We start from the raw sequence: 72,089 nt of genomic DNA on the forward strand, positions 1-72,089 counted from the left end.
AATCCTGCACTGGGGAGACACTGCAGTGCATTGAGCATGGCATAATAAGCTGTTGCAAAGGTGATGCTGTCAGGAGTTGTTCCAGCATCCTGGACCAGATGAAGCTTCATCTAGATTGGGCTGATTGAGGAAGTTAAGTGGAAGATAAAGGCATGTGTTGTTGCAGCCAGGGCTTCATCTGGGATGGGGTTGTTTTCTGTTTCTGTTGTGCATACCTGAAGTATAAAACAAAAATCTGTTTCTTTACCAACTGTTTTCCCCTCAATTTAACATACACATGTGTAGTGGGGCAGTTACACCGCTCCTGGAAAACAAGGTTAAAGGCTGATTGGGGAGGCAGCCACAGCTGTGGCCACACCAATCAGGCCACACCTGGCCCTGTTAAAATAGGGTTACCATATTTAAGGTTTAAAAAAAGAGGACACTCCATGGGGCCCTGGCCCCACCCCTGGTCCCATACCAACCCCGCCCCTTCCCCCAAAGTCCCCGGCCCAACTCCGCCCCTTCCCCGCCCTGGCCCCGCCCCAACTCCGCTCCCTCCCCTGAGCGCCCCGCATTCCCCCTCCTCCCTCCCAGCCTCGTGAAACAGCTTCCCGAGTGCTACCAGCTTCACGGTTTGCCGGGCAGCCCCCAGACCTCCAGACCCTTCCCCAAGCCGGGCACTTCCCCAGTGCAGCCGGAGCCTGGCTGAGGTGTCTGGGGGGAACTGCAGGTGGATTCCCCCATGGCGGCGGCTGCTGCTCCCCCCAGACACCTCAGTTCTGTGCAGCTGAAGAGTCGAGCTGCCCGAGCGCTACCGGCTTCACAGTTTGCCGGGCAGCCCCCAGACCTCCAGACCCTGCGCCCCCGGCCGGGCGCTTCCCCTCCCGGGCTCCGGCTACGCTGGGGAAGCGCCCGGCCGGGGGCACAGCAGGTTTGGAGGTCTGGGGGCTGCCCGGCAAACCGTGAAGTTGGTAGTGCTCGGGCAGCTCAGCTCTTCAGCTGCACAGAGCTGAGGTGTCTGGGGGAAGCAGCAGCAGCCGCCGCTGCAGCGGGGAATCCGCCTGCAGCTCGCAGGCTGCCGGAGCTGCTCAGCTAAGCAGGGGCTTGGGGCAGGGATGCCGGCATTTTCCCGGACATGTTCGGCTTTTTGGCAATTCCCCCCAGACGGGGATTTGAGGACCAAAAAGCTGGACATGTCCGGGAAAATCCGGACATATGGTAACCCTAGTTAAAAGGGCTCAGGGAGGAGCTAGGTCAGTCTCACTCCAGCCTTGGAGTGGGAAGGGCCTAGCTGCTTGGGAACAGAGGGTACCTGATGCAGAGCAGGGCTGGGGCAAGGCAAGAGGAGCTGGGAAGCTCCAGCCTGGCAACTCCCCAGGCTGACACCTTGTTTAAAGCCTAAAGAGGTACTGGGGCTGGAGAGGTGTAGCCTAGGGATAGGCAGAAGTAGCTGGTAGTGACTATTACAGACTGCAGTCTGCTCCAGAGAATGGGGGCTAGATAATGACTGGCAGTAGCCACTGAGGCAAGGTGAGCATAGGGGGAGGGGGTTCCCCTGGGAGGGGAGACCCAGAGTGTGGGGACTGCTGGGGACAGAATCTAGAGGTAAGGGGCACCACTGGGGTCCAGGAGGGACGTGGGGGCCTGAGGCAAGCGAGACAGCGGCCAGCAGAGGGCGCGCCGAGCTAATTCCCGGAAGACCAGCAGGAGGCGCTGTGCCGGTGAGTCCGTGGTCTGCTACAACATGATAACTTCTTGTAGGGAGTTAGAACAACTCACCTTGATGGTGTCCCTTCTTGGCATACAAATATCTTATTTATAAAAGTGGATATTATGGTTACTGACCTTCTGGGAAGGACTAATGGACAGACAGTAGATACTGAAGAGGTGGAGCCAATATTTCAAAGCCAGTAAATAAATTACCTATCTGCTTTAGAAGTAGGTTTTAGATTCCTGTTTGAGTGCTAGCTAACAGATCTTTTAGGGCCAAACCTCGGCATTTGCACAAAGTCTTATGCAAACCCAGAAACTACATGTAACTGACCGATTTGCCATGCAAATAAATCTGCCTACAAATGTTGAGGAAGCCTTTAAGGAGGTCTGTTAAACATTTGGCCCTGAGAGTCATACAAGAAAGACAGAAATGTAAAAGTTGTTCCACTTATTTGTAGCAGATTGCTTCTCTAATGTCTATGTCCAGCATATGTACATGTGTCTTTATGATGACAGTTAAGGGACTAGGTGAATCTGCTTTAAATTGCAAAATCTGTTGGAAAGAGGGATGGTGTCCCTATCCTCTGTTTGCCCAAAGCTGGGAATGGGTGATGGGGTGGATCATGTGATGAATACCTGTTCTCTTCATTCCCTCTGAAGCACCTGGCATTGGCCACTGTCGGAAGACAGGGTACTGGGCTAGATGGACCTTTGGTCTAACCCAGTATGGCCATTCCTGTGTTGAATAAGTTTCAGAAAGATGTGTTCAGCTATTTAGGATCTAATCGTCCCAGAAGAAATGTAATCACATCAGCCACGTGATCAGGGGCTTGTTCACCTGCACATCTACCAATGTGATATATGCCATCATGTGCCAGCAATGCCCCTCTGTCATGTACACTGACCAAACTGGACAGTCTCTATGCAAAAGAATAAATGGACACAAATACATTCAAAAACCAGTAGGAGAACACTTCTACCTCTCTGGCCACTCAGTAACAGACCTAAAGGTGGCAATTTTGCAACAGAAAAGCTTCAAAAACAGACTCCAATGAGAAACTGCTGAACTTGAATTAATATGCAAATTAGACCCTATCAACTTAAGCTTGAATAGAGACTGGGAATGGCTGAGCCATTATACACATTGAATCTATTTCCCCATGTTAAGTATCCTCACACCTCTTGTCAAACTGTCTGTAATGGGCTATCTTGATTATCACTACAAAAGTTTTTTTCTCTTAATTAATTAGCCTCTTAGAGTTGGTAGGTAGGACAACTCCCACCTTTTCATGTTCTCTGTATGTGTGTATATATATATAACTCCTTACTATATGTTCCATTCTATGCATCCGATGAAGTGGGCTGTAGCCCACAAAAGCTTATGCTCAAATAAATTTGTTAGTCTCTAAGGTGACACAAGTACTCCTATTCTTTTTGCGAATACAGACTAACATGGCTGCTACTCTGAAACATTTTCATGGACTCTCATTGTGCCGGCACCCAACTCTGGCCGCAAGGGTTTCACTACATCGTTTACCTCATTTAGCTGCTTGGTTACCTTAAAGGGCCCATCCCAGGCAGCCTGTAGTTTGTTCTTTCTCACGGAAATGAGAACCATCACCTGGTCCCCGGTAGCATAGGAGCGGGCACGCGCTGAGCGGTTGTACCAGACCTTTTGCTTCCCTTGGGCCCTGGCTAAATTCTCCGCAGCCAAGTCCATGAGCTCAGCGAGCTTTTCCTGGAAAGTCAGTACATACTCCACCACTGATTTTCCATCGAGGGAGGCTTTCCCCTCCCATTCAGCTCTCATCAAGTCCAGGGGTCCCCTCACTCTCCTCCCATATAGCAACTCAAAAGGAGAGAACCTGGTTGATTTCTGGGGCACTTCCCGGTATGTGAACAGCAGGTGGGATAAATACTTGTCCCAGTCCTGTGGGTGCTGGTTCATAAATGTTTTCAGCATCATCTTTAGGGTCCCATTAAACCTCTTCACCAGCCCACTGGACTGAGGGTGATACGCTGAGGCCCAGGTGTGTCGACTCCATACTTCTCCCACAAGCACCGGAGCAGAGTTGACATGAAATTGGAGCCCTGGTCTGTAAAGACCTCCTTGGGGAACCCCATTCTGCTGAAAACTGTCAGCAGGCGTCTGTCACAATGTCTGCCTCGATAGAGGACAAGGCCACCGCCTCGGGATAGCGAGTAGCAAAATCTACCACCAGCAGAATGTATTTTTTTTCCTGTCTGAGTTGTCTGAGGGGTCCCACTATGTCCATGGCCACCTTCTGGGTAGGCTCCCCTATGATAGGCAGGGGCCTCAAAACTGCTTTCCCCTTGTCCCGGGCCTTTCCCACCCTCTGGCAGGGGTCTCAGGACCTGCAGTACTGCTGGACGGCATCAAAGATCTGGGCCAGTAAAAGTTCTGTAGCAGCCTCTACCTGGTGCGTTGGATTCCCTGGTGTCCCAAGAGAGGGACATCATGGGCCAGGCACGGTAGCCTGCGGCGGTACTTCTGGGGGACCACTAGCTATCTCCTGATCATCAACGGTTCCACTTCCCCTTGGGGAGCCCATTACCGGTACAGGAATCCCTTCTCCCACAGGAATCTTTCCCGGCAGCCTTCCCCCAGGGGTTTCACCGTGCTGTGACCAGCAAGTTCCCTTAGCTTCTCTAAGGAGAGATCCTTCTGCAGCTCAGCCTGGAATTCAGCAGCTGGGGAAGGGATGAGGACCTGCTCCCTCTCAGTGGCTGGGTCCGAGGCTGCAGCCCCACTAAGTCCTGTCCCCAGTGACTCCTTTCCTGCCGGGTTAGGGACCTGTACCCCCTGCAGGGTGCCATTCACTTGCTCTGGCTCTGGGTGATGACTAGGCCACGCTGGGGGCTGCCCAACCAATCCACCAATTCACCCTCCCCATCAGCACCTTGGTTGGGAACTGATGGTGCAGCCCCACATCATTGGGTCTCTCCTTGGCCCCCCATTTCAGATGTACTCTCACCATGGGTACCTTAAACGGGGGCCTGCACACGCCTGTCAGGGTTAGGTAGGTCTTGGGCATCACCTGGGTTGGGGCCACCACCTCGGGCCGGGCCAGCGTCACCTCAGCACCTGTGTCCCAGTACCTAGTGACCTGCTTCCCATCCACCTCCGGGGGAATGAGGCACTCGCTCCTCAAGGGCTGCCCCACACCCACCCTGTAGACTGAGAACTTTGAATCCAGAGCATCAAGCCTCCCCAAGGAGGTGGCCTGGGAGACTCCTCCCTCTTGGGTCATTGTTGAACTGCCAACCCCTCCCACCTGGGGAGCCAACCCTTCCTCTGGCTGGGCTCCCACCCCGTTAACCCTCTGAGGGCTTGGTTTGCTCATCCTGTCCCTGAGCTTTTGGCACCAGGCCCATCTATGGCCCCTCTGCCCACAGTAATTATATCTCAGGTCCTGTTGGTCCCCTGGGGCTGCTCTGGTATTGGCTGTGCCTCTTGGGAGGGATTTATCTGAGACTCCCTTCAGGGAAGCCCCTGGGTGACCCCCTTTCTGCAGTGATGTGGGCCTGTACCCCTGGGATTCCATTCCATATCCTGACCTGTTGTCTACAAACTCATCAGCCAGCAGCTCTGCATGGCACAGGTGCTTCAGCCTCTTGTCCATGAACCAGATCCTCAGGACAGGGGGACAGAGTTCATATAGTTGCTCCAGCCCAATTAGTTTAATCACATCCTCCTTGGTCGGGACACGGGACAAAGAAGCAAATATCGGGACAGTCCCGATAAAATCGGGACATCTGGTCACCCTAGCTAAGACATGACTCTTAGCCAGCATAAAACAGAAGGTTTATTCATCGACAGGAATACAGCGTAGAACAGAGCTTGCTATTACAGACATCAGTGACTTTCAGCCAAGTCCATCTTGGGAATCCTGGGCCAGATGCCCTGGATTCCCCTTTTCCAGTCCCCCCACACAGACTGCCAGCCTCCAGCCACCCAACCTCTGACACCCCCCTTGGTGCCCCTCCTCCTTCTCTTTGTCTCGCTTCCCGGGCCAAAGGTATCACCTGGTCACATCCCCTGCCTGGGTCTCAGGTTACAAGTAGCTGGGCAGAAGCAAAATCACACACCCAACTCCTACTAGCTAAGTATTGGTGTAGTACACTGGGAAACTAAGGTACATGCAGTATTAGTACTGTATAGGACAGTAAGACTCACATGCAACATAACAAGATAAATAAAACCCTACTTCATCACATCCACGGAACAAACTACAGGCTGCCTGGGATGAGCCCTTTAAGGTCATCAAGCAGCTGAATGAGGTAAACTATGTAGTGGAACTGTCTAACTGGGCTCACAGCCAATGGGTACCATTTCAACATGATGAAGCCATACTTTGACAGGAAGAATTGGTACTGGCTGTGTGTGGCCAGTGGGAGGAGCAGGGAGATGACCCCATTGTGGATCTATTCCCTGAGACAGGGGCGGCCCTTCGCCGGAATCAATTCCCCTCTCAGACCAGCCTGGTAAAAATTCATTAGAGAGATTTTTGGATACATCTCAAGTAGAAAAAATTGTGTGAAAACATACTACCTTTTGTTTGTTTAAAACCTGCTGCCTATTAATTTCATTTGGTGACCCCTAGTTCTTGTCTTATAAGGAATAAATAACACTTCCTTATTTATCGGGGGTAGCCGTGTTAGTTTGTATCCACAAAAACAACAAGGAGTATGGTGGCACTTTAAAGACTAACAGATTTATTTGGGCATAAACTTTCGTGGGTAAAAAACCTCACTTCTTCAAATGCATGGAGTGAAACTTCCTTATTTACTTTCTCCACACCAGTCATGATTTTATAGAGCTCTATCATATCCCCCCTTAGTTATCTCTTTTCCAAGCTGAAAAGTCCCAGACTTTTTAATCTCTCCTCATATGGCAGCTGTTCCATACCACTAATCATTCTTATTGCCCTTTCTGAACCTTTTCCAATTCCAATATATCTTTTTTGAGATGGGAGACCACATCTGCATGCAGTATTCAACATGTGGGCGCACCATGGATTTATATAGAGGCAATATGATATTTTCTGTCTTATTTATCCCATAATAATTCCCAACATGCTGTCTGCTTTTTTGACTGCCGCTGCACATTAAATACAGTTGATCAATATTTTCTGAATGAACGTATTTTTAATAAAAAGATGGGCTTTTACCTAAGCTGAAATTTTGTCACAAAAAATGTGGTGCTATGTTTTACTCAAAATGTTTATACACGTGGTTGTTAAAATGTCTTCTTTCCTGAAAACAAGAAATTGGACATTTGGATCAAGAACTGGCAGCCCATGGGTAAAGTTCAGCATGGGAGACATACAGGATAATTGTGAAATTGCATGTCGGAAGCATGAGTCTCATCCTGTAGCCCTGCATTTGGATGCATTCCCTCCACCTTACTGGAGAGGGGATGTGGCAGGGGAGCAAGGCTAGGGCTAGCACTGACTCGCCGAGCGTCGTCCTAGACACCCTCCTTGCCTCCTCCAGTTTGCAGCGGCAGAATGTCGCAATCTCGGCTTTACCTTGCATCTGGGGGATGGAACGATCACGCTGCGGGCTCGTGGCGACTGGGCCAATGACTGCGCGACTCTCAGCCCAGCGGCCAATCAGAGCGTGGGTATAAACAGACCCATGTGACAGGGGCCAATAGGAAACCAGGCCGCTGAGTGTGATTGTTGCCCCGTGCTCTAGCTGGGCCCGCAGGCGGCCGGAGCAGCATCTTTCAGCCATGGACGCTAAGAGGCAGGTGGTTAACTTCGGCGCGGGACCCGCTAAACTGCCGCGCTCGGTGAGTACCCGGGAGTCCGCGGCCGCGGGGGACCCGGCTTGCTCTGGGAACGGGAGTTTGCGCCGGGGCTTGGCAGGGGGAGGAAAGCAGCTCCACCCGCCCCGGGAATGGAACAAGACGCTGTTGCAGCGGGAGCGCTCGGGCTTGCACCGGAGATGGGGGGAGACGGACTCAGCGGCGTTTAGCACGGGGGTAAATCCGGCTCGTCTGGAATTGGGTTGGGGTGATTCAGGCTGGCAGACCCCCGCCCCGCCGCCGATCGCTCAGCGCGGGCCGGGGGAGGCGGTGTGCCCCGGGGAGAAAGAGAGGGGTAAGGATTGAAATGGGTAAAGCAGAGGCTGGGTGTTGCTGAAGTCAGCTAAATCTGCGGACGTGCTGGCACTGGTTGGCTGGCTGCTTCTCCTGTCAGAAGTATTCTCAGCTCGGCACCGCAGATGCAGGCTCGAAGACCTGCCCGGGGTCAGTGTTACCAGGGTCTGTGACAGGCCAAACTCCAGTTTGAAACCAGGAATCTTTCTCCTGAAGCTCAGACTGTGGTTAAGGGAGAGCGCCCCTCTCGGGATGCTCGCTCCAGTACCTACGGTTAAAGCAGGGCCTGCATTGCAGGTGACTTGTTTTACTGTTACCCTAAGTGGGTATCTACTAGTCCTCTCCCCTTAACTGCTAAACCTGAAGCATGTTGGTCATCTGTAATTCATTTTGTTCCAAGGCTAGAGACTTAGTGCATTGCTTGCAGGTATAACTCATTGGCATGTTAGGTAATTCTCACTGTCAGTTTTTTGTGGCATATTGCTGGTTTGAGAAAAGGCATTTGGCTGAAATGGCATTTTCCCATTTGGCTATTGTCATTGCAGATCTGCAGACTGTGGAAAATTAAGCTTAAAAAAATCCATACTATTAACACATCAGTGAGTTTTCTTTCTAGAAATAAAACTTGCCCTTACTGCTGGGGAAAATAAAAGGAAAAAGTAATCTAGTTCTCCTAACTGCAAAACCTGATAATTTTGTAAGTAATTGTTGGATACTTATCTCCCTTACTGAAAGTGGTGTATTTCCAGATTCGTTAGTGTAACTACAGCAAATTAAAGCTAGAGCTAAGTGAAGGAGCAATCTTTAATCACTTTTATATGGAAAAAATGATAATGTCTAAAGTATAGACTCAATCCTTTGGAAAGTTGCATCAGCAGCTATCAGTTATCCAATTACATCTGGGTGGAGGAGTGGCTCATGCTTTAATTTAAAGCTTCCAATTTTCCACACAATGGTTATGTACTGTCAGCATTTTTTGTTTTTAGGACTTCTGTGTCTGGGTTTGTTCTAATATATTCTTGTTACGTGGCTGCTGTTCTTTCTCAGTCAGGTGTCTATTGAGCGGCATCCAGCGAATTTTCTGGAAATATTTTGTAGGTTATATTGCAAATAAACTTGTGTTTTCTAACAAAGCATTTAGACAGGAAAGCACTCTTTCATTGGTGCTGCTCTAATGTCTAAGCCTGCAATCATTTAATTGCGAAGTATTAGTAGTCATGTGATCTATATGGGATTACTTGTGTGACTAAGGACTATTTTTGTAAGCGAGGGAGGACAGGATCAGGCTCTACAATTCGTTAGTTTGTTTTTGCCCCCCTTGTTTGGAAATTGCAATACTCTTGCAATGGAATGTTTCACTTCAGTTTTAGTAGGGTCTAATTCTGCTTTCCTTGCATTCCCCAAACTCCCATCGAAACAAAGGCTTGGTCTACACTAACCCCCCCAAATCGAACTAAGGTACGCAACTTCAGCTACGTGAATAACGTAGCTGAAGTTTGAAGTACCTTAGTTCGATCTTACCTCGGTCCACACGCGGCAGGCAGGCTTCCCCGTCGACTCCGCGGTACTCCTCTCGCCGAGCTGGAGTACCGCAGTCGACGGCGAGCACTTCCGGGTTCGACTTATCGCGTCCAGACAAGACGCGATAAGTCAAACCCAGAAGTTTGATTGCCAGCCGCCGAACTAGCGGCTGGGTATAGACGTACCCAAAGGAATGCCAGGAGCTGTTGACTTTTGCACATTTTGTTTTAAGACTTGGGAGAGGGGGATTGTTAGTGTGTGAGAGGAAGAAGCACATTACTTTTACAAAAGAATCTCCTCCTCCCTCCCTTTTTTAATTACAAATTCCCCTGAAACAATGTTACTAACACATAACACTGTTTTTAATTCAATTCTTAACAGATCTTTGTATCTTGCGTGTGTTTTGATAATTTTTTCCCTCCTGAGCAAATCTGCATGTGCTGTCCACTAGTCCAAAGTTCACAGTCTGCAGATGTCAAAAGTGACACTTTTTCCAGATTAGTCAGGTGGTGACCACCTGGTACCTTCAACAGGTCATGCAGATTTCTTATTGGGAAGGCAGTTTGCTTAGTGTGATGGGGAGCCAGCTGAGGTCACTCAGTTAGGGTGAACTGCAAAGAATGGAACAGACAATCCCCAAAGCAGGGGGATATTTCAATACTTAGATTTACCAAGCGAGCACAAACAGCTTCTTTATTACCTCACTGGTTGCCCAGAACCCAACCACACAGTTCCCTTAAAGTAACCCAGCCTCAGTCCTCCACCCAGATACCCAAGTCAAGAATGATGATTTCTGAAAATCTTATTTCATCATATAAAAAAGAAAAGGTTCTACCAACCCCAAAGGATCGAACACATTACCTCCCAGGTTAATGAATGTTCCAGATCGTACCCAAGTACACGCTTACAGCAAATTCTTATTAACTGAACTAAAATTTTTTTAAAAAGAAAAGAGAGAGCGAGAGCATGGTTAAAAGATCAGCATTCATAGACATGAGTTCAATTCTTGAGGTTCAGATTCGTAGCAGAGATGGTGAGCTTTGTAGTTGCAAAGAGTTCTTTTAGAATTTAGCCCATAGATTATAGTTCAATGTCCAATATCATATTCAGGGTGTACCAGCTTAACTGGGATCTCAATCTTGTGACTCAAACTTCCCCTAATGAAGATTAAGCAGATCTGAGATGACAGGATCAGGACCCAAGGGTCTTTTATACAATGTTCTAGCATCCACATGACTATAGAGTCCTGGGTAAACAATAGGCAATCAGGGTGACTTTGAAGTAGGTTTACTTCCTAAGCATCACCCGGTAATTATTCACACAGATTAACACAAGGCAGGGTGGCCAACCGTTGGCTCCGGAGCCACATGCGGCTCTTCAGAAGTTTATATGTGGCTCCTTGTATAGGTACCAATTCCGGGGCTGGAGCTACAGGTGCCAACTTTCCACTGTGCTGGGGTGTGTGTGTGCGCGCGTGCTCACTGCTCAACCCCTGGCTCTGCCACAGGCCCTGCCCCCACTCCACCCCTTCCCGCCCCCTCCCCTGAGCCTGCCATGCCCTTGCTCCTCCCTCCTTGTCCCCCCCCCCCCAGTCTCCTGCATGTCAGGAAACAGCTGATCAGGAGGTGTGGGGAGGGAGGAGGAGGTGCTGATTGGCAGGGCTGCTGGTGGGTGGGAGGTGCTGGGAGCGGGGGGTGGGTGGAGGAACAGATGGGGGGGGGCTGCTGACTTATTACTAAAAAGAAGATTACTGTGGCTCTTTGGCAATATACATTGGTAAATTCTGGCTCCTTCTCAGGCTCAGGTTGGCCATCCCTGACAAGGTAATTGCCTGTCTTTCCACCATTCGCAGATGATTTGCTATACATTTCAAAGAGAGATGAATACCGACATCCTATGTTTACAGTTCATTTAAATGTTAAGATGTTCTTTTGATCTCTGAATTAACAGAATACAGCATAGACAGGGACTGTTGATTACTGACCCCACCATATATATGTAAATACAAAAACACCAACATTATCTCCCCATAGGTTTCAGAGTAGCAGCTGTGTTAGTCTGTATCCGCAAAAAGAAGAACAGGAGTACTTGTGGCACCTTAGAGACTAACAAATTTATTAGAGCATAAGCTTTCGTGGACTATAGCTATATGCATCCGAAGAAGTGGGCTGTAGTCCACGAAAGCTTATGCTCTAATAAATTTGTTAGTCTCTAAGGTGCCACAAGTACTCCATTATCTCCCCATGCTTCTTTAAGGGTTGAATTTGAGTCATTCATCCTGCAGGATGCTTAAGCCTTTCTGGTCACGTGTCACACTTAGTTTGTGCAATTCTTCAGAGCATACGATTCCTTGGCAAATCCATAAATGGTGTGCTTATGTTTGCCAAGGAGAGCTCTTTGTTGAGTTCTTCACTCTCCTCTCTCCTTTGAGGGGAGACAGAGAATATTATTTTTGTTTTGTGAGCTAAGAATTATTCCAGTTGTGGGCAACATTGTTTAATGGTTAGACCCTGAGTGCAGCTCATTGGTGTCTGAATAGCAACAGGAGAGGACATGCTGGGGCATCTATTCACTTAGGCCTAGACTTTCAAAAGTGACCAGTGAATTTTTGGGGGGGCACATCATTTTATTTATTTATTTTTTGGGAGCCCAACTTGAGACACCTTAAAGAAATATGATTATCAGGAAGAGTTGAGCACTTGTGCTCTGAAAATCAAACCACTTTAAGTTGCCTCCAGGTAAGCCACCCAGAATTCACAAGTTTGCTTCTGGCCATAGCTCTCAGAACCTCAGTTTCCCCATCTGTATACTGTAGCAAATTGGGGATCTACAGATAGAAGGAGCTAATATATGCTTCAAGTTTTGTTGTTGTTAAATCAGCACAAAGGAGGTGGAAAGGTCCAGCAAAACCATGCAAACACTGTAATAGTCTGGACACTGAACCACAGGACTATGACTTGAGATGAAGAATACCCACAGTGGGCACATGATTTGATTATCCCATCATATGACAAGCTAGTAGATCAGGTGAAGTTGTAGTAGTATCTGAAATTTCAGTAATTTTTCAATGGACTGAGAAATGTCACATTGCCACAATATGCAGTAGCTGGGATGTTTATGCTTCAACACTGGCACACAATGATGACAAATTGACTTCTTCTTTTTTTTTTGGGGGGGGGGGGGTAGGTATTGCTAGAAGCACAGAAAGAATTGGTGGACTACAAAGGACTTGGTATAAGTGTACTTGGTAAGGCTTTTTAAAAATTATTCTGTGTTTTACGGAGTTTAGAAGTTTAGCTGGATTATGAAATAAGTATAAGAAATTTTGAGCTGTAGATTTCAATCAAGTGTCGCATTTCCTTTTAAAATTTCTTACCCCTTTAACCTCTGGAAGGCGTCTCTGAGTCCTGAGGATCTGCTTACACATTGTTTTCTTCTCTACACTAATCATCCACTAGAAGGTTATGAAGTGACATGTGGACAGAGATATTTTATATTGATCCTACACTGAGGCCCAGAGGCAAGGAACACAACAAATCATAGCTAGTGCTTCTGGATCTTTGCAAAAGATGTTTGTTCGTTAATTTTGTCAGTGAAGAATAAATGCCTTTTTAATGCCCCTATATTATATTTATCTATATTGTATAAATCTTCCAAATTTATATGAAGCCACGTTTACATTTAAGAAGGAAATATGGGGTCTTGTTTGCTGTCTTTTGTGCCACATGCATGTCTGTTTCACTCTTCAGAGCCCAAACTTGCAAAACAAAAAAAGAAAGGAAGAAAAGAAAACGTTTATGCAATGCACTTAGCAGTCCTGCTCTACAGGATCAGGGCCTTATTTTGTAATAAGTCATAAACTTCTACATATAGAGTGAGTAGAGGTCTGATAATGAGGATTAATATTAATGATTCTTAGCTCTTCAACAGGATTATTGAACAAAGAAGCCCCTTAAAAACTACACTTTGGTTACAGAGCAGCTCTATACTGAGATGTTAAAATGATAAAAGGGAAAATATACTTGGATTGTTACCAAAAACAGAATTAAAAGGGAGGGCGTTAGAGCATGGGCCTGGGAGTCTGGCTGGAGACCTGGGTTTTAATCCAAATTCTGCCTCTGTCTGCTTTGAAGTATTAAGCAAATCCCTGGCACCAGATTTCAAACTTAGATGGTTAGTGCCATGTTTAGATATCTTAAAAATTGCTCTGAATTTCAGAGGTATAGAGCACCCATGTGTGGGATGAAACTTAACTGGAGCTGCAGATGTATGTCACATCTGAAAGTCCAGCCCCTTATTCGGCTAAGCTTCCGTGTTTGAAAAATTGGGCCTTAATGTCTCTGTGTCTGTTTATTTTTATAAAATGGGAATAATACATACCATTCTTTTTAGTGTGGTTCATGTTCTTCAGCAGAAAGGCACCATGCCCTGATTCAGCAAAGCACTTAAACACATGCATTAGTGCCTTGGAGCCTGATCAAATGCTCATTGAATTCAGTGGGTTTTGGAGCGGCTGCTTGCTGAATTAGGGATGGACTTATGAATGTGATTAAGTGCTTTGCTGAGTTGGGAACTAATGTGAGCAAAGTATTATTAAAATATTAAGCATTGTGGTTTATATCAGGGACAACTGGCTTACAGAAGGCTTTGCCGCTTATCCAGCTGTTTTATAAACTCAAGTTTGTGCTATGGTTTTCTTTCACATTATCTCTTTTTTTCCCCCCCCTATAGAAATGAGCCATAGGACATCTGATTTCTCAAAAATTATAAACACAGCTGAAAACCTCTTACGTGAATTGCTGTAAGTTTTGGGTATTTTTAACTAACTCAATGATTAATGTGAAAGCCCTTCACATCAAAGCACCTGTTTTTCAGATACTATAGCGATAATAAAATATATAAATTTGGGACTGAAATTGATCTTCCGTTTGCTAGTTTTTGTTTTATCTGAGTATGCCTAAAGTGTTTTTATTAGGTTAAGAAACTTTTCATATGCTTTTATAAAATCTTATTAACTCAAAATAGCATGTTTTTAAAACTCCAATCTATCATGGATATAGACCTCATAAAGGACAGCGACCCTGTTAGATACAATTGTACATGCAAGTTTTTAAAATTTGGTCTCAAAGTTAAACTCCACTTTTAAGCTCATTAATTGTACACTTTTAGCATACATCTACCGTAACAATAGACCAATCTGTAAATCTTTTCCTTCAGGAGTCCATTCTTTTTTCTGAACAGATTGTTTCTGGCATTGAAATTATATATTAAAAGAAATGAAAGAATATGATTTTCTGTGAGCCATTCATGAACATTAATTCTGTTATACATATACACCATCTTATTTGCTGTTTATACATGCTACAATAGAATTAGAACTAGTGAATGGCTTTGTTTATTGTTAGTGTCAGAAACAAGCAAGGTTTTTTGTGACACCATCTTAAAATGTTTTGTATTGACCAATGAAATGGCTCCTCATACCTAGATCAAACCAATACCAAACTGTTAACTTTTTGCTTTAATGTCTTTGAAATGACCCTATCTAAAACTGATATAACTCTCTCAAGACTTTTGCAGCAAGTGTAGTAGCAAAGAGTGTACTAAGTCCTGTGCATAATTTTGTTTGAAATAGAAAACTAATTTCCTTCTTTTATACAGAAATATTCCAGAAAACTACAAAGTCATTTTCCTCCAAGGGGGTGGGTCTGGTCAGTTCAGTGCTGTTCCACTTAACCTTATTGGACTAAAAGAAGGAAGATGTGCAGATTATGTGGTTACTGGAGCTTGGTCAGCAAAGGCAGCTAAGGAGGCAGAGAAATATGCCAAAGTGAACATTGTTCATCCTAAACTTGGAAGTTACACAAGTAAGTTGACATTTAGCTTGCTGTGTCTGGAAATCTTGCATGTAACAAGATTTTCAAGCTGCTCTAGCAGAACAATTCTCCCACATTTGAATTATTCCAGAAATGATTGTGAGGTTACTGAATAGAACCAGTTAAACAGTTGGGCGCCCAACCTTTTTTGAACTGCCAACATCATCTATGCGTTCTACCTGACAGTGAGAGCCATTAAACTGTTCAATGCTCTCCTTTGAGGAAGGAAGGGAAGTCCCATCCCTCAGGACTTTTAAAACTAGACTGAGCAGACCCTAGAAACTGTATGGTGGGGAACAGACCTGTCTTGACAGGGAGATGGACTGGATGATCCGATAGGTCTTTTACAATTTTAATTTGTGTGATTTGATGAATAATCTAAAGCATTTAAAAAGGTGTAACGCATTCACAAGGGCACTGCTCTCTGCAAGTGCTGGGGATTCCCGCTTCAGGCAGTTGTCATAAGAAGGCTGCTTCTGGAACCCTAGCAGTTCCCTGTGTTCTGAAACCATTGGGGAAGGGAGCTGGTTTCCAGAAGCAAGTGGGCCTTAAGGGCCAGCCTGCTAAGTTGGGAAAGGAACTGGCCCCGAGGATGGAGGTGGGCTGGTAGGGAAAAGAAGCTTGAGCAAAGGGAACTGCACTGTGACAGTCCAAGAAGACTTCTTGGACAAAATGATGAACTGATTTATGTGCCCTAAACTTCTCCTTCCCCTTGCCATAGCAGCTATGGATATATCAATTGGCTGGATCTAGATGCAGTTCAGTCTTGCATAAATGCCTGTTATACTGTAAAAGGTATATCTTAGGCTTGGCTACACTTGCAAGTTACAGCGCAATAAAGGAGCTCCGGGCACCCTAACTCACTCCCCGTCCACACTGGCAAGGGACGTAGAGTGCTCTGACTCTGCAGCTACAGCGCTGGTGGTACTCCACCTCGGCGGGTGGAATAACGTTTGCTGCGCCCCCGCTGGAGCGCCGCGGCACCAGTGTGGACCAGGTGTTGCATTATTGCGCTCTGATCAGCCTCTGGAAACATCCCATAATCCCCTTAAGTCAAGTGGCCACTCTTCTCATTGTTTTGAACTCGCTATAGGAATGCGGATATGCCGTTTGAAAGCTCCATTTCTGACAGCTGGCTGCTTATCTGCTCCGAGACAGATTAGCGTGGAATGCTGTGGGGGGACGGGGGGAGGGAGGGTCTGCTGCTGGCTGAATTTACAAGACAGCATGCTGACATGCTCTCAGCCCCCCAAAACTCCAGTCTCTCTCCCCCCACATACACACAACACACTCCCTGTCACACTCCACCCCATCTCCCCCCCCGCCCCCATTTGAAAAGCACGTTGCAGTCACTTGCATGCTGGGATAGCTTCCCATAATGCACCGCTCCTAATACCACTGCAAGTGCTGCAAATGTGGCCATGCCAGTGCACAAGCAGCTGTCAGTGTGGACAGACTGCAGCGCTTTCCCTACTGCACTCTCTGAAGGCGGGTTTAACTCGCAGCGCTCTACATCTGCAAGTGTAGCCATGCCCTTAGTGGCTTTAATATCATCCTGCTATTTCCTAATTTTTGCCAATAAGTGGAGTCGCAGGATAGGTGCATTTAACTTAAGTGATTTTTAACTATACGCTCTCGGCAAAACAAAAAAAAGAGAGATAATTTAAATACTGTACCTGTAGAGCAGGTGATTCCGCCCACCATTCCACTCAATGAGCGTTTGACTATACGTGATTTTCACCTTACGCGCTGACTTCAGAACCTAACCCCCGCGTAAGATGCTACTCCCCTGTAGTGTTATGAGCTCTATTGGACCCATTAAAGTTAATTGGAGTTTTTCCTTCAATGGGTGCAGTCTAGAGTCTTTAGGGATGGGTACATTCTTTATTCTCAGTGCAGTAGGCTTTTTTTGGTACCTAGCCTACAGGTGAATTTGATTTTTTGCTGTTAAAAACTATTGTTGCCTAGTGTAATAAAACATTCTCAATAGCAATTTAAAGTTCAGTGCCAAAGTAAAGTTACACCAGTAAAATTAGAGTGCTGATTCTAGCTGTCTTCGGTAACCTTTGTTTCTCCTCTTATTATCTGTCTCAGAAATTCCTGACACAAGCAGCTGGAATCTTAAACCGGATGCCTCTTATGTCTACTACTGTGCTAATGAGACTGTTCATGGTGTGGAGTTTGACTTTGTACCTGATGTCAGAGGAACAGTCTTGGTGTGTGATATGTCATCAAATTTCTTGTCCAGACCAGTAGATGTTTCCAAGGTACAGTATCAAACCCACTCGCTTTACAAAGTGCAGTCCAACCTCTTCAAACTTGGATTAGACAAAAAAATGGCTGGACTGTGGTGAGCATTCTCCACTCCCACTGAAGCTGTTGGAGCACAGGCCTTCTTTTTTTAGGTACCTTTATAAGGAATTAGGCACTCAAGTCTGAATATTGTGTCTCTAATGTGCTATCTTGTTCACTAAGAATTGGACACATCAAATTATGTTTACTGCCGTGTGAGTGCTCAGCGCTGTACACCACATTAAAAGAGAGACAGTCATGGCCTTACACTAAGAATCCTCTAAGATAGATAGTTGTTTGTGTTGTCTTAAGTGATGCTGAAGTGGCTCTTGAGTATTAGCTTTTCCTTCAAGTGGTTACAGCAGTTGGGACTTCTGGATTCTATCCTGACTCTGCCATAGACAAGCTGTATGACCATAGTTAAGGCTACGTTTATCATGGAGGACATGGAAGTCACGGACTCCATGACTTTCAGAGACCTCTATGACATTCTCTGCGTCAGCCCCTGGGGCTGCGGGACTGGAGCTGGCAGCCAGCGGGGCCCTGGCAGGGTTCCAGCAACAGCAGTGACAGGGGCCCACTTGCAAGGTTCCAGAGACAGGTGACAGACTCCGGAGGGGGCCCGCCTCAGGCTTCCAGGGATGGGCGACAGCCTCGCACAGGGGAAAGGGGGACGCCTCAGGCGAATGGCTGGAGGTGTCCCATTTTCTTTTTGGGAAATATGGTCACCCTGCAGCTCCCAGCCCCACTGCGGATTCCAGCTGCTCTGGGCAGAGGGGGAACCCCACAGCTCCCAGCCACCATGGTGGCAGGGGAAATCATGGAGCTTCAGCAGCAAAAGTCACAGACAGATCATGGCTTCCATGAATTCTTGTTGATTGCCCTTGACCTGTCCATGACTTTTTTACTGAAAATAACCATGACAAAAATCTTAACCTTTACCATAGTCAAGTCATTTAATCTCTGTGCATCAGTTTGTCTGTCTGTGAAACAGGGATATGACACTTACCAGTATTTCTAAAGTGCTTTGATATTCTTGCATGAAAGGCACTATGGAAGTATGAAGTGTTATTGATTTGTGTACTTTTTCACTTGTAGTGAAACATAGGCATCTGACTTTCCATAGCAACTTGTGCCAGGGGAAAGTAGGGCCAAATAGGGTTTCATTGAGTCTCCTTTCCTTTACTTCCCTTTGAGTAGCTAGAGATTATAGGGTGCCAGTTCTGGACCAGTGGGGGTTTGTTGAAAATGCTACTATTTGTTTTCAAGCAAATTGTTTTGGGGTACTAACAGATGGAGACAGGCTTTTCTGAGAATAATTTGTGGCTGCGGGATGGACCCTTGGTAAACAAAGTGAGATGGTTCTTGAAGTGAACTGCCTCAGATGAAAGAAGGTATTTAATTTTGACAGTACAGATAAACAAAAGAAAATGTTGATTATCTGAAATTTGGAAGTGACCCCTGAAATCAAAATTGATCCTCCTCCACCCCTCAAAAATTGGGATATGTTTTCTTAGCCATTCAGATAACGCTGTGTAAGTCTTGATATTTATAGAGAGACAGATCTTATAACTATATAATATTTCTGAATAAGTAATTGCTTCTAAGAAAATCATTTTCTTTCTATTAAAGTTTGGTGTCATTTTTGCTGGTGCCCAGAAGAACGCTGGCTGTGCTGGAGTAACTGTGGTAATAGTGCGCGAGGATTTGCTGGGGTTTGCACTTAAAGAATGCCCTATAGTATTGGACTACAAAGTACAAGCAGGAAATGGCTCATTATATAACACTCCTCCATGCTACAGGTAACTTGTTCCTCCAGCAAACTACTAGGCTGGCATCTGCTGCTATTGTCAGAAAAGATTTCAGAAACTGAATGGACATTTTGCTATCAGGTCACAAATAGACTGGAGGATAAAATACAGTAAATCAAATCATTATGACTTTGAGTGAGGGAACTACTGTTGTAAACCCCAATCCTGTGACTTAAATCAGGGTTGAAGGAGGGAGTTGAAAGAAGTTATTATACAGTATGTACTTTTTAAATGATAATTCCATGCTATAGCAGTTTTAGGGCCAAATTCTGTGCTGACCATAAACTGAAGTAGGTCCAGTGAATTTCAGTGGTGATGCCTCAGTTGATGCAAGGAGAGAATTTGGTCCTTAGTTTTTGTCAGTCAGTCAGTCAGTCCAGATTGATTTAGCTCCCATCTTCAGCAGACAAACCTAAGGCCCAAATATCCACACGGGGAAAAAACCTACATAGGGAATTGGAAACTCCCCAAAGTTCCTTGCATGGAGTTTCCCACAAAACCTTCCCTCAAAGGCCAGGGCTTATTCCACTTTCCCTCCAATTGCCAAAGCAGCCAGCACTTCAGACCCTAAAGCATGCAGATCCCCAGCAACATACTGAAGGCCAGAGCCATGTACACATAGATCTTCTGTCTCCACAGCACATCCAGGGCCTCCTTTCCCTGCCCAGGGAATATCTCAAGCAGTGAACCCCCCGTAGGGTGGAGGGGACAATGTATATCCTGTCTCTACATTGCACCTCCTTCCTTCACGTGTAGCGTCTGGGAGTGGGGAATGGTACTGTGGAGGTGGCTGATCCCTTATCTGCATGATGGGTGGAGGAAGAAGGGTAGCTATGTGTGGAGGATCCCTTCAGCAAACACAACTTTGGGCCTTCCTTTCAAAGTGCATCCTGCACAGCTGAATCCCTCTGTATCTTCGTTGCTGGAAAACGTTGATGGCAGAGACTTATTCTTTTAAATGATTTTTCCTAAAACCTTTTCTATTGTTGCGACATCATTTACTGCAATAGCTGTTAAAGTGAGATTGTAGTCAAGAGTGTGAAAACTGGCATCTTGGTGATTTTGTATTTATCCTCCGTCAGAGCTTTTCATAGTAAAATTGCGCAGATTACCACTTCAGGATCAATCTGACATCCAAAAATAAAACTCTTCTTTCTGCTTCATAATCATCAACAGCAATCAAGATCATAGAATCCGTATGTATCTGGCAATTTTGTGTATAGATGAGGCACAACAGAATACAGCTTGCTCTTCCACAGCTACTGCATAGTGACACTGAGCTGCTGACAGTAGAGAAAACAGGCTTTGCTAGTGGAAGATTCAAAAGACATGTAAGCCCGATCCTGCCTCATCTATAGTAAAATTTATATTGACTTCAGTGGGATTGGAAGCATTTCCTGTACAGTTTGTGCAATATAAAGGTGATTTAATAAAATACAACCATTGTTCTAATCCAAAACTCATTTTAAAAAAAGTGTATGCCCGGTACCCCAGAATACTGTTTTCTGGTAAACTTTGGAAAGAGTACACTCTGCTTTTTAAGATCAAAATCCTTCGGTGCAAAACTTCCGTTAATACAATTTTATGGCTGTTTTTTTCCCCCCACGTAAGTCAGGAATTTCAGCATTGTTTCCAGCATAAACTAGGATTGGGCTGTATTGAACATTCAGTATATATCATAGGCATGATAATCCTTGTATTTGGAGTCTACCTTAATGCCTTAACTTAGTATATATGTGCAGTGGGTCAAGTTACCAGAGATGTGGGCTCTGTAACTTTGAATTTCCTGAATTTTGCATGCATTAAATGTGAATCACAGTACTGAAATGAAATGACTTTTTTTATATTTATATTTATTAATGGAGCACTAAATCTAGAGACTGTACATTCATTTCAGACTCTAGCTCTGGAGCGTTGAACTCCAAAGTGCACTGCCCCCTATAGAGCATGCACATTTGAAACTGGTGGTACCGGGGCCCAAAGACGGTACCTCCTGCTGAGTCCCTCCTGAAGTCCTCTTAAAAGTTGGACAGGCTGTTCAGCGGAGGAGGGGGGTTGATCTTGTCAATATAAAGGTCTTTTGTACATATATTTACGTAGGGTTACCATATTTAACAAATAAAAAAAGAGGACCCTCCACGGGGCCCTGGCCCCGCCCATTTCCCACCCCCAGCCCCGCTCTCTCCCACTCCCAGCCACGCGAAAAGGGCTGCCCGAGCGCTACCTGCTTCATGGTTTGCTGGGCAGCCCCCAGACCCTGTGCCCCCGGCCGGCACTTCCGCAGCGCAGCTGGAGCCCGGGAGGGGAAGCCCCCAGCCAGGGGCGCAGGGTCTGGAGGCTGCCTGGCAAATCGTGAAGCCGGTAGCGCTCAGGCTTCGGGCAGCCCCCATGCCTCCAGACCCTGCGCCCCCGGCTGGGCACTTCCCCTCCCGGGCTCCGGCGGCGCAGGATCCAGAGGTATGGGGGCTGCCCAAAGCCCGTAGCGCTCGGCTCTTAAACAGAGCCGAAGAGTCTGGGGAGGAGCAGAGCCGCCGTGGGAGGGGAAGTGCCTGGCCGGCATTTTCCCGGACATGTTCGGCTTTTTGGCAGTTCCCCCCCGGACGGGGGTTTGATTGCTGAAAAGCCGGACATGTCCGGGAAAAACCGGATGTATGGTAACCCTAATTTACATATTTGCTCTCCCTGTTTACTTAACCGTGTAACAAAGTGCTGTGCATGCTCAGTAGGCTGTTCTTACTGGCTGAAAAAAACCTTTATTTTGTAACCACTTATTTTCCTGCTTGCCAAAGTACACATTCTGTATTGAATACTATGTATTTGGACATGCCAAGTTTTAAATCCAAACCATTCATGGTTTTTCAAATGCAAAAGTGTTTCCATTTGGAAAAACAAAAAACTCACCATACCTTGGAACTCCAACAGCGTAGATTCCACATTTGAGGTGCAAACAAATTCATTTCTGTTCTGAAAAGTACACTGAGAAATTTCAGTCATTGGTGATAATTTGTTTCTAATGGAAGTGCTTTTTCAGCTATAACTGCATATCTATTAATATCAATTGGAGTGGGAAATGCAGTCACTTTAAAATAAAGTTATGATCCAAAGTCTCTTCCTTCTTCCCACCCAGTACTTGGCCAGCTTTTACTTCATGCCAGTGAACCACGTTGGAGGATGTTCCAGAATCCGTGTTTAATACTGACCTAAATTTTGGCAGGATACAGATCTGTTTGGCTTGGTTTTAGGATGCCTGTTCTATTCTGTAAGGAAATGGCAAAGCTTCTTTCCTTTCCTTCTGCCTCCCCCTATTCTGTTCCAGGGCTAGCTGGCAAATAGGCAGGAAATATTAACCGAATTTGCATGAGCCACTTAGCAGAACATTGAATTAAATTAATGTGATGCTGATAGTCTTAACCTATTGGCACTAAGAGTCTTGACTTTCTGACACTAAGCTCCTCTGCTAAAATTAATAGCAAATTTGCTGGAGAAATCTCATTTCTCAGTTCCAAGGATTTATTTTATATTTAAAGCTTCTCCAAATCCTTTTGACTGGCATGGCAGAAGGGTAGGGGATTTTCTCTTGCTGACTGGTTTAAGAGTGTCACTTAGGGCTCAGACCTCCAAACCTTACTTGCCTAAGTCGCCCCACAGACTTGGGTAAGTATGGGTTATTTGCAAAATTTACCCCTATGCAGAGGGCCAGTGGAAAGGCTATGCACCACTTAAATCTTCAAAATAGAGTTCAAGTGATGCATAGAGATAAATGACACTCTGCTGTCATGAAGATTGCAGGGGTGAGCCCTCAAAGCCATAAGCTGCTGTGTTAATTTATAACAGGGAGTCCATAACCTTTTTCCTTCCACAATGTGTTTCTGAAGTGTTTAAAGATTTAGCATCCAAGGAGAAATTAAAGGTAGTGATGTTAAAAAACCTCTTGCTAGATCTGTATGAGAGAGATTTGTAGGGTAATGTTGTCTAAGAACTTCCTTGGAAACTGTAACAGAAGGATTAATAAAAGCAAACCTTTTGGAAATATGCCATAAAAACTTGTGAACAGTTTGTTATGTAAAGTGGTGTAGTCGTGGGAAATGCCTGAACTTGAACAAGCAGAGTTTTGTAGCCAAAGCAGAAAGGCAAAAGGCTTTGGAGATTTTTACATAATACTGGGTAACTGGCTTTGAGATTGTTGATTTCACATAGCTACAAATCAACTGGCTTCCAGCTCTGTGCTTAGGAATTGAATTGGAATTAATAAATATACAAGGATAATTGTTTAATGTGAAAAATAACTTTTTAGATGACAATGGGGTCATGGACATAAGTTTAATGGTCATGAAAATAAGACTAGATTTCTGGCATAAAGCAGGCAGGTACAATGCAAGATCATCCACAGAGCTTTGTCATTGTAGTGGCACTGGGTCTATAAAACCATCTGCTGTTCCAGCCCTGGGTCTCCCTGAGTTTTCTCTACTAAAATTCCCAGTTACAGTCTCAGTTCTGCAGTCCTTACAGAGGCAAAATGCCCAAATGAAGTCTATGGGAGTCATGCCCTGATAAAGACTGCAGCATCTGTCAATAGGTGGTGCAATTATTTTATGGAGAAAACTCCACTAGGAACTAGGTTACATCCAGCAAACTTGTCACTTGTGAAGTAAACAGTTACTCCAGTTAGGCCCAGAAATGTTACCTGCTTTAAAGTTGTCATTATTGGGAATGTGGTCCAAATGCTAAATGTGTAAGTTATTAAAAACAATAATATATCTCCACTTAATTGTTGAGAAATTTTCAGAATGAAACCTGACTACTACTTTTTTCCATTTTTTAATAATATGACTTCATAATGTTTTCTTTTGTTTCCTCAGTATCTATATCATGAGTTTGGTCCTGGAATGGATAAAGAACAATGGTGGGACTCCAGCTATGGATAAACAGAGTTCAATCAAATCACAAATGATTTATGACATTATTGACAAATCCAATGGATTCTATGTGTAAGTTGCAATAACTTGTCTTGGTTTAATATTTGTTACATTGTGTTCACACTTATAAATTTCAAAAAATGGTGAAACTAAAGCATTGAGTGCTGTTAAAACTTTTTCCAAATGCTAAAATTATGGGCAGTGGGAGGGGAGTTAATTAGCACAAGCATTACCTTAAACTCCTTTTCTCTGGTCAGTGTCCAAGGATGAATCTGAATCTGTTGCATTGCGATGAGAAGTTATTTAAATCTTAGCCTGTACAGCTCAATTGTGGAAGCATATTAAGAGCTCTCGTCTAAACATAAAATTCAGTACCTAGGAAAAAGTGGTCCATCTCTGCACCTTAAGGGATGCATGGGCAGAAGCTTTTATGCTATAGCCTACATTTGGTGTAGATAGCCGATGTCCCTGGAAGTACTTTGGCTGATTCAAAATAGACATGCCAAAATGGGCTTTAATATTCTAACAAGATGCAGTATGTGCTTCCCCCACCCCAATCTCTTTTTCACACCATCTCTTTGTACAGTCTAGAAATGGTGTTAAACTCTCCCCTGTCCTTTCATCCAGGGACCGGTGAGTGACATGCTCATACTCACCCATAATGCTGAATCCTACTTTTTACTGAAATCAATGTCTAGAAACTCCCTTTGGAATGAATGGGAGGAAGATCAGGCCTAAAAATCATTAATAACTTATGTTCATCAAATTCAACTGAAAGTGTTTTTCAAGGAAATTTAACACCAGACCCGCTAAATCAACATCACTGCATCGATCACCGCAGTGCCAATCTACTGGTAAGTGTAGACATGGTCTAACTCTCAGATTGCTTTGAAAATCCCAGACTAAGGGTGTGTCTGGGCTAGGAAATGTGGCTAAGATTAGGTTGAGGTTAGCTAACACATCATAGTTAACCTCAGTTAACTTTTTCTTCTAGTCTAGATGCAGGGTAGCATCTCTTATCTTGATTTAACTGATCAAGACCAAACCTAGGGTGAACTGTGACCAACTGAATCAAGGTAAAAGATGCCACTCTGTGTAGAGAAGGAAGAAGTTTGAAGTTAGACTAAGATTAGACCAGCTAACCTCGACCTAGCCTTAACCATGTTTTGTAGTCTAAACACCCACTTACAGTTTGGCTCCATTCGTCTCGCAACTACACTCAACCATCTGCATCATAACTGGGATGATTCAACCTTCACCAGTCCTGTGGCTCCCTGTGTTAAGCAACATCACTCCTTCTCCACGACCATTGTGAGAATGCTATAGTCAGAATGGCAGGGAGAGATCAGGGGAAACCCGAGCCTACCACCATATACAGACCTCTTCGACCACCCAAGAGCACGATTGTTGTCAAGGCACCTGTTATGGGCCTACTGGCCCAGCGCAGATTTCTCTGTGATGTTGATGTGGTATAGAGGATGGTCTGCAGCTGATGTCAAACCCTTATACTTAAACTTAGCTGGCTTTGATTTTCCATGCTGCTTGTGGGCCCTTCTGAACAGATTTTGAATGAGTAGGGTCAGTGTGCAGCCAGCCTACACGCCTGGGGTCAACGAAAGAATCCCACATGCTGCTGTGGCCAAAGACCGGGAATGTCACACATCACTGACAGCTGCCCTCTGACTAGATCTAGTGGTGGTCTGAGGGCTCTGCGCTTCGCTGACAAGGCTGCTGCAAATTGGCTTGGCAAACTCTGCATCCAGTAAGAAGAGTGGAGAATACAACAGAATTTCTACTTTAAAAAGGATTTGTTATGTTTTGGCACTGAAAACCTGTATGGGCACAACCTGCACTCCTCAGTGAAAGTTTGTGTGTGCAACGAAATGTAAGATCAAATCTTCATTTGTTATCACAGCAGCATACTATTTAAAAAAGAATCTTATTATAAAATCAACATTCAAGTGACCCCTGGCTGAAACGACAGGGGAGAGTGACTTTTGTGGCTAACCAAATGTGATTACTCAGGCAAATACATCCATTATAACTTCCATAGATGGATTAAAAAAGAACCTAGATTAAGGACAAAATGTAATAATTACATTTTTCAGATGCCCTGTGGAGAAAAAGAGCCAAAGCAGAATGAATATTCCATTCCGCATTGGCAATATTAAGGGTGATGAAGCGCTGGAAAAGAAATTCCTTGATAAAGCTGTGGAATTGAATATGATCTCTCTGAAAGGACATCGGTAAGTACAAGCCTGGGGTGAATTCATTTGTTATAACTTTTTTAGGTCCCTGTGCAAAATGAGACAAAATGGTTGCCATTCTCCCCCAGTACTATAGCAGCACTATCATCTGAGTGGGAGTATTGGGACTGGCAGTCCTGAGGTTGTAATAGGAGCTGCTACTTCTTTGGGCTTGGAAGGCAGGGAAAACTTCCTCCCTGTTCTCACCATCTAAGTCCTTTGGCAGTTCTTCCCAGTCTGGTTATTCAGGCAGCATGCTGGGCAAAGGGGTTGTATTGGATGTAGAAGTCCAGCAACAGAGTGGGAGCTACCCAGTGTATTGCATCCAATGCAGTATGTATGATTACCTGCCCTATGGGCTGGTGGCATATGTTTGTATTCGGTGCAAGGAGCTCCGGGCCCTCAGAGACAGTGTACAGACTCTGGAGACCAGGGTGGCTGAGCTGGAGGAGCTAAGGGAGACAGAGGGGTACATAGATATTTCTTTCCGGGACACAGTAGAACGGTCCCACCCCCAGTCTGACAGCCTCTGTGCTGTTGAGGAGGATGAAAGCCTCAGGGAAGGAGAACATCCAACTGGAGCAGAGGGAAATGATCCCATAGTTGGGACCCTCCTCCCAGATGATGTGGTATCCTCTTGCACTGAGGATACTTCTCCGGGGGAGGGAGCTCTGGTTATTAGGAAGAGACAGGTATTAGTAATGGGCAATTCGATCATTAGAAACATAGATAGCTGGGTTTGCAATGATTGGGCGAATCTCATGGTGACTTGCCCGCCTGGTGCGAAGGTTGCGGATCTCTCAAGACATCTAGATAGGCTTATGTGTAGTGCAGGGGAGGAGCTGGTGGTGGTGGTATATGTAGGTACCAATGACATGGGGAAGGATAGGAGAGAGGTCCTGGAGGCCAAATTTAGGCTGCTAGGTAAGAGATTGAAGTCCAGGACCTTCATGGTAGCATTCTCTGAAATGCTTCCAGTTCCACACGCAGGGCCAGTTAGACAGGCAGAACTGCAGGGTCTCAATGCGTGAATGAGACGATAGTGTAGGGAGGAGGGGGGGTTAGATTTAATAGGAACTGGGGAAGCTTTTGGGAGCGGGGGAGCCTATTCAGGAAGGATGGGTTCCACCTAAACCAAAATGGAACCAGATTGCTGGGGCTTAAAATTAAAAAGGCCGTAGAACAGTTTTTAAACTAAGGGCTGGGGGAAAGCCAACAGGTGCGGAGGAGCAAGAAGGCGTGAAACCGTTAAGAGGTGTGTGGATGGTGTGAGGCTGGTAGCGGCCCCTGGTGTGCCGGGACTGGGTCTTCTTGGAGTTGGGTTGCTTGGGAATGCAGCCCAAAGCTGGTGGTAAACTCCATCTAAGGCTAAATTGTACTATAGAATCTCTATGGATAGTAATTCCATGCTTGAAAAATAAGAATACAGCAGTAGGGCTATATTACAGACCACCTGACCAGGATAGTGTTAGTAACTCTGAAATGTTCAGGGAGATTAGAAAGGCTATTAAAATAAAAAAAATAATAATAATGGGGGAATTCAACTATCCCCATATTGACTGGGTACACGTCAGCTCAGGAAGGGATGCTGAGATAAAGTTTCTTGATACCTTAAATGACTGCTTCTTGGAGCAGCTAGTCCTGAAACCCACAAGAGGAGAGGCAATTCTTGATTTAGTCCTAAGTGGAGCACAGGATCAGGTCCAAGAGGTGAATATAGCTGGACTGCTTGGTAATCGTGATAATATAATTAAATTTAACATCCCCGTGGCGGGGAAAACTCCAACAGCGACCCAACACTGTAGCATTTAATTTCAGAAAGGGGAACTACACAAAAATGAGGAGGTTAGTGAAACAGAAATTAAAAGGTACTGTATCAAAAGTAAAATCCCTGCAAGCTGCATGGAAACTTTTTAGAGACAACATAATAGAGGCTCAACTTAAATGTATACCCCAATTTAAAAAAACATAGTAAGAAAAGTAAAGAAGAGCCACCGTGGTTAAACAACAAAGTAAAAGAAGCCATGAGAGGCAAAAAGGCATCCTTTAAAAAGTGGAAGATAAATCCTAATGAGGAAAATAGAAACTCTGGCAAATGAAGTGCAAAAATATAATTAGAAAGACCAAAAAAGAACCGCTAACCAAAGACTCCAAAAATAATAGCAATTTTTTTTTTAAATACATCAGAAGCAGGAAGCCACCTATACAACCAGTGAGGCCACTGGACGATCGAGATGCTAAAGGAGCACTCAAAAGACGATAAGGCTATTGTGGAGAAGCTAAATGAATTCTTTGCATCTGTCTTCACTGTTGAGGATGTGAGGGAGATTCCCAAACATGAGCCATTCTTTTTGGATGACAGATCTGAGGAACTGTCCCAAATTGAGGTGTCATTAGAGGAGGTTTTGGAACAAATTGATAAACTAAACAGTAATAAGTCTCCAGGACCTGATGGTATTCACCCAAGAGTTCTGAAGGAACTCAAATACGAAATTTTAGGACTACTAACTGTAACCTATCATTTAAATCTGCTTCTGTACCAAATGACTGGAGGATAGCTAATGTGATGCCAATTTTTAAAAAGGGCTCCAGAGGTGACCCTGGCAACTACAAGCCAGTAAGCTTCACTTCAGTACCGGGCAAATTGGTTGAAACTATTATAAAGAACAAAATTGTCAGACACACAGATGAATATAATTTGGGAAATAGTCAACATGGCTTTTGTAAAGGGAAATCATGTCTCACCAATCTACTAGAATTCTTTTAGGGAGTCAACAAGTGTGCAGACAAAGGAGATCCAGTGGATATAGTGTATTTAGATTTTCAGAAAGCCTTTGACAGGGTCCCTCACCAAAGGCTCTTAAGCAAGATAAGCAGTCCTGGGATAAGAGGGAAGGTTCTCTCATGGAGTGGTCAGTTTTCAGATTGGAGACAGGTAAATGGTGATGTCCCCAAGGATCTGTACTGGGCCCAGTCTTATTTAACATAGTTTATGAATATCTGGAAAAGGGGGTAAACAGTGAGGTGGCAAAATTTGCGGATGATACAAAACTACTAAAGATAGGTAAGTCCCAGGCAGACTGTTAAGAGCTACAAAAGGATCTCACAAAACTGGGTGACTGGGCAACAAAATGGCAGATGAAATTTAATGTTGATAAATGCAAAGTACCGCACACTGGAAAACATAATCCTAACTATACATATACAATGATGGGGTCTAAATTAGCTGTTTCCAAGCTCTTTCTTGAGTGGTGTCATTGTGGATAGTTCTCTGAAATCATCCACTCAATGTGCAGTGGCAGTCAAAAAAGTGAACAGAATGTTGGGAGTCATCAAGAAAGGGATAGATAATAAAACACAACATATCATATTGCCTCTATATAAATCCATGGTATGCCCACACCTTCAATACTGTGTGCAGATGTGGTCGCCCCATCTCAAAAAAGATATATTGGAATTGGAAAAGGTTCAGAAAGAGTCAACAAAAATTATCAGGGATATAGGACGGCTTCCATACGAGGAGAGATTAATAAGACTGGGACTTTTCAGCTTGGAAAAGAGGCGACTAAGGGGGGATATGTTAGAGGTCTATAAAATCATGAGTGGTACAGAGAAAGTAAATAAGGAAATGTTATTTACTCCTTCTCATAATACAAGAACAAGGGGCCGCCAAATGAAATTAATAGGTAGCAGGTTTAAAACAAAGTATTTTTTCATGCAACGCACTGTCAACTTCTGGAACTCAACAGAGGGTGTTGTGAAGGCCAATACTATAACGGGGTTCAAAAGGGAACTAGATAGATTCATGGAAGATAGGTCCATCAGTGGCTATTAGCCAGGATGGGCAGGAATGGTGCCCCTAGCCTCTGTTTGCCAGAAGCTGGGATTGGGTGACAGGGCATGGATCACTTGATGATAACCTGTCTGTTCATTCCCTTTGGGGCACCTGCCATTGGCCGCTGTCCGAGGACAGGATACTGGGCTGGATGGACCTTTGGTCTGACCCAGTATGGCTGTTCTTATGTTCTTATGTACATGCTTAGGAGAGGAAGATTAAGATGTTAGCCTGGGACTTGGGTGGCCTGTGTTCAATTTCCAGGACCACTAGAGACTTTTCTGTGTGACTTTGAGCAATTCATGTAATCTTTCCGTGTCTTAGTTCCCTATCTGTAAAATGGGGTTAATAGCACTTCTGTATCTCATAGGAGTGTTGTGAGATTGTGAGGTGCTTAGACACTAGGATAATAGAGGCCATACAAGTAGCTAAAATAGATGCTTGGCTCCCGCTGACATCAGGGGAAGCTGTGTGGACATATCAAAAGATGGAATATTACCTCTCATTACCATGAATGTGAATTATCCCCATATATTGAGGGGAAGATAGCTGTGTGTAATAGTAAGCACACCTTTACTGATATGTACAAAAATAACTATTTTTTGCTCTCAATTCAGATCTGTGGGAGGAATACGTGCTTCTTTATATAATGCTGTGACAATAGAAGATGTTCAGAAGCTTGCAGCATTCATGAGAAGCTTCATGCAGATGCATCAGCCATGAATGTGCATGAATTAGTGCAATGTTGCACATAAATGAAATAAAACATAAAGGGTTTGACAGTTATTGTGATGCTGCATAAAATGCACAACTTTAGCAAACAAGAATTTTGTTTTAGTTCATATACCTATTGTAGGTAACTAAATAAGGATGAAGGGCCCAGTCCTACAATATCTTGAGCACCCTCAATTTCCATTTAAATTGAGGACACTCAGTACCTGACAGGATTGATCCCTAAATTTGCAAAGCAGATAACTTTATTGGCAATCTAACAGTGGATAGTATTGTAATCTACTGTAGTTCAGATTCTGATCTTAGTTACACTGCTGCAAATCCATGGACATCAATATGTTACTATGGATTTACACAGATATAATTGTGATCATAAGCTATCCGAGTTGTGTGGAAAAAAATCTTGTGTTTTGTTACTCTTATTTGTAACTATAAAAATCACTTTTTTCAAATTAATGCCTTGTTCTCACTAAATTTCAGTAGTGTTTGGTACCATGTGGTTGGTTCTATAAACAGAATTTCATAAATACTGTGAACACGCACATGAGGCTAGAACTGATGGTAATTGAAAATGCTTGGTTGGTATGTCAAATACATTCCAAGAATGCATCTCCATAGTCCTTGGGGAAATTGATGTCTGCATTTCCTGACTTCAGACCTACTCACCACCATGAGGTTCACTACCCTGAGGAGTCCCACTGACTTTAATATAGTGATAAGCATTATTGTAGTAAGTGTTTGTATGGTTAGGCCTTTTATTTGTGTTGTCATTTATAGATGTAACGACGTATACTTCTATGTAGTAAAATCAATGTGTAAGATGTTTGTTTCTCTGTGCATTTTATATTTGAAACCAATGTAGGGTATTTGATTTTGTGTGTGTTTTTTTTCCCCCTCCCCACAAGAACTGCCCTCATTTTAATTTAACCCTCTGTTAAACTGGACTCCCGAGTTTTACTCAATGGAACACCTGATTACAGCATCCTCCTCCTTACTGACTGACCACAATCCCATCTTACTCCCTTGCCTGATGTTTCCTCTTTAGTTGCTTCACTAGCTTCCTTCATCTTCTGCATCACGTCAGCCTTCTCATCTTGCATGTGGGGCTCTGAACAAATCCAGCTGGTGTAAGTCTTGGCTCCCGTCTTGTTTCCTTCACTCTGCCAGAGAGAACTGTACCCCTCCCCCACTCACCTACATGCCTTTAATCCATGCTTTCCTGGACACCTAAAACTCCCTCCCTAGCCCAGGTTTCAGGGACCTTCTTTCCACACATAACTTTTCCATGAAACTCATTTGTTCTGCATACTGTCACTCAGTCACTCGTCAATGCCAATAAAAATGCCAGTAGCCTTTTGTTGAAACAAAAACAACAAAGGAACAAATGATTCTGTTAACACTATCATCTGGGACTTCTAATGTAATTGTGTTAGATTTTTTTCTGTCTTGTTCAGACTGTAAGCTCTTTGGGGCAGGAATATCTTTTGCTTCTTATATAGTGCCAAGAACAGTGTTTAAAGCTTTAATAATCTTAATGATGGACCACTTCATCCCTGTGTAACTTCACTGAAGTCAATGGAGTTACATCACGGGTGAATTAAATTCCAATTGATAGGTAGTAGTTTTATGACTGCTGTTTTAAGAACTCATTGCCAATTTTATTTGTTTAATTTGTGTAGAAAATAAAGTCTTATAACAAACACTGAGTGAACAAAGCATCTGTTTTCTTTTGAGGGCTTTCAGACTATATTTTTCCCTTCTTAGTGAGGGAATAAGAAGTAAATACACTTGGATGTATTTTAGTCCCGATCCTGCTTATTGAACACTTTGAACCTTTCCATTCAGATTGGCATTTGCTGTTGACAGGAGTATTTGCCCATGCCACTCACCAAGTTCCTCTTCAGACTTCCTTTTCCAAAAGTCCCAGTATCATCCTCACTCTTGTGCAAACTTCCTTCAATAAGTATGCACTTTCCATCCCTCCCCAGCTCAGCAGCCCTTCTCTGCTAGCATAGACTCCCCTCCTGTGCCATAAAATAAACTAGTATTGCTGCAGGCAGCCCACCTTGGTGGGCTGTTGCTGATGGATTTGCCCACCATTAGGTCCCTCTAGTTCCCCTCCAGATTCATTCAGCACATACTGCTATCTAGGACTCTTGACTCATGGGAGAGGATTTAGAAAGGACAATACAAGTTGGAGGCAGTCAGGGAGGTCAGTTGTAAAGGCAGCCAGGTGAAGGATTTTTTGATCATAGGTGATGGGACTGTGGGGAGAGGGGAAGTGGAGGCGGCAGGCAGTAGGGATAGAACACCTGTGAAGGGATAGATGGATTAGAGACAGTTAGCTGTCATTTGTTGCAATCTGGTAGATAAAAATTTGCTTTTCCTAAAAGATGGAGTTTGGGTTTGTTTGTTTTTTTAAATGATACTGTGACAGTGTACCCCATAAGGCTTTATGGGGAGGGGGTGCTTATAAATGTATGTATGACATAACTGGAATATGTTTTATGCTGCCTGTGCCATGTAACATATCTCCGTAAGGGTTGTGATCTACTATATCTATTCATCCTATTTGTACGTATATATCATTTTCTACTCAAGCTTAAGAATATGGGCTGTATGCTTGCCTGATTTCTAAGTAAGCTTTGTGAGGCATTTGGTCAGCTTCTTTAGGAAGGAATTTGCCAGGTTAAGTACCTGATCAGGAGACACTTAGGGAACAATGCATCTTGGAATGCTCCAATCCACATGAGAAGTCTTCCTGGAGACATGCAAGATGCCATGTGGACAATGCAAAGACTGAGTCATGCAGGGGCATGTGACTTGCCCAGGTGACTCCAAAACTCCATCTTGGAGCTGGGCTTTGCAGAGGAGGGAGGTCTCCACCCACAAGAGAGAGTCTACTTAAACCTGTGGGAGACCCCTCCATTTTGTCTTCAGCTAGCTAAAGAAGGAGCCTCTCCACCCCCCCCAGGATACTTGAAGGAGACTGAAACAAAGGACAGTAACTGCAGGGGGTGTGAGTGATTGCTGGACCCAGGCTAAAAGGAGATTAGCCTGTAAAAGGGAGCACTCTGGAACTGGTGAGGAAATTATCTGTATTCAGTTTGATTAGGCATAGATTTGCGCATTTTATTTTATTTTGCTTGGTGACTTACTTTGTTCTGTCTGTTACTACTTTGAACCACTTAAATCCTACTGTCTGTATTTAATAAAATCACTTTCTATTTAGTAATTCACTCAGAGTATGTATCAATACCTGGGGGAGCAAACAACTGTGCATATCTCTCTATCAGTGTTATAGAGGGCGAACAATTTATGAGTTTGCCCTGCATAAGCTTTATACAGGGCAAAACGGATTTATCTGGGTTTAGACCGCATTGGGAGTTGGGCATCTGAGTGCTAAAGACAAGCGCACTACTGCGAGCTGTTTTCAGGTAAACTTGCAGCTTTGGGACAGGAGATTCAGACCCTGGATCTGTGTGTGGAGCCAAACAGGAGTGTCTGGCTCAGCAAGACAGGGTGCTGGAGTCCTGAGCTGGCAGGGAAAACAGAAGCAGGGGTAGTCTTTGCACATCTGGTGGCAGCTCCCAAGGGGGTTTCTGTGATCCAACCTGTCACAGATACTCCTAGGTATCCTCAATGGCAGGGATAATTTAACAGTAGCTAGAGAGTTGTGATGGTCAGAGGTAGGGAAATTACCTCAATCCTGCCTTGAGTTTTTGGTGGGGAGGAGGGGGTGGAATTTTAAGAAGGGGCTTTGGGAAGCGCTGACAATCCCTCTTCCACATATCACTTGCCACAAACCAGCATTTTCAACACTAAAATGTCATTTCAATAAGTTGCAGCTCTCTGAGGTGATGTGTGAGAGAGACTGACGTGGGGCGTTCTCAGCTGTTGAGAAGGGAAGCAAGGGATCCATGGGGTCTGAGTCTGGCCAGGGAGGTCTAGGAATTTTTCTTAACTCTTTGCTGCCTCTCCTCTGTGAAGGAATTCTCCCTTCCGCCCCTCCCCCCCGGCTCCTCCTTATGTCTGAGGGTCTCCTTCCCCTTTGTGATTATCTTTGGTGATCTTTTGTGGGTTATATGCTGTGCTGGAACTTGAACAGGCCATGATAAAAAACATTTACTTTTAGACTTTTTTCCCTCCGTGTAAAATCACCGGTCACTGTGTTTGCCATGCACAGGCAGCCAGCTGAGGAGGCTATACGCTAGCTGCCCACCCACAGATCACATGGAGAACATGTTGGCCAGTCTCAGAAAGGGTCAAGACTAGGGCCTTGCTGTGGCAGTTTTGTGCCTCCTTCCTTGTTTTTTACAAATTGGGTGTATAACTAAATCCACAGTTTTAAAAATGCAACATCAAATAAAAGCACTTTTGTACTTATTCAGCATGTCTCATATGAAATCTGAGGTCATTAACTTGGGGCCAGCCTGTATTGTGAGGGCTGTCTCTCTCCTTGGCATTGGGCCTTTTCAGGGCATAGTTGTGGTGGTCTTTCTGATTCTGGAGACACAAGGATTTAGTAGTAGTTATGAGCACACCCTTACTCGCGCAAGTAGCCCTGTTGGAATCAATGGGGCAATTCATGTAGCGAATGATTTGAAGGATCATGTTCAGTGTTTCAGCTGAAACTGAATTTTCTTCTTTTTCTGGCTTAAAGAGATTTGCTCCTAATTTTTCCTTTTCTTCAGCTGGTACTTTTAAAAAGTTTTTAAAAAAGTAATAGGGATCAATTCTTAAATGGATTATTTGCTATATTCAATTTTATATCCCCTCCCCTATCCTGGAGTAAATGTTAGCAGAGAAAAGCAGGAATAATCATAAAAAATGGACAGAGTACTTTGAGAGATTAGATATTGTCAAATTATGGTGCAAGTATTATTAGGTCTGGCATTATATCAGCATATGATTAATGTTTGTTGTATTCCATTCTCTGAATGGAAAATAAAATCAGAATGAACCTCTTCACATTTGATAAGAATGTGCATAATTAAAAAGCGAAATGTTACTAGGTTTTATATGAAATCAATCACTTTAATTGGCAAGAGGTATCTTTTATTCCTGGTGGTAATTGGGCTCTTGATAATTTTAAATCAGAATTCATGACAGTTTGTGATAAATAGGCTCCTTTTAGGCTAAGGAAGCTAAGAAGTTGTAATTACCCATGGATTACTCCTGAATGGTTGGAAGGGTTTGATCAAAGAGATGCAAGGAGATATATAGAAAAGCTGGTAGCATGTGAACATTTATTATTGTTTTTTTTTTTTTAAAGCAGCTAAGGAATAAAAGTGTATTTGATGTGACAGAAACAAAAGCTGCACAGTATTTGAAATCCCACAAAATAAAATGGATCTTCTAGGAGTGCACAGTGCATGGAAAGAGAAAATTGGGTATTTCAGTAAATGAATTAACCTACCAAAAATAGAGTTGAGAGAATTGTGAGATGGATTGAAGTTTGCTGAAATTGTAGGAGAAATTGCCATTAGGATGATTATAATTTGTAATTTATAAATATAATTAAGAAATCTGGTCACAAATATTTTGGCATGTGATTCTTCTTTTTCCTTTGAATCTGAAAGTCATTAGTAGATAACTAAAACTGAGGGGCTTTATAGATGTACTTAAGTCAGTTTATAAATGCTCATTGTATATGTGAGAGAACTGTTTGTATTGAAAACAAAATATTTTAAATAGGTGAATTTTGAGGCCAGATGCTACTTTTGTACTTGGACAAACCAAAATTCAAATTCAGAACAATCCTGAACTTTTAGAAAATTTTGGTCTATCCTCAAACTTTTCATTTTGGGATCCTTCTCTAATTTATATTTCAGACTAGCTCAATACCTCACTTGTAGAGTACCCATTATATATTAACTATTCTCCACAGTTGTGATGCAGTAAAAAGAGGTTTCAGAGTAACAGCCGTGTTAGTCTGTATCCGCAAAAAGAAGAACAGGAGTACTTGTGGCACTTTAGAGACTAACAAATTTATTAGAGCATAAGCTTTCGTGGACTACAGCCCACTTCTTCATGGGCTGTAGTCCACGAAAGCTTATGCTCTAATAAATTTGTTAGTCTCTAAGGTGCCACAAGTACTCCTGTTCTTCATTTTGCAGTAAAAAGAGTTAAATAACTCCTATATGGATTTTTTTAGGAGCCTATTCTGGCTTTGATATTTTGCTTCCTGGTTGACTACTTTGTATGCTGTACAGAGAAGTGATATCTCTATAAAAACCTCATTAAACCGAACCTATTTTAGTGTGCAGTCCTCCCTTCAGATTTACTGTATAGCCACTGCTAGGTAGACAGCAAAATCTGCTAATAGTCCCATTGCCCATGACCCAGAAGGCTGGGGAAGCAAGGAAATCATTGTGGACAGGAAGGGGCTATGCAGTAACTTCTAATCTTACAGGGTAGCCACTATAACCGCTCTGTGCCACTTACACAAAGGAGCCACTATGTGGGACAAAATAGATGTGTGGCCTGGCTGCTGGAGAGAGTACATGAGAAATAACTAACTATTTAGTATATTCCACTCCCCAGTATAAATGACTGATGGGGTGGAATGCAATGAAAGTTACTGCTGATAGTTATGCTTACAAATTAAATGATTTTCTTTCAACAACACTGAGTTCCCAGTGAATGGGATGTTGGACAAAGCACAGCCTTCAAGGACTTCCGGTGTATAAAAAAATGTTTTTGGGAAAAAAATTCTGTTATTGTTCAAGGTACTTACCCTGCACTATTCATAGACTATTGTGCCAATGGCATCAGAAGGAAATATTCCTTTGTTAATAACCTTTGCATTATACCATATATCAGAAGAATGGCTTCCAGCTGAGCAAAATTAGCACAGCTGTTAGTGGCTTGGCCAATGAGTGGGTTCATTTTTACTCAAATGTAGATCTTCTGCCTGAGAATCACCCAGTTCTTGCTTCCTGTTTCAGCTGTGGTGGGTTATGGGTTTCACATAGAGGGCTACAAGCTATCTGGACTTAAGCCATACAACGTCCATGGGAAACTGAGACAAATTCAGTGGTGATGTAAGCAGTACTGTAAATTACATGTTGCATGTATGTTGGTTAGAAAATGGGTATACTGGGCAGTGTAAAACATGCATGGATTTGACATTTATTGCTTGTGTAAAAACAAAGGAACAGACCAGAGGTATATGAGGAAAAGCAACTGACAAGAGGAGTAAAATAAAGGTGTTACGTCATTTTGCCCCTGGATGTGTAAGTTACACTTACTTTGCCTGCATGCTGAATGTCGAGTCTATGCAGTTTATTTCCAGCATGTATTTTACATAATGTATAAAGTAGTAATATGTACAAATGAGGCCAAGTTCTCAACTCTGTTACTTCTTTTCTCTCTGTTAAATGAGAAAAGCAATCCCATTGTGTGCTGGGGATACCCTCAAATGGTAGTTAAAATTATAGTACTCTTTAGTATAGGGAATTGCGTGTTTGACGACACTACCTTAACAGGAAGTCATTTGTGTGTATGTTCTAAGTCAGTGTTTCCTAAACTTGGGACGCCGCTTGTGTAGGGAAAGCCCCAGGTGGGCCGGGCTGGTTTGTTTACCTGCTGCGTCCGTAGGTTCAGCCGATCGTGGCTCCCACTGGCCCCAGTTCGCTGCTCCAGGCCAATGGGGGCTGCTGGAAGCGGCGGCCAGTACGTCCCTTGGCCTGCGCCGCTTCCAGCAGCTCCCATTGGCCTGGAGCAGCGAACCGCGGCCAGTGGGAGCCGCGATTGGCCGGACCTGCGGACATGGCAGGTAAACAAACTGGCCCGGCCCGCCAGGGGCTTTCCCTACACAAGCGGTGTCCCAAGTTTGGGAAACGCTGTTCTAAGTGATTGAAAAATAAAGCGTTATGGACTGTTAGCAGGAAATCTAAAGACCTTTGTCTTTTCATACAAAAAGGTAAACCAGTGTGTATGCTATACCACAGCACTATTTTAATCACTACTGAATTTGACACAGGGAATTCCAATTTGGGATTCTGGTACATGGCTAATTCTCCTGTGAATATTCTCTAATTTGCTAATTATCCTCCTCCCGTCTTCTGGCCATTGGCCGATAGACACGTTGAGTCACATCTGAAAATACAAGTATGCATTTTCAGTCTTGGGAGGTGTGACATCTTTTATGACTACTATGTGTGACTCAGTTTCCCCTGTTCAGTTTTGTATGCTGCCTGACTGAATGCACAAAACTAAATCAAAGGAAGCTGTAGAGAGGTTATAGAACCCAGCCTGAAAGGTAAAACAGTGACAGATAAGTCAGCCTCATGTACATAGCTTCATAACAGTTAAGATAACAATGGCTGGACACATCAATTGGTGGGAGAATTTACCTAGCTGTTTTCATCCAGGCTAAACTTGGGGAAGACCCTAGAAACGGGATGCATGTTTGGTTTGGTTTGGTTTTTTTGGTGAGCTGAAAGAGGCTGCCAAGGATGTGTCAGTGGAAAGGCTGACAATCTGACTGAAACTTGGGGTATTTTCTACACTGCAGCTAGGAGAGTGCTTTCCAGCTCAGGTAGACAGACACACGCTAGCAGTGTAAAAATAACAGTGTAGCTGGGAGTAGCATAGGTGGTGGCTCAGGAGAGCTACTCAAGTATGTACCTAAGGGAGCCAGGAGGGTCTGTATTTAGGGAGCAGCTTGAGCTGCCACCTCTGCTATCTCTGGCTACCCTGCTATTTTTAGCATGCTAGCATGAGCAGAGCTAGTTTGTCTATCTACCTGAGCTGCAAAGTATGTTCACAGCTTCAGTGGAGACATACCCTCAGATATAGAATGACCAGGAGAGGGAATAAGCTGGACCTCTCTGAACTATAGATATAGGTAGGGGAATATGCCTGTAGGCCTCTTTGGGTACATCTACATTGCAGCTGGGAGTGAGCTACACTACTCTAAAATAACAATTTGGAAATGGTGGTGTGGGCTGGAGCTCAGGCTGTCAAGCCTGGGGGTGGGGTGGGTGGACTTGAGGTCCTGATTTCCAGAACACCTGCTCAACTGTTGTTAATGTGCTAGCTTGGGCCTCGCTAGCATGAGTCTGTCTACCCAGGGAAGGTCGCTCCCAGCTACAGAGTAGATGTATCCTTGGTTGTTTTAAATTTACTTTTCTGATTGCTGTATACCTTTTGGGCAAAATAAATCACGCTTTGTTTTGAAGGTGCTATTTCTGTACATATGCTGTCACAGGCTCCCAAAGAGAAACCCTTGCAGGGACCAACCCTGCCTGCACCTCCTGAATTAGTCACGGTTGGTACTCAGAGGGCTATAACCCAAGTCCTGGTCTGAGTGGGTGAATTCTGGAATTCCCCTCCAAGAGAGGCAAAGTCCCTAGGCCTGACTCCTGTGGGGTGCACTCAGAGAGACTCCCAGAAGGGGCAGTTGTAGCTGTGACAGGAGGATGCCTCTAAAAGTTCAATCAGAGGACTTTAGTTACATTTTAACAAGTTTTCATTAATTGTTAAATGTCTAAAGTCCCGATTCTTGTGAAATGTTAGTTTGTGGTCTGGTCACATTGATTCCATGTGATTTTTTGCATGTGAGTTTGAGATATGCGTTCTCTGCTCGGTATAAGAACAGATAAACAACTTACAGCATAGCTCTGGATTTAAGAATTTTAAAACTTTGAGCAAGACTTCTGGAATGGATGGTGCAGTAGGTTACTAAACAGTCCCTTCACTTTAGGGAGTCAATGTACAAATCCTAGCTCAGGTCACAAGTGAATTCCTACTTTTGCATATTGAAAAATTACCAAATAGGTTAGCAGGATTGGTAGCTACTGCTCAGGAAGGGCCTAGGACAGGAATAACAAAGACAGGTTGCAAATCAGAATTGATTTGTATCGCCAAGGCCTGTCTGGAAAAGCTTACATAGCACCTGCTGATATTTATTAGTACAACTCCTCTGGAGAAAAAAGATGCTTCACCAGTTTACACTAGCAGAGAATTTGGCCCACAGCATTTAGCTCAAGATAATGCTAATTGTCCTGAAGTTTCATAAGAATTACACTCAATTTAGCTATAGTTTTATTTAACTTTTGGACACTGACTCTTTCTGCACCATACTATAGACTAGGGGTGGGCAAACTTTTTGGCCTGAGGGCCACATCGGGGTTCTGAAACTGCATAGAGGGCCAAGTAGGGAAGGCTGTGCCTCCCCAAACAGCGTGGCCTTTGCCCCCTCCCAGTTCCTGCCCTCTGACTGCCCCCCTCAGAGCCCCTGACCACCCCCTCCTGGGACCCCCTGCCCCTAACGCCCCCCCCCGGTACTCCGCCCCCTATCCAACCACTCCCTGTCCCCTGACTGCCCCCTGGGACTCCCTGCCCCTTATCCAACTCCCCTCCCCCCCCCGCTCTCCGCCCCCTTACCATGCCGCTCAGATCACCAGGACTGGCAGCCGCGCTGCCTGGCCAGAGCCAGGTATGCCACCGCACAGTTTAGAGCACCGGAGCAGGCCAGCGGCTCTCATAGCCGCGTTGCCTGGCAGGAACTCGCAGCCCAGAGCACTGGTGGCACGGCGAGCTGAGGCTGCGGGGAAGGGGGGACAGCAGGGGAGGGGCTGGGGGCTGGCCTCCACAGCCAGGAGCTGAAGGGCTGGGCAGGACAGTCCCGTGGGCCGGATGTAGCCCACGGGCCGTAGTTTGCCCACCTCTGATATAGACTATGTGATTGTGAAGGTTGCTTTATAGACAAGGCAGAAGACAAGGTCTTTGCTGTAAGGAGTTTGTAATTATAGGGTCAGAGGCTTGGGATTAAGCCTTCTTCCCTGATTGAGGGTAGGGAGCATTCTGCATCATAGGCATTTGGTTCCAAGATGTAGCACTGGAATCAGCATAATTATGAATTAAGAGTCGACATGATGGGTTATGACTCAATGTACAGAGGATAACAAAGCCAAATTTATATAACATGGTGATCCAAATAGGGCATAAACAATCTGGAGTGGTGACATCCATTAAGCTTTGTATTAATCCTCAAACGTAAAAGGCTCCTCGTTATGTCTTTTACACATGAAGGGTAGCCTTATATTTAAGTCAGATGACTTTTATTTCAGATTAAGGCAAACCATTTAGAAAAATACTAAATGCTGGGTAGTGCTCTCTGTCTCAGTAGTGGAGGAGATACAGATCCAGGATATATTAACTGAAAAGAGGTGAAAAAGGAAGAGGGGTATCTGCAGATTTACAGCATCTCCCCTCCTTCCCCAGAAACTGATGGTGCTGTGTGTGTATGGAGCGGCAGGACAGGCTGGAGTCAAGAGTTTGGCACCACTTCCCATGGTATGTAACAGAGCAGGACAAGATAATAGTTACCCAGACAGCATTATCTTGCAGAGCATGTTGGCTGCTGAACAGTGACCTTCACATCCCTACCCTTTGAGATGGAATTTGGGACTGCCTGAAACAAGTGACTTCACAGGAACATGGTTGCCATGAGAATTGTGCTGTTGTGGGGGCCTAGGGGATGGTGAGATAGTGCAAAAACACCAGGCTCGTCAGGAATTGACTCCTCTATTGAGATCTTTGGGTGTAAAAGGTTGAACCCTCATCTTGGGGATGAACTCTTGCTAACAAGTGTGCAGCTCAGCCTATTGAATATTAATGCACTCATCCCAAAGTGGTAAACAACAGGCAAACACCCAGCCTCTCAGTCACAGCAGCAAAGTACAAAGTTGTAGTAATTAATCTGGAAAGTCCATGAGACAATGTGCCTGCAGACTGTGTCTAATATTGAAAGTATGTTCCAACAGCCAGGCTGGAGCTGCTGAGCTTTCTGAATGTCTCTGTATTCAAAACTGCAATAGGCCTAATTAGCCATTCCCCCATAACACAATACTCTATCAAATACAGGTCTGATTACTCACTATATTGTAGCTCAGAGGTCGGCAACCTCTGGCACACGGCTCGCCAGGGTAAGCACCCTGGCGGGCCGGGCCAGTTTGTTTACCTGCCGCGTCCACAGGTTTGGCCGATCGCAGCTTCCACTGCCGCGGTTCGCTGCTCCAGGCCAATGGGGGCGGCGGGAAGCCGCAGCCAGCACATCCTTCAGCCTGCGCCGCTTCCCGCCGCCCCCATTGGCCTGGAACAGCGAACCGCGGCCAGTGGGAGCCTCGATCGGCCGAACCTGCGGACATGGCAGGTAAACAAACTGGCCGCGTACCAGAGGTTGCCGACCCCTGTTGTAGCTGATCACAGGTATGATAATGCTCTCACAAAGTCTGTTGCAGCTCTGGTACTATTGATGCTGGTCACTTATCAGTTGGGCGCGGGTCCAACTCATAGGGGTTAACAAAAGGACTGATACTCAAAAACCCAGTCTTGGCTGGCCAGCCAGTGCTATGCCATACATCAGGGTAAAGGAGAGGGACAATTAATATGGAACACACTATAAATTCCATATGGACTTCCATATTGTTTATAGTAAAATATATTGATGTATTCTCATTACCTAAGTATCACTGAATAAGACATATCTGTACATGAATCTGATCTCAGTTACATGACTCTAGCATTACTGCATAAGTATTACTGTATAAGTAATACTGGAGTCATGTAACTGAGATCAGATTCTGGGCCAGAGATGTTTGGGGAGTCAGTGACAGAGCTGGGAATAATACCAGAGATAAGTGGTACAAAAGAATAAAAAATAACCAGCCGTATGATTCTCAGTCTCAATTGCTTGTAGATGTTAGCAGCTAGGAATGCTGAAAAATGTGGGCATTCGTGTCCTAGGGGAGAGCATGTCTCACATCACTTAACAGATGCTGTACCTTGTTTGTAATGTTGTTTTAAGAAAACACAGACTCCCATTGTTATGAAAAGGACAGACGAACCATTCATTCCATAACGGCTGGGTGTTTCTATAAGAATACTTAGAAAGCAAGCTCTGTTGTAAGAAATTGTTCAGTGAATGGGATTGTTCTAACATTTTTTATAAACAAATATTTACCATTAAGCATCTTAGTATAGAAACAATTGTTCATAACTTCTCTTATCACATTCCCACTGTTATATTAATTCCAATGGAATATCTGGGCCCAAAGAGTCAAAAGTATTAACATGACCCTGTAACTGTTCCCCATTACAGTTTTAAATGTTTTTTTTTGGAAAGAGATCTCAGCCTGCTTCGTACCATGGCAAACATCCCTTAAGAATTCTTTTAAAACTTTTATTAAAGATTTGGAAAAACAATTAAAACATTTAAAATATGCAGGATTAAATAAGGCTTTAATTTCAGCCATATCCCTGGATCCCTTTTCCTTTAGCCAGAGAGAGCTTTTAGAAAGAACCACCCCTTGTTTGACAGTCTCTTAGATGGTATTAAAGATGGTAAAACCCATCCTTTTGGGGAAAAGAGAAAGAAGTTAGTTGAAATGGGTTGAAGCTATTGTTGTTAAACTCCTGTCCATACACACACACACACACACACACACCAGCAAAGATAGAAAATGCAGCTTCTGTCTCTGGTGCTGACTTTCATTTGCAGCCTCCCTGCTGGAGAAACATAGGGATTACACATGATTTTATTAGCCATGTCAGGATCTGGTAAACTTGTATCACCATTGGGCTGTGTATGACTTGGCTTTTATCTGCCCTTTCTGATCACTGGCTTATAGCAGTGTTGCAAAATATATTGTCTTGGCTGGCTAAGACAGACTCTTACTAGACAAAAGGAGATGGCTAAGAAAGAGAAGAAATAAGGTAGGGAAGCAAAAGACACACGGGAGGTGAGGCAGTGACAATGTCTCACTTCCCAGGTGGTGGTTGTGATTTAATCACAGTAAGTGGAAGTGGCAATGTCATCTCGGTCTCTTTCTCTGGCCTGGTCTGATCAGGACTTCTCTCAGGATCAGGCTGATGAAGGCCCAACAATATTACGATAGATCCCAGTAGGAATGGCAGCCATGGTGGTAAAGCTTGCTGCAGAGGTTGTTGTAAGACAGCAGCTGCTTCTGCTAATTTTCCCTCAAAAGTCTTTCTTTTTTAATATTTTTTTATAAGAACACAAAAGGAAGTGGTGGCTGGAATAGCCCATCCCCTCATTATTCACAAATTAGGCCTAATTTTTGACACACCAATTTTGGTCCATTCATTTCCTGACCTACACTTCTCTTGTTTATCAAGCATGATCTTTACACAACCCTTGTATTATATCAGAAGGCCTTTTTGTTTGTACTAATTCAGTCTTTCGGTCTCCCTTTTGCACCTTTTCCCATCAACATTTATTGTTATAAGTGATTGTGACATTTTAAGAACTTTCACTCACTTTTCACGGTAGAGCTCAAAATTTGGGTAAATTTGTAGGCTAATTATCACAACCTTTCCCTCCACCTCTCCTTTCCTCACTCCATAAATAATACTGGAAACTATGTTATGGATGGGGCTGGTAACACTGCCTGTTACAGGTTGCTTCACACGTCCCATTATAAGATCCTGTATTCAGTTGCTTATAACTTTGCCAAACTTTAACTGTTTGAGCTGAAATTTTCCATGCCAGATGTGTGCCTCAGGCTGAATGTTTTGGAAAAAATGTCAGCCAAACAGTTGAGCCATTTTTGAGAATGAGGCTTGGGAAAAATAATTATCTTTCAATGTTAAATTTTGGTAATCTTATCTCTGAACGGTTCTAGAGCCCCCATGCTTTGGAGCAGGGACATGAAATTTGGTGGGGAGGGAAAAAGAAGGCATTTGTGTCAATTCCTGGATGTGCCTCTTGCCAGCCGCATGAAAATCTGCCCAGATTTGCTCAAGTTATAGACTTTTGAAAATCAGTTTGCACATGCTCAGTTGAGATTTGTGATTTGCAAAACTTAAATCTCATGATTCCATCTTTACTGAACATGTCTGAGCCTCTCACAGCTCCTAGTGCTGACCAGATTGCGCATGAACCATCCCATGGAGTGACTGAGTATGCTGCAGCTAAGGGCTATGGGAATGAATCCAGACTTTCTCTGCAATGGCCCCTCTTGGCTGTGGTGGAGCTGGGTGCCAGAACTTAGAACAGGGAGCCTGTCTTTCCAGTGCTCTCAGTGAACCCCACAGCTGGGCTCATGCAGTGTGGAGAGAAAGCCATCTTATTCAAATGCATAGAGGACAGTGCAGGAGGGAAAGGAGTAGAGTGGGACAAGGAGTTGGTGTGACTGAAATGGGAGAGGTAGGGGAGAGAAACTGGGATTGGCTGGGTAAGGAGACTGGGGCTGGGAGCTGGAGAAGGAGGGATGGCGAGGCTAGCTTGATGGCTTTTGTGATCCCATTCTTAGGCACCTAACTTTCCCCAGGCATTGTGTGGAGAGCCTGGGCACCTAACTCAGACACCGCAATGCTGAGCCTATTGATCTAGCTCTTGGTGACTTGTCCAAGGTCACACATGGAGTCTGTGGCAGAACTAAGTACTGGCTGCAGATCCCCAGAGTTCCAACCCATCACTTTAATCCAGAGGTGGGCAAACTACAGCCCGTGGGCCACATCCGGCATGCGGGATCGTCCTGCCCGGCCCTTGAGCTCCCGGCCGAGGAGGCTAGCCCCCGGCCCCTCCCCCGCTGTCTTCCCTCCCCCGCAGCCTCAGCTCACCGTGCTGTCAGCGCTGTGGGCGGCGGGGCTGTGAACTCCTGCCGGGCAGGACGGCTTGTGAGCCGCCAGCCTGCCCTGGTGCTCTAGACTGCGCGGTGGTGTGCCTGGCTCCGACTTCAGTAGAAGTTAGGTACCTAAATACTTTCCATGGTAAGGGGGCGGGGAGCGGGGGGGGGGGGGGTTGGATAAGGGGTAGGAGGTCCTGTGGGGCAATCAGGGGACAGGGAGCAGGGGGTGGTTGGATAGGGGGTGGAGTTCCGGGGGGTGGTTGGGGCAGGGGGTCCCAGGAGGGGGTGATCAGGGGACAAGGACGGGGGGTTGGATGAGTCGCGGTTTCTGAGGGGGGCAGTCAGGGGATGGGAAGTGGGAGGGGGAGGATAGGGGGCGGGGGCCAGGCTGTCTGGGGAGGCACAGCCTTCCCTACCTGGCCTTCCATACAGTTTCGGAACCCCGATGTGTCCCTCAGGCCAAAAAGTTTGCCCACCCCTGCTTTAATCAATAACCATAAGCTTCTGGGATATTATCACCTCTTACAGATGAGGAACTTTGGCACAAATTTGTTAAGTTACACAGGAAGTCTATGGCATAGATGGAACTAGAACCTGTGGTGTTCAGTGTTCACTCAGGCCCAGATCCTCCAAGACATTTAGGTGCTTAACTCCCATTGAAATCAATAGAAGTTAGGTACGTAAATATCTTCCAGGATTAAGCAGCATGCAAGAGCTATGCTTCATTCAGTATCCAATTCCAATTGGCTGCGCATAACATCAAAAGCTTCACAGCACCTTGCTCAGACTGTGTCTGGGAAGCTTAGTCCTTAAAGGCCCATTTTCCACTACCACAAAGCCCAAGCGTTCTGTCTCAGGGTCATCCACCTTAATCACAAGAGTCGCTTTCCTGTCTGGGGACGTTAGATACACATTAACATACAGCAAGTCTTTCCTAACATTATTTTTCTAGGTAAGCAATTGCTGTAGATGTCACAGGGACAATATACAATCACAAATGGAATTATGATCAAGAGGTGAGGAGGATGAGACCCTGTACTGAAGGACAAAAAGTTAAAAATCTCTCTCTGAGCAGTGGAAGGCCCTCAGCTGTCTCCTATCACTTAAGAGATTACAGCAGAGAATGAAACAGACTCCAGCTGTGCATGGTGCCTCATCAAGAGGATATAAGAAGTTAGGTTAGCAGACACCAAGCTTTTTAATCTTTTGAGCAGGGGTAGATATCAGGCAGTATGTGCTGGATTTCCCTGAGTGTAGGAGAGAAATCTAGTCTACAGAAACCTATATCCCCAAGTGGGAGACAGTCTCTAGTAGGTGGTGAAAAGGGGACTGAGCTCATGATTGTTCCTCTCTGGCTTTTAAAAGGGATTGAACTATTTATTTTTCCCTTGCTCCCTCTAGTCTCTACCTTTTGTGGTCCTTGAAAATGGGGTTTAGACTTCTTAACTGCCCAGGTGAAAGGGTTGTTTAACTCACCATTAAAGAGACCCCTTTTTATTACCTATGGCTTGTTCGGGAGCCATTGCTTTTGGGAATGCAGAGGTGGCTAAATCCAGAAACCCCTTACACTGTTGTCCCATCTCAATTGCATAATAGCTGCCACTACACCTATTAGAGTGACCAAAACCCTTGAAAATGAAACTAAAGGTCCTGGTATATGAAAGTCATAGTTATTTAGGTCTCTGTCATTGTAGACACCTCTCCTGGCAAAACTATGAAAACAGCTTTTAAGATGGTTTTATCCACAGCTGTATCACTTTTATTATTTGCTTTAAAGAAGGTGTTTAATTCTCCAGAAATGGTTTTCTTTGGGTGTTGCTGAGAACAGTGCAAAGTGTAGTCAAGGAAAATCATTGCTAGTTTTACTATCTTACTATTGCCAGAAATTTTTTTACTGCATAATATTTTTTTCTGCAGGATGCTGTTGGCCATACTAAACAATTAAAAATTTTCTATAAAAAGAACTTTTAAAAAAATATAACTCCACCAGCAATGAGTCAATTCAAGGAATTCTTTAATTGCCCATTAATGTAATCCTTGGGTGGCAGAAGCCACTTGGCCTTCAGCTCTGTACCATACAGTTTCATGGCATGCGTTAATAGCCGATTAAAGCACACTTTGTAATACCTTATTTTTTAACTCATATTGCCTACTTTTAGGTCTAGGGAAATGAGGATATAAATTGGATTTATCTATTCATCAGCAGTCTGAATTTTTAAAAAGTTATCTCCTATCGATCACACATTAACAATGAGACGGAGGGATCTCAATAATCTGCTTTGATTTTGCTTCATTTAAAAACTGTTGGTTCTAATTAGTAAGCATGGAGCAATTCTACAATGCTGTTGTTTCAATGTAGAGTCAGTTGTTCAGGAACCCATATTTCCCAGCAGGGCTTGCCCTAATTTCTGTGGGGCTCTATGTGAAGTCATATGTGGGGCCCTCATTCTACTACATTTCTCAACTACTACCATGTTTCCCATCTCAAAGTACACATGATAGCCCTCTTGTCTTCTACCTGTGATCCAAATACAATTCCTCTAGTGACTCTCCCACCACTCATCCACACACGTGGACCACGAAGTCTAGAGATGGAATTAAAGCACAGTTTTCTAAATAAGGACAGGAAATGAAGAGATTTATTCTTTGCTGTGGTACAATTACACTGGTGCCAAGCTGAAATGCAGAGGAAGACTAGAGATGGCACTCTGGCTGGCAGAGAAAATGTGTGCAGGTGGTGCAGGTCCCTATCCAACTGCAAGTGTTTCATAAAAAGCCACAAGACACAGACAAGATGTGTGCAGAACTACCACAGCAAGCATATGACCTTGTAATTGTAACCCATATCCTCCACTGTGTGACCTGATCCCTCTATTTCAATCCTCATTTGTCATGTCTCTTTTTAGATTATAAACTCTGCAGGACACAGACCGTGTCTTTTATTTGTCTTTAAAGTGCCTAGCACACTTCGGATTCTAAGTCAATCTTGACTGCATTGGATGAAGAATGCTCATCACTTTATTTTCCAGAAGACAAAACAGGCATGAATTTTGCCTTTATTCCTATTCAGGAGATGTCTGTTTGCTCTTCTTTAAGGAGGCTGCTAATCCCTTTTGTACACTGTCATCAGGGAGTGATGGCACTTGGTTGCTAAAGATGGAGCCACAAATATTATCATGCAGAATGGCTATCATCAAGTGAGAGCTTCCTTGTAAGTTGCTCACTGTAGGCTAGTTGCAAGTACTTATTTTCTCTTATAAATTGCTACATATGACTTGTTTTTATTTGTACTGTGGTAGCAGCTAGGATCAAGGTCCTGTCATGTTAAGTGCCGTGGATACGGGTAACAAAAAGACCCCCTGCCCCAAAGAGCTTAAAGTCTATTTCATGTAGCCAGTCACCTACTGTGCAGTCTAATGCTTATGCCTTTTGCAAAAGCATCTCTCAGCAGTTGTAGTACACAGCATTATTACTCTGCATCTGTCTTTGATTGTACCAAAATACTCAATATCTAAGCAAAGGAGAACGCCAACATAATAAAATGAAAACAAAACAAGGTTGAAAGTTGCTTGAACAAAATTCCACTAGTGCCCCAAAACACTATATGTTCTTTTCAAAAGTTCTACCCCAGCAAAACTGCCAAAGACTTAGATTATCTGGAAATGAACAATAGTTAAGGAATCCACTTTGTTTTCCACAGCCATATAATCCTACGTCATTTACTGCTGTCTAATCCAACTCATCCCTACAGCACATTCAAGCCAAGGTTCTCATGGTGCTTAACAAATATTAATGAAATAAACTTTTAAACACTCCTCTATGAAACATCTTGGTGGATTTTATTTTTTATTATCACGGTCTTCAATGAGCAGTTGTAAAAGATCCATAACCAAGCAAAAAAACCAGACAATAAGAGTGAGTATTAAATGGGGATTATTTTTTGCTTTCTTTTCTCCCTGTCTAAATACTTTAAAAAGTCTTCTATTTGATCAACAAGGAAAAATAGAAGACATAATATATTCCTAATTTTATATATTCACGTGTAAAATATCCAGCAGTGTAGCATAAAAATTAATATGTGATCATAGCAGAAATACTGGGCCTTTAGTATTACAAAACTCAATTGCACAACAATAAATGTATTTGAAAAGAGAATCAATGTGTTATCCTTAGTTGCAGCAAAAAAGAGGTCAGATTCATTAGAATTAGATCTATTCAAATACCACTGAGTTTTGAGCAGTGACAGGTACAATAAAAAAGTTGGTGGAAAAGAATCTGTGAGTTTCTCTCACTTCTGAAGGGTTTGGGCATCCTGGTGTTTTCAAATTGCTGCAAAATTTTGGAAAGCAGCTGACGAATAGTAACAGTGGTATTTGGAGTAGATGGTTAAGATTCTGTCAAGTTTTAAACATGGGTTCCCAAGGGAGTAAGGAAATTGCTGTATAATAATGTAATTTATTGGTTGATCTTATATAGTAGGTTTACTGATTCATCTATCCTGGAAAGACTCTGGCATTGACAATTCTGGCCCCTGTGTCTGAATCTGGGCTAGTCTCTCCTCCCCACATATACATTTAGGAAATGTATGTGATTAGGAGTGGAGTAGTTATGGAGATCAATCCCCTATATGTTATGTGCAGTATGTTGGAGCTTTTTGGAGTATTCACTTTCCAGATCCCCGTTTCTTTTCTGTGAACCATTCTCTGTTGTATTAAACTGCTAAATAATCAGACACAACAGTGGCTCCTTTTACTCCATCGTAAAGCCCTTTTAAACCTGTTCTGTGAAGCATTCCAATCATAATGCCAACTCTGTTTGTTCATTACGTTAAACCTGTTCATTCTATTAGATTCTCAGGACATTAGATCTATCTTCAATATTTTTAACCCTACAGCATTTGCAAAATGTGTATGTGCTGCCTAATGGGAGGCACTCAGATACTACATTGATGAGGGCAATATAAGTCCATGTGTTCAGACTCTAAAAATAAAATATGATTTATTTCATATACTACAGTAGAACCTCAGAGGTAAAAACACCTCGGGAATGGAGGTTGTTCGTAACTCTGAAATGTTCATAACTGAAAAAAAAGTTATGGTTGTTCTTACAAAAGTTTACAACTGAACATTGACTTAATACAGCTTTGAAACTTTACTATGCAGAAGAAATATGCTGCTTTCCCTTTATTTTTTTAGTAGCTTACATTTAACACAATATTGTACTGTATTTGCTGTTGCCAGATTGTGTACTTCTGGCTCTAAATGAGGTATGTGGTTGACTGGTCAGTTCGTAACTCTGGTGTTCATAACTTTGAGGTTCTACTGTAGTGTACAGTTTTTGCTGCCTTCCTATCTACCATTGTTGCTGAGAAGCTCTTTGGCTAGTCTAGGAGACGCAGCATGAGTTTATCAAATCAATGTATATTACAGTCTGCTTAAGAATTTACAGCAATAGATTATGGACCACTGTAGTGAAAGCACATGCATTATTTGAATGACAGAAAAAAACGACAATAAAATGTCCTTGTCAGCTGCAAAGGAGTCCAAAAAAATCAACTAATTCAAATAGAACAGTCTGAAGGGAGAAGGCTGATTAGAAACTGGATTGTAATTTGGATAGTAAATCCTTCTTATGATAGTCCAACGGTCATTAACTATCTCTGCTGCAAGAGAAAACTGGACTATTAACTTCCTCAGACTGAACCAGAGGGGAAAACCAATCATTTCTTTTACAAGCAGAAGGAAAGGCTCTGCTCAATAAAGATCAATTAAACATTTCTCATAAAAAAGAAGGCTTGGTAGCTAATGCCAATGTAAATGGATATGTGACCATCATAACCTTTCTTAGTGATTTTTAAAGGTCATTACTTACTATTTGCCTTTTAAATTTCTTAAACTACAGATTCAGTAAATTTGTCTGATTTGGCTGTGGTTAATAATTCTGTTGGGCACTGAGTGGTCTTACCGGAACACAGGATTTGTTATACTGGATGAGACTGGTGACCCATCCAGCCTAGTACTTTGTATTTGGCTGTGGCCAGGATCAGACGTTTCTGAGGAATATGTAACCCTCCCTTAGAACCCATTAATCAAAGCACACAATCATATTCTTCAGTAGAACTTAAGCATGTGCTTGACAGTAAGCATGTGATTAAGTGGTTTGCTCCATCAGGGCTATAAAGGACAAATGTACATTAACATTCCTGTACAGGACGTTTCCTCCTAAACCCAGGCAGCCATGTCTTGAAGCATGTGGGTTGGTCTTCCTTATAAATATTTGTCCTGGCTAGTAGGATGACATTCTAATTATCTAATTGCTCTCTCTTTTTTTCTTTTTTGTATTTCAGTAAGATCTTTATCTCATTGTTATATTGTGTCAGTGAGTTCCACAGGTTTATTATACATTATAAAATAAATGACATAATTTTATCATTTTGAAATATCTTTCCTTTTGGTTTCCTTGGGTTTTCTCGTGTTCTTGTACTATAAAACCTTTTCTGTACCATTATTGCTGTTGAAGGCTGGAAATATTGAAATTGTTGTCTGGATTATGAGAATAGCAAGTAATTTTTAAAGAATCTGCACTTATCATTTGTTTCTGGTATGGCCATTACATGCTATGAGCTTTTCAAGCGGAAAAAAATAGATGGTCCTATCCTGAGGAGCTCACAATCTAACTACAGACAAAGAGGTAGAAAAGAACAGGAATGGGTACCAGTTAGAAGAAGAGTGGCCAATCTTGGCCACATTGTGGTGATATAAGGTTGTGTTGGTCATTTTCTTTCAAGGAAAAGGGTAATACACTATTCCCAATCATTCCTCCAATTTATCATTATCAGCCTATATGTTATGTATCATGATAACTAGTTTGTAAACAAAGAAAGATATTTTTAAGGGTTTAGTTGATATCTGGGTAGCTTACCAAAGCACCAGATCCAGAAGATGGAGAATGGATTATTCCAATTTGTTCAATCTATCAGTAGCTGGATATCACAGGAACCAAGATTACCACAAACAATGAAATTACTGGTTCTCTTTCAGTGTGCTGTCTGCAATAGTTGAAAGCTTGGCTTATTTACCAGTATGTGAATTAATACATCTAATGGCAGACAAAGCTCCCAAATGTGTCTTCCCCTTTTTCAGTAATATGCAGACTGGACCCTATTTTTTATTATGGGCAAAATAATATAGTTCTTACTCAGGTAAAATACTCAATGAAGGTCAAAGTGTGATTGCCCTAACTGCAGATATTGACATGGCCTAGACTTTCAATGTGGGCCATATCTCATATACTATTAGATGGGGCAAATGAAAGAACTCTGGGAGTCAAAAGCTTTTTCTTGTACCAGAGACAGCGTTCCAAAAGGTATGTGTCTCTCCCTGGTAAATATTCTATTATTTTCACTGTCTACATTGGGGATGAGTGAAATATTGCATACAGAGAGGAGAATTATCCCTAATTTCTATTCCACTCAACACAGGTTTACAGATTCAATTGGAACTTGAATGTTATTGGATTTGCACTCTGCCTAGGAGAGACTGTGAAAAAACACGGAAGGAAGGGGTGAGAGAGAAAAATTGTAACATAAATACAGTATAGAGGGCATCTGCTTCAACAAGCGTGGTGAACAGGCATTATTCTATCGCTGGCATACAGTTCCCTTTGGCTAGAAAAGAATGGTTTGTTAATTTGGGAAATCTGCAACTTCCTCCCAACAAAGTAGATGGGTTTGCAAACCCTGAGAATGCACAAAGTCCTGTCATTTGTATTATTTGGAATGGTGGGAATGTAATAAGGATTGGGGGTATGTTTTCATAGAGCTGTGTGAAACTCCATTAAGGTCAATGGGAGTTCACTGTTTTAAGGGAGATCAGAAAGTGGCTCATTGACTATAAGGAAAATCATACAACTAAAAGGAACACACAATGTTTTGGGAATGTACCCCTATGTGTTTTATAATAGACCGGGGTAGGCGACCTATGGCACACGTGCCGAAGGCGGCACGCAAGCTGATTTTCAGTGGCACTCACACTGCCTGGGTCCTGGCCACCGGTCCGGGGGGGCTCTACATTTTAATTTAATTTTAAATGAAGCTTCTTAAACATTTTAAAAACCTTATTTACTTTACATACAACAATAGTTTAGTTATATATTATAGATTTATAGAAAGAGACCTTCTAAAAACGTTAAAATGTATTACTGGCACGCGAAACCTTAAATTAGAGTGAATAAATGAAAACTCGGCACACCACTTCTGAAAGGTTGCCGACCCCTGTAATAGACTGATATGTCTTAGGTCACTCATGACAACAAGGTGTAATGTCCACTTGTAGAGAGAAGGATTGTGTGTGTGTGTGTTGAATAAGTCTATTTGCAGGTTGCCTTCCAGATTAGATTGTTTCACACCTGGGGAACTTGTGGTTCAGTTTCCACTTGATCTGCTAGGTCAAACAATTACAAGAGTGGTAATTAGCTGGCAGATTCTCCTGGGCTTGCCCTGGTCGTTAGGGAATGGTGAAAGAAATGGAAGCAAAAGTATCCAGGATCTTCCCAGAGTGACAGAGAGATACCCCTGTGATAAGGAGAGTTTCATACTTTAGATATATAGATGCGGATGGGATTTTCCAGTATTAAGATGATGTCAGTTTATTAAAATAATTGGGTCAGATTCTGCCCTCAATTATATTTTTGTAACCTTGTTGGCTCTGTATGACTCAGAAAAGAATTTGGCCTCAGGTCTTCATTTTTGAGAGGAAAGGCCCATGTAGTTAACAGCAAAGAGACATGGAAGATTGGATTAGATGTTATAGAAGAGGTCGGGTTATAGCAAGTAAGGGAGATATAGATCAAGAGCTAGATCTTTGAAAGACAGATAATATACCTTGTTATGTTTTAGAAGGTTTTGTGCTTTTGTTCCAACCTGTTGTAATTTGAAACATATGGTGGCTCAGCAGGAGCCATCCTTCATTATTTCCAGATTGGCTGTGTGCTCCTGGTCTGTATGATGTGCATTCTTCTGCAATACATTGGGAAAGGTCTCTCTTGTAGAGATTTTCAAAGCTCATCTGAGAAATGTAGTTATATTTAGATATAGCATTGTTATTTTTGTGTAATATAGTCTTCCCCAAACCCAAACAGTTCAAAAGCTTGCAAATCAGAAACTGTGCATTCCAAGATGGGGTATTTTAGAGATAGAGAGTGAGATTCCTGATTTTGGAATTTCCTTCATAATGGGACAAATTAAATCCCATAACATTAAAAATTAGTTTGCTTTGCACAGAGGTTAGTACAGGGCTGGTGCTTCCATTTAGGCGACCTAGGCGGTCACCTAGGGCACCAGGATTTGGGGGGGGGGGCGCAATTCGGCGGCGGGAGGTCCTTCCGCGCTCCGGGACCTGCCGCCGAAGTGCCCCAAAGACCGGGAGCATGGAAGGACTCCACCGCCGCAGAATTGTCACCAATTCTGCGGCGACCGGGAGCGCGGAAGGATTCCTGCCTAGGGCGCCAAAAACCCTGGCGCCGCTCCTGGATTAGTATTAGCAGATGGTTCAAATATGAAAACAAATAACAAATAAAGTGGGGTTAAATTTTGAGTACAATATCTTTGGAGGCCCCTCACAATATGAAAGAGCTTCATTAAAGGAGTTTTCTTATTACTGAATGGATTGAGGAATAGATAACATGCACTACCTCTATACACCCACCCCTTAATCCCTACATTCTCTTTGGAAATAAAAAAACAACTAACTGTACTGCAGATGTTTTAGAATTTAATAATTGATTAGTTTAAGATTTGACTTGGTATATTTCATGCTACTATTAGTTATATTGATGCTTTGCATTAATCATTTCCTCTTTTCTAAGATTAATGTTTTTAAAAGTCATTGCTTGATGAGATCATGCAAATTCAGCTATCTGTGAGGCTGTTAAAGGAGAGGTTTTGAGGTCTTGGCTACATAAGTTCTTGCAAAATACAGTATTTCAGGCTACCAAGAAATGTTATATGCAATAATTTAGTGGGAGGGAAAAATCAATCTTGAATCTTTTAGTCTGGCAATCACAAAGCTACTGCATTGATTCTGTTCAGTCTGGTTTGCAATTTATTCTGACCCGATCTTATGAGACTTGAACTCTACTTTGTCTGGGAAGTATTCATTTGAATTTGATTAATGTTTTGCATATGGTTTTAAAAACAGTGTTGAGCTCTTTCCATAAACATTAAATTATAGAGCTTACTCCACTTTTTGCTGTCTAAAGAATTTGGTGTTAACTATAAGCTATTGACACAAGAGGGAGACAAAGACTTGGTTAAAATGAGAGATAACTAAGCAGGGCACTGAGACTTCTATTTTCCCTTAGCCATTCAAATATCAGACATCAAAGAAGAGCCAGTATAGGATTATTATGACTTTATATAATATGGCTACTACAAAAGGAATATAATTTACAAGTAATGTAGGTGTATTCTTTATCATGTATTTTATTGTTTTCTAAATTGCCAAGAATATTCTCAGAAGCACAAAGCAGCATTAAGAAACAACCCTCCTTTTTTGATTAATTAGCACAATGGAGTAAGAGCCAATTTCTTAAACTAGAGTCAGAAACGACCTTCCCTCCCACACACTGGAAATGAGTGGCACTAAAGTAATTTTTGCCAGCAGATGAGTCACATTCCATCACACTAGCATTATTTAATCTCTTATTGCAGCCAGGTCTGGTTATATGTAGTTCTTTTGTTTTCAATGTAACTCTTTTGTGCATATGTATGTGCAGTGTTTTCTGGTGAATAATATATCTTAAGAAGTCTCAACAAACAGGTAGTGTAGAGATTCACTTTTTAAAGTCCCCCAATATTTTTCTGGTATACAACATGATCAAACAGTACTCTCTCTCACTCTCTCTCTTTGTTGTCATTTGTGCTTTTCAGGTTTTTATTGAAGGAAGTGTCCAGGGAACTTGACAGATTTCCAGCTCTGAAGACTGACACCCCATTTCTCCATAGAACAAGTCCAGCAGCATGGCAAGCTTCCCCACACTGCTCTGCCAAAGTGAGTCAGTCCTGACTCTGTGGAACATGCCCTAGGGAAGTTTACCCTCTGTGCTGGTTCATTCATTTGTTGGCCTCTCTGCTGAGAACAAGGGTGCTAATTAGTGATTAGTGATCACAACCACATGTGATGTGGACACTTGTTTGCTAGGAACTTTACTGAAGCCAGCCAATTCACTTTACACTGGCCATCAAACAGCTACTAGAGGATTGTTGTTATTGTTATTGTTATTGTTGTGTTGTTGTTGTTCTCTTTCAGTATAACATCATGAGGATTTTTTTAAAAAACAAATAGCCTTCACAATATACAAGATCTTTAAGTATAAAAAGGGGAAAGCTACTGGCTCAAATTTATCCTGACCACTAGCCAACTCCATAGGTTTGGGTGATCAGGAGTTTTGTTAAGCCTTCCACAGATTTCCTGCTTATTAGGTACTCAAACACATTTGTTCTTCTTTGGTTTTCCTTAAAATTCTGGCAGTGGCTAAGGGTTCTGTCATCTAGGGGGCGGGGCTTGTGATGTCTTGTGCTTTTAACATGTTCTTAAGCTGCTCATTCATACCCTTAGGGATTACTCCAAGTGCTCCAATAATCACTGGGCTTGACTTTGTGCTAATGTTCCATAATAGTTCCACTGAATGGAAGAGTTCTTCAGACTTCACTATCTTCTCTTCTTGTTTGTCTTTTATGTTTCTGTTTGCTGATATGGCAATATCAATTAACATGGTCTCATTTATATTCTTTTCTAGATCAAGGTGCAGCCTGCTTGAACTGTTTGGTCTGTGATAATTGCCAGATCCCATAAAACCTTTAGCCTTTTCATTCACTAGTGCGCTTTCAATTTGGTGGTCATAATATTGCATGGTTAGTTTAAATCTGTACTTGCTTCTGAGGCTCCAGTGGAGACACTTGGTGACCTCATTGTGTTTATTCATATATTCTCTCCCAGCCAGGCTCTTGCAGGCACTCAACACATGTTCCACCATCTTCTTCCTTTTTGGAACACGTTCTGCAGTTTGTGGAGCAGTTCTTTTAGACAGTTTTGTTTTGAACAAAATTAAGCCTTAAGGACTGCTCTTCTCCACTCATAATGAGGCTCTGTCTCTCTTTTGAAGTATCCTTCTAAAAGCCATGAGTTTGTTTACTTGAGATCACCAATGAGTTCGATCTTTCTCCACCACTGTCCTTGCATTGATTTCTGTGTAAATCTTTTGAGCCTTTCTTTGGCTATTTGATTTCTCCTTTCTTTTATGCTTTCTTGCACAAGGATGCAATTGGTTGCTGCTTGTTATCGTGACCAGATGATCTTTTACCCTGGCTGACTCCTTAGACATTTTATTTTTATATTCTTCATTATCAATTGCTTCCTCCACAGATAGCAAAACTCCTTTGAATTGTCAGATGTACATCCTGTCCACCTCTTGACTAATAGTCATTACTCTATGTATCTCCAGGAGCTTCCTTGTTTGGATGTTAGATTTTTTTTTTCTCTTGATTCCACTAGATCGCTCTGGTGGTGTACCATACTACTGGGATTACCCACATATTAATGGCTCGGATGAAAGGCTTCTAGTTGAATTTTGTCCTTAGAATAGTTCTTTTTTGACTTTCTTATATTCTGACTCCATCAGGTTCATGATTCTAAGCTATTGTAGGGGTTATACTGAGAGATCTCTTAATAGTACCTTTGTTAACTGGTATGCAATCTCATGTATTAGTTTGCCCCGATGCCAATTCACATTTATCCAAACCAACCCATACCTTTATAGCTTCACCAAACTTTTCCGCACATCATCAATCATAATTTCAAATAATCTATGTATAACAAATGGTTGTTGCTCTTTGCTGATATGATAACAATTGACCTCACAGAGAACTGGTGATAAGGAATCCTGTTGAAATATTCCTTTTAAATTTTTTTTTAATTAGAACCTCATCCATGAAAGTCCATTCCAGATAGAGTCAAGTATTCCAGTTAACCATAAATTGCTGCAGAAAGGAAATGATCTTTGGAGGAAACTTCTGCATTTTTCAGTGTCTCGATGACTAACGGATGTGGAATTCTGTCAGATGCTTTTTGGTCATCTAGCCACCCTATCTCTAAATTCTTCTTTTTTTGTTTTGTTTTGCATCTTTTGTGATCTTTTGTCCCTTTCGTGTTTACTGTGCAGCTTTTTTGGTCCATAAGCAGCATTCCATTGTGAGCTATCACTACCCAGATCGCCTTTGCCAGAATTGCCAATGAGAAGTTTCCACATAGTCGGTAAACCCATGATTGGTCTATAATTCATAGGCTTCTTTCTTTTCTTATGTGAGGACGGTTCTTCCTGTGACCATCCATCTGTTCGTCACATATTTATTATGTTGTTCAGGGAAACAGTCTTGGAGAGTTAGGTGTTTCAGCCAGATTCTTTGCAATTTTTCATTCCTCTCAGTTATGGGTAATTGGCAGATGCAGTGTCCTTGTTTAGACTAGACTTTTTCTTAAAATGTATCACTGTTGCACTGGAATTGGTGCACCTCTGCCTGTGGTAGTGCTAACATAGACAGGCTGCTGGGGACCGCAGGCATTTTAACCATTGTTTCAACTCAGAGTAGGTCTAGACAAAATGATGATGGAAATGCCAGTGGAGTTGCACCAAAGCCATTGCCATTGCAACAGTGGGAAACTTTAAGAAAATGCTAATGTAGACACAGCCAGTAGCTGTGGGTCGCATCTTTATTGCAGTTCCTCTAATTATAACAACTGTGCCCTGCTTTCCTCGCTCTTCATTTCCCTGGCTACTAGTGATGCAGAAATGAGACAGAAGAGACGGTTTTAGCAATATAGTCTAAAATTGCCTCAGGAGCGCTAGCCCATTCTAGCTGAATGGAAGAGCAACACAATCAGGTTCACTGATATCAGTGTGTGTTCTGAGTGTACCATGTGCCTTAGAGAGCTGCGGTGTGGAAAAAGATCTCTCTTGTGGTCTGGAATGTAGAATTTTGTCTGATGATAATCTTTTGTAAATGTGAATTTATTGTATTTGTTGTAGAATTCAGTTAATATTTTGGGGTGGGGCTGGAAATGGAATGTTGCAGCCTTTTCACAAATAATACTTTTGAAACACATCTTAAAAATTTGGCATTGACATATTTGCACTCTCAGGTTGAGATAGCCTTCCTCAGATAGGAGACTCCTAAACTGATTTCTTATAACTTCTTGTGCAGGAATTGTGTGTACAGTATAATTCATCATATTTAGAACTAGGCAAGAACAGTCTAAAGCTCTTTTTACTTATTCCTTAAGCAGTTGTCAAGACAGTCTTGGGGATTCCAGTTGCATAAGTCTCTTAAGAGTCTCATCCTGTTTTCACACCCAAGGACATGAATAATATTCAAAAGCTGAGGATGAAGAAATGGAGGTATTAGAATTAATCTCTGTGCTGCTGGAGGAGGTGAGTGGGACTGAATAGCTCACAGGATTCATAGATTCACAGACTCTAGGACTGGAAGGGACCTCGAGAGGTCATCGAGTCCAGTCCCCTGCCCTCATGGCAGGACCAAATACTGTCCAGACCATCCCTGATAGACATTTATCTAACCTACTCTTAAATATCGCCAGAGATGGAGATTCCACAACCTCCCTAGGCAATTTATTCCAATGTTTAACCACCCTGACAGTTAAGAACTTTTTCTGGACTAGAACTGGAACTAGGATACAGAACTCTTCACCTCTAGGCCATTAGCCCAACTCCAGTACAGGTCAGCATTTATCACCATGTTTTGTCTTTTTCTGAGTGAGCAGTTGACTGCAATACCTGGACCATATGGACAAAAGTCATAATCACAGATGCTATAGGATATAATGGACATGGTGACCGAATAATTCTTTGTCCTAAGAGGTGGTCACTCCAGGTCATGGTTAAAACACATTGGTGGGATGGGTTAGGAAAATAAGAACATTTCCCTGCTACCTGTATCATTCCTTAGATAAAAATAGCTCTTCAGTTTCTAGTGCTGTCACTTTTTACCAGCACTAAATCTCTCTCTCTCTCAGGATTGTGGGAGTGTTTGGGAGTGAGTCTGAGAATGAATGTGCTTTGTTGTTCTCTCTGTGTTTCTTCCTGTTGGTGCAATGGGATTTTGTTTTTATGTGTTTTAGTTTTGTGGTTGTTTTGGGTTTAACTTCAGGATTTATTTTGTTTTAGCAGGCTTTTGTCTGCCATCTGGGCTGGCATGATCAGACCATAAGGACTGAGACCTCATTTTTTGTGGATTCTCAGGGTTTAACCCATTGCCATGGATTGTGGATTTTGCCTCCAGCTTCTGCTTCAGTGGAGGAGCGTGTTCTAACTGTGTGAAAGGTGACTGGGTTTAAACATGTGAGGTGTGCCTTCCTTTTGAGCAAGGCTGCTGTGTTTGTTGCCACCTTAGTCTTGTTGAGAAGGTGTATGGAGGGGTTTGTTGTGTGGGGGTGATTTTGTCCCTGTTGTGCCCCTCTCAACACCCGCTCTTAAAGTCACAATATTTACACATTTCATAAAAAAGGAGGAACATTAGCTGACTAGAGACCTGGCAAGTTATGGTAAGATGTTAGGAGGATTCCTTTAGGTGGTAAAGCCCCAGAGATTTGGCATGTCTTGGCCTTTTTATAGGTAGGTTTACATGATACTAAACAATGTTTCCAATGTGTTGAAAGTTTCCCTGAAGTAGAGGACCAGGGAGTGTGATTATATTGTGTTTGTTGCCACTAGGACATGGGCTGTTTTCATTGTGGGACTCTGACACATTAGGTTAATCAGTGCCCTAAGAACAGGCAGGCTTCCCTTGGGAATGGTGACCCTGTGCCTGTTTCTGAGACTAAAGTACAGGATGGGGTGGCTGTGGCAGGCTCCAGATGTCACTGGGGATGTTGGTTTTGGGGGTGGGGGGTTAAATGCCCCCTTTACCACTTGGGGGAGATGGCATTACTGGTTTTGTGGTTCCTGACTCAGCTGTCTCTCGGCAAAATGGAGTCTGAGCCTGTTGCTATGGAATCCTCAGTCTTGGCTGAGGACTCTGGCGTTCTGGCAAAGCCCTAAAGCAAAATATGGCCCTTGAAGGCATAGAGGGTTGCAATTTCTGAGGGTGCTGTGAAGCAGGCTTGTTCGGTCAGTGCAGTTGGGAAGCACACCGCTGAGGGTGGTTCTGTGGCTGGGGACATGGAAAATTCTCAGGTAGCAGTTTTGTGCTCTGTCCCAGCAGTCCCCTACTTCTGGTCTCTGTGAGCTCCCCCCCAGGTTGGTAGCAATTCTGAGTCTGAGAGTGTGGAGGATGATGAACTAAGGCTAGGTCTACACTACCCGCCGATTCAGGAATTCAGAAATCGACCTCTCGGGGATCGATTTATCGCGTCCCATCGGGACGCGACAATTGATCCCTGAATCGACGCTCTTACTCCACCAGCGGAGGTGGGAGTAAGTGCCGTCGACAGGAAGCCGCAGAGGTCGATTTTGCCGCCGTCCCTACAGCGGGGTAAGTCGGCTGCGATACGTCGAATTCAGCTACGCTATTTGCGTAGCTGAATTTGCATATCTTAAATCGACCCCCCCCTGTAGTGAAGACCTGCCCTCAGATTCTTTGGGTCCTGAACACCTAAAGGGGGATATACCCTAGATGCTATTAGTAGGTTTCTGAATGAGACAAAGGGGAAACGTGGAGTAGAGGTGGCATATTTGGTTTCCTGATCTTAATCTGTTTTTGTTGTCTGCTCAGTATTCTATGAGATGTGTCTCTTTGTCTATGTTTGACAAACAGAAGTGGTATAGATTGAAAAAACTGATGACCAAGTGCGTGTCTTTTTGATTAATGGAAATGTTGGGGGTTAATGGATATAGGAGAGCCTGGTGTTTTTCTTTGAGGTTTTGTTGCTTTCTTTTCTTGTGTCTGTCTTTTTCTTATTTTTTCTGATGAGTACTGGTCTGATGGACATTTTTTTATGTGGCTCTCAGAATGTGAATGGATACAGAGACAGTAAAAAACATATCACACTCTTTGAGTACTTGTCCCAGGAAATAAAAGGTGGATATTTCATTTTTTGCAAGAGACTCACACAGAGTTAGGCAACCAAATTAATTGGCTTGCTGATTGGAAAGAGGAGGTTTTTCTGAGTCTTGAGTCCACTGCAAGTGCAGGGGTTGCCATTTTCTTTGTGGACAAGGTGAAGTCTTACTCATGATTGTGATGTCCAGGTTTTGATTGAATGTCACCACTCTTTTGAGCAGGCTTCCTCAGCTTGCATAAATTGAGGGAAGCGAGACCCTCCTGCTGAGGGCTTGGGTGATCTTCCACTCCCTGACTTTGCCTGGGGGGCATTGTGGAGCCGAACTGTCTTTAAGGCGCTGGGACTGGATGATCAGACTTGGTATGGAATTATGGAAAAGTTGGAGGGGAGGTTGCAAAGGTGGAAGTGGTGTTTGCCTCGGCTGTCCTTCCAAAGGCAAGTGTTAGTCATTAATAATTTAATTGCCTCAATGTTGTGGTGTAAGATAATTGTTTTGGGTCCCTCTCAGCTCTTCAGAAAAAAGTTCAGAAGGTTCTTTTGGACTTTCTCTGGGATGCCCATTGTGGAAGGGGTCAAGGTCTCATTGATCTTTTGAGCAGAGTTGCTACTTTTTGGTTACGGTCTCTGTAGCAGCTGTTGTTTGGGGAACCTGTTTCCTGGAAGCAACCTGCCTTTGCTTTTCTTTGGTGGGTAGGGGGTTTGGATGTTGATCAAGAACTTTTTTTTGTTGGACCCTGGATATAGCAATTTTGAGGCGTCTCCTGGTTTTCATGAAAGCCTTTTTAAGGCTTGGAGTTTTTTATGATGAGGCCACAGGACAGAGAGCTGGAGTTCCCAGAGCTGCTTGCTGAACCTCTTGTTTATAATCCTGCCATGAGGATTCCTAGTCTTGTTTCTAGGAGTTTTGTCTCTTCCCTTATTGCAGCAAGTTTAACAAAACTGTTTCATTTAATTGATTTTACATGTGTCTCAGATGATATTTTGGCTGTCAAGGTTGGTTTTCATTCCATTCACTAGGTTTCTCGGTTTTTATCAGAGGTGGAATCAGCTCTTCCTAGAGGCAGTATTGCCAGTGTGGACAGTTGCCTCCTTGAGCGAACCATTCCTGATTATGCTAATGCTTCTATTTTCTTGCCTGTTGCTCCTGCTGTGGACTGGGATGTTGACATGCCTGGCAGCTTGCTTGCCTTCAATAGGTTTTCTGAATTTCCTTCCATAGCTTAGGCCACAAATCGTTGGATATGCTTATGGCAAATATTTGTCATTTTCAAATGCCTGTTGATTATCCTGATATGGTGTGGAAAAGACAGCTTCTGGTGGCGGACTCCATCCATCCAGCCTGGCTAACTATATACAAGCCTCCGATTGCAATGAGAATGGGTGATCTCCAATGGACAATTCTTCATGGGGTTATTGCCATGAATGTGTTTGTTCATAGGTTGACTTGCACGTGTCCATGTCATGTCCTTTTTGTGACATGGAGGAGACTATTATTCATATGTTTCTTACTTGTTCCATGTTATAGTCATTATTTGTTTGACTTCAGGGTATTTCTTTGTTATTGTCCATTGATTTCCTCCCCCCCTCCCCACTGTATTTATTTTTACTGTTAAGTACAGGTTTACAAATAGATCTGTGGTATGCTTTATAAGCTTTATTTTGGGTCAAGCAAAGATGGCCATTTTAAAAGCAGATAACATAAATTATTTGGTATTGGGGTTGCCAATGTTCTTTGTTTTTTTATGATTTTTAGTGGTTTTACACAGTCATTTAGAGTTTAAATATTATACACTTATAAGCGATTTGGATCAGTTTATTCAGCGATGGGGTATTAGAAATGCACTTTATTTTGTTTGGGATGGGCAACTGTTTTTGAATCCGTAATTTATTTTTCTGACAGTACTGTGTTTTTGTACTGATATTATTAAAAGTATTTTAAAAGTCAAAAGTCTTTCTCTCACTTCCTTTGTCTCGCTCACTCAATCACATACTGCTGGTGCTGAAGTAATGTGAGTAGTTGCAGTTCCCTTCTGACTGTGTTACTGAGTGTGTTTTTCATGTGTGTGCTAGAGGTGTATACTAGGAAGTGCCAGGACCAGATTACTGCCTCAAAAAAACAGAAATGGAAGAAAAAGTCAGAGGATGGATTTCACACCAAGCATCAGTGTTAATGATTGTCAAGATCATTGTCACTGTTCACAGTGAATTAAGATTTTGTTCCAGGGCAGTATAACTCATCACATAAGAGTGAAAAAGGATCAAGAGTACTAGTTTCTGCATCACAACAGACATACTTCATAATAATAAGCAGAGAGACATCACTGCTGTCACATCAATATCAATGATTCCATCATGCAAACCCTGTCAGTGGTATCCCATTATTTAAAATATATAATACTCTACTCAGAGACTGCGACACTAAATACACTGGAGAAAATAATATAAACAAATTTGCAGAGAGCTAAAGAAGATCAGTTCAACACACGTTAGCAGTGATTCAGTAGTTTTCAGATGTGGGCTCCCCAGAGTAGGAAGAAAATTTACTGGCACAAAAATTTCAAAAGTGAAGAACTGGCAAGGAGTAAATATGTTAAATGTGTAAACACCTAACTTAACAAAAATAAACGAATACCTGAAATTATAAAACAACTATTGGAAAAGCTAAACATTATTGCCAGTAACCAGACTGGTTGGGACTGTATGGGGAAGCTTGCTCATTTGGAGCGTGATCCAGAGCCCATTGAAATCAATGGAAAAATGCTCATTAATCTCAGTGGATTTTGGATTAGGTCCTTGTGGCCTGATCCTACTTCCATGAAAGACAATTGCTGAACAGCAATGTATTACAAGAGAGCAAGCTCAGGCTGTTAAGTACTGAAATGACCAACGGGCAAAGTACTATGAATGACTATTGAAAAAGCATGTTCTTCAGAAGGGTTGGAATATCAGTCATGTAGCTTTCCATTCCCTCTTAGAAATGTAGGGGGAAAATGTTATTCCTTTACTTCCTTTTGATGCCATACCACTCTTGTCTTCTCTCACTGGGAAGCTGCATGCCAGAGACTGTGCAGTGATAGAAAGGGAAAACACAAACTCAGAGGAAAATAAAGAAGAGATTTTCAAGAAAGCACACCCATTTTCGGAGGTTTTGGCAGGGGAATATTGGTTTATGTGCATAGAGAAGAAAGGGAAATTGTGTCATCCAATATTCCTGATAAACTCTGATTTTACTGTGTATGAGAAGACACCATGTCCAGTAAGCCTATTTTTTATCATTGTGTTGAAACTTCTGGGGCCCAGTCAGTGGTGCTGGAACTAAGGATGCTGCCGCATGCCCTGGCTTCAAGTAGTAATAACAAATACCAAATACATGGTTCCCATGGTTTCCATCAGCAGTCCCAGCATAAAAATTGTCCCAGCACCCCTGTGCCCAGTGCAGTGGGAGTTTATTTAAGGCATAAAGGCAAATGTTTCTGATACCAAAGGTAGTCTCTGAGACTCCGTAAGACGCATGATTTTTATTATACTTGTACATGTACGACATATATACTATTCAAACGTAAAATATTTTAATGGATTTATTAAGTTCCTATATGAATTATAAATATGTACTTCACAATTCTTGTCAGCCAGATTGCTTCATCAGCCCAAGCCATTTTATGGCATAAATTTCCATTAGATGTTAGTGGAATAAAGCAAGGAACAGACAGACTCAATATAACTTGGCTGAATTAGATAAAAGGGAGGAAGGAGCTCTGCAATTACAGATTGACAAGTTGGTTTAATATCCAGTAAAAGAGGAATGCAACTCTGGAGCAGCTGGATTAATTTAGTAATATGGCAAAAAAAAAAAGGATAATTATGAATTTCAGCATGTCTCAGGAGTTTAGTAAGACCTGAAGGTTTAGAGTTCAACTTCTGACCACACAAAAAGTGCTGCTATCTATAATTATCTTGGGGATCTTGCTATGATTAGAGAATGTAGGCTTAAAAATAGGAGAAAAAACTATCTTTAAAATGGACAGAAGTAAAACAATATGAAGAAGTAAATAAGTAAGTGGTCTTGAGAAGAAAGTGTAGTAAATGATGTGACTGAGTTTGCTTTATAATAGCAGTTCGCTATTGCCTAGAGCATTACAAACATCAACCAGACAGTTGAAAGTGGGAAGTGAATGACCACTAGATTGCATAGCATTTACACATTTGTTAAATGCAAAACCTGGAGAACCTGAAAGTGATCTACAGTAATTTCATGCATCAACATTAGAAGGATATGAGAAGTCCAAATAAATGGTTGGATCACGCAAGTCGATACTCACTTAAATTATCCTTACATACACAAATAGTCCCACTGAATTAAATAATCGCATCTGGCCTTTAACCAGCAGTAGAAAAGTTCAAACTCTCACTAAACCAACACAAGAACAGCAATGAATTTTCCTTAAAAATAGGGATATGCGGAGAAACTGAAATTGGAGGTGAATTCACAAACAAAAGTTTGGATAAGAAGCAAGGGGAAACACATTTAATGGAACACAGAGAAGAACAAAAATGAATATGCAGTACTGAAGTCAGTACAAAAAAGAGAATGATTCCACAGGATCAGGACTTCATCCTGTGTATTTAATGGGAGTTTTTCCAGTGATTTCAATGGGGCTAGGATTTCACTCACATAATTTTGTAAGACCCAAGGAAAAACAAATAAGGGACATTAGAAAACACGACATCAGAGTGACATGGGTCACTATGCCTGAGCATAATAGCAACTATAAAGCGATGACTATATAAAGACAACTGGCAAAACCATGTTTTCCTTCAAGAACAAACAACAACATCAAAAAAGTAATTACTGGTAGAGATGGGATCATGGGAAGAACTGGAGACATTTATCAACTATTCTACAGCAGCAAAATTAGTTTCACTTGGTAAGTATTGTCTTCAAGGCCTTAAAACAAGGGTAAATAAGACATACAAAGATGTTTCTCATATTTTGAGAAAAAATAGGTAGTAAAGAAGTTAATCAGTAAAAGTGAACAGGGAAAATAGCATTGGTAGAATAAATTATGGTACCCACCAGTAGAAGAACAGCTTGAATCAGAAAGAAGAGAATCCTTGAGGACAATAACAATAATATTGTTGGTATACATGAGTGAGATTACAAAGGAGATCTCAATTATTCCAGCTTTTTGTTTGTTTCTGAAGATAAAGTGGCAAAATGAATTGTTCACTGCTTTACCATGATAAATGACTATTGTAAATGACTACATGGGGCCTGTCCTGCTCCCATGAAAGTCAGTGGAAAAAATGAAAGATAGGAAATTCAGAATTAAGTTTGAATTACTGAAAGCAGTATTAACTCTCAAAGAACCACCACAACCTTAACTCTGCCCTGTTAGAGACAAAATAAGCACAAAGTTGTATCTGAAAAACAAACAAAAACTGCATTCCAATTCACTGGCAGTAATCAAGAAGTTCAAGTAAAGTGGTTGTAATGCTACAATAGAAGCTGGGTTTTCTGTGGAGCAGCTGAGATAAACTTACTTCCAAAAGCACTCTATCACAGATTCACTTTCCATATATGCATCCAAATAGGGAAAACCAGTTTCAAATGTAAAGCAGACATGTGCTCTGCTGCTTTAACGAGAATTAGAAGTTCAAATTCAGAAGCAGTGTACTCTCAATTAACAAATTACATACAAGTTGCATTCTAAATGGTGATATAGACAACATCTGTTTTAAACAAACCTCCATATAGTTTGTGATCAGTTTCTACATGTAACTTATCATACATGTATTAATAGAGCTATATACATATATGACAAGATATTTTGTTCTGGCTTGGGAAAAGCGCTCAGATAACAGGCATGATAACTCATTCTGATACATATAATCCTTTCTGAAAAGCACACAATAAGAACTGAAGGGCCATGAAATTCTAAAGAGATCATTGGTGAGAAGTGATTTATTTGACTTTGACAAATAATTTGTTACTGCGCCAAATTTAAGGAGTTTTCAAAACTGACTAAAAAAGTAGAATATTGGTGATTACCCATCTTGAATCACAATATGCACAATATGGAAAAAAGAGGTTTTGATTACTGGCAACCAACCCATCTCCTCAACTGCAGAATTTTGCAAAAATCTACCAGTATGTCAGTACCTTGCCAAAACGCATGTCAGTACCTTGCCAAAATACCCATAGAGTAATAGGATGGCCAAAAGAACTATTCAGACACTGAAAAATCATGTTTAAAAAGCTGAACATGCCAGTGAAGATACATAATCTAGACTGGCAGCCAGGCAACCGGTCCACCTGTAAGCAGGAAATAAGAACTGACAGCCAGCAAGAGTCAACATCTCCACAGCAGAATCAGGATCATATATTGAGGAAATAGACAGTAAGAGAAATCACTGAAAAGTTATTTAAGTGCCTGAGAATTCCAGATACCCAGTTACATATATCAGAAAAAGATGAACACTCAGTTACTAAAGGAACAAAAGAAAATATACCTGTGTCAACACAATCATTACAGGCACCAGTATCACCAAATTTGTTGCATCCAAGCAGCACCTGGCTGAAGCTACACTATAATACACTTGCCCCCAAATTAGATCTTTATGGGAATAGGTATGTGAGGGTCTTTTAACTGCAAACTTCTGGCTTTCATGAGAGGAATAATAGCGGTTTCTACAGGTTGCAATGTGGAAGGAATGTGGTGGTGTGGAGCAGTGTCCGAGTTATAATGAAAATTTTGTCAGATGTTTCTTGAGCTTGTCCTGGAAACTCATATTTGAGTATTTGGCTGTAGCACTTTCTTGCCACCTCTAAATAATTGCTACTGTGGACTGGGAACATGTTAACCTGCTTTCATGGTGAGCAAAGGAGAGGTTGGATGATATAGATTAAGTAGGAGCAGAAAGTCAGGAATGTTGAATTTAATATTGCTTTCAATGGCCACTGGTAGTGGTCTCTTCCCAGGAGAATGGGATGTCTGAGGATGATGACTGGAAAGTACAATCCATGGTGATGAATGCATGGTCCATGGCTAATTTAATAGTTACCAATACTACTCCTAATCTGGTTAAGAAAGTCTTTGCAAGTATAAGAGACATAACTGGATGATGCCTCGGGTCTGATATTAGCCAAGATGACTCCACCTGGATACTTAATTCAGCATAATCTGAGAGGCAGCTCAGGATTTCAGCTATGTTCTTTGCATCTTTTTCAATACAGGATGCCTCCTGACCCAAAATTGGATTTTACAAGTGATTTGCTTTTTATAAGGCAGTTTTAGTATGGGAGGAAGATAGGATTAATAGGGATGACCCGACTGAAGGGCTGCAGTTGCTTCATTTACTTGACTTCACTCTCTATATGGATAACTCCTTTGGGTCAGTTTTCCTGGCCCTCTTGGCTGTGTGGTTTCTGGCTCAATTCATATATATCTCGCCACATTCTAAAGCTTATTATTATTATTTTTTTTAGGAAGAGCTTGGAGCTCAGGGGGAGGAGGATATTATACCTTTTTTCCAGGACCAACCATTACTTCCTCTATTTTGAGGCCAGGATGCACCTCTCCCGCCATGCCAAAGGGCCTATTTTGATGGTCCTCCCTCAGACACTAACGGCACTCACTAGGTTTCAGAGGGCACTAAGGGAGAATACTGTCTTTCCAGCAGACCATGCTATTGTTGGTTTGATAGGATTTTGTAATGATTTGTTGTTCCTGACTGCTGATACATGGTTCTGAAATGACCTCTTCCTTTCCTTTACCCTCCCATGTGGTGATAGCATTCAGATGATCTGCACCTAAGGAAATGGCAGAGATGACGGCTAGCGAACACCAGTGTGAAAGCCTTTCTCTGAATCGGATTGACTGCCGTTTCTTAAATCTTAAGCAGTGATTGTGCTCAGGTTGTGGTGGAGGTTGCAGCCTCAATAGCCTGATGACTCCCAGATTTATATTTCCACCTCTTCTATTTCCTGGCTTGTTGATGCAGGGGAAGAAGTTGCCCCATATCTAATAAAGATGGAGACAGGGATAAGATCTATCTTTTGAAGCTAAATTCACATAAAACGGAGATAATACTGATAGGGCAGGGGGCTCAACTGGAAGTAATGATAGAAATGATATCAAGCTGTTTATTTCTATTGTCCACAATTTGAGGGTCTTCTTGAATCCCCCAACTGCTGCAGGAAGTTCAGGTAATAATGGTTGCCAGTCGTACTTTCTATCATTTGTGCTTCCTCAGTGTGTGGGATTGTGGCAGCTGTGATCATCCAAGGTGCTCAAGCTAACATCCCCTTGCTTTAAATTGGAAATGCTGGTGGCAGAGCATCTTTCCCACAGTCTTTTGACTCTG

The 72,089-nt window shown here is 42.7% G+C and overlaps 1 protein-coding gene across 1 annotated transcript; it reads left to right on the plus strand.

The window, feature by feature from the left end:
• The first annotated feature begins 7,150 nt into the window (after nucleotides 1-7,150).
• Nucleotides 7,151-32,750, plus strand: PSAT1 (phosphoserine aminotransferase 1). The gene is made up of 9 exons (XM_005297715.4): nucleotides 7,151-7,513; nucleotides 12,530-12,590; nucleotides 14,075-14,144; nucleotides 15,002-15,207; nucleotides 17,311-17,483; nucleotides 19,141-19,310; nucleotides 24,179-24,307; nucleotides 26,344-26,481; nucleotides 30,934-32,750. Exons 1-9 carry the CDS (start codon nucleotides 7,454-7,456, stop codon nucleotides 31,037-31,039), a joined length of 1,113 nt encoding a protein of 370 aa, XP_005297772.1. The 5' UTR covers nucleotides 7,151-7,453; the 3' UTR covers nucleotides 31,040-32,750.
• The last annotated feature ends 39,339 nt before the right edge of the window (nucleotides 32,751-72,089 follow it).

Source organism: Chrysemys picta, chromosome 6 (genome assembly GCF_011386835.1).
Source record: "Chrysemys picta bellii isolate R12L10 chromosome 6, ASM1138683v2, whole genome shotgun sequence".
NCBI lineage: Eukaryota > Metazoa > Chordata > Testudines > Emydidae > Chrysemys > Chrysemys picta.

Excerpts from the sequence above, each read along its gene's own strand:
- PSAT1 (XM_005297715.4), top strand. The coding sequence starts at position 7,454 with ATGGACGCTAAGAGGCAGGTGGTTAACTTCGGCGCGGGACCCGCTAAA. Across the intron at positions 15,208-17,310 it reads TAAACTTGGAAGTTACACAA|AAATTCCTGACACAAGCAGC; the intron begins GTAAGTTGACAT and ends TATCTGTCTCAG. Across the intron at positions 26,482-30,933 it reads ATCTCTCTGAAAGGACATCG|ATCTGTGGGAGGAATACGTG; the intron begins GTAAGTACAAGC and ends CTCTCAATTCAG.